This window comes from Cetorhinus maximus, chromosome 12 (assembly GCF_964194155.1).
Source record: "Cetorhinus maximus chromosome 12, sCetMax3.hap1.1, whole genome shotgun sequence".
NCBI classification, from domain to species: Eukaryota; Metazoa; Chordata; class Chondrichthyes; order Lamniformes; family Cetorhinidae; genus Cetorhinus; species Cetorhinus maximus.
In genome coordinates, this window is record NC_135890.1 from 18,125,384 (window position 1) to 18,179,532 (window position 54,149).

The window sequence follows — 54,149 nt, forward strand, 5'->3', positions numbered from 1 at the left end:
AAACGGTAAGAGATTGGAAAGTGTTGATGTCCAAGGGGACCTTGATGTCCTTGTTCATAAGTTACTGAAAGTTAACATGCAGGTACAGCAAGCAATTAGGAAGGCAAATGGTGTATTGGCCATTATTACAAGAAGATTTGAGTATGGAAATAAAGATGTCTTTCTTCGATTATATAGAACCTTGGTTAGACCACACCTGGAGTATTGTGTACAGTTTTGGTCTCCTTGCCTAAGGGAGGATATACTTGCCATAGAGGGAGTGCAGCAGAAGTTCACCAGACTAATTCCTGAGATGGTGAGATTGTCCTACAAGGAGAGATTGAGGAGACTGGGCCTGTATTCTCCAGTGTTTAGAAGAATGAGCTATGATCTCATTGAAACTTTAAAAATTCTTAAAAGGCCAGGCAGAGCAGATGCAGAAAAGATGATTCACCCGGCTGTGGGCCTAGAACCTGGGGACACAGTTTCAGAATAAGGGCAAACCATTTAGGACTGAGATGAGAAATTTCTTCACTCAGAGGGTAACGAATCTTTGGAATTCTCTACCTCAGAGGGCTGTGGATATTCAGTCATGAGTATATTCAAGACAGAGATCGATAGATTTCTTTATACTAATGACATCAAGGGATTTGGGGATAGCGTGGGAAAATGGCATTGAGGTAGACAATCAGTCATGATCTAATTGAATGGCGGAGCAGGCTCAAGGGGGTGAATGGTTCACCCGTACTCCTATGTCCCTTTACGCGACTGCTTAGTTTGTCTAGTGGTTGCACTGGCTCTGGGAATAATGTGGATGTTGGAAATTGGAAATAAAAACAGAAAATGTTGCAAGCAATCAGCAGGTCATGCACTATTGGCAGAGAGAACAGAGTTCATGTTAACCATACCTTACACTCCTTTTGTGAACCAGATTTTTATCGGCCTTAGCAAGTCACCCCTGAAGCAGTAACAGCATAAAGCCTCCCTAGTGGACTTTGGCAGAGAGCTTTGATGTGCCTGGTATTGTATTACTGGATCAGACAGTTCCTTTCTACAAAGCATTGTGTGCATATTGGCAGCATTTAAAACTCTCAGTGTCATAAATGACCTTTCAGTACATTTGTTGTGACTCCTATAGTCCTGGATATTTAAAGGTAGAGCATATTTTGTTTTAAAAGCTTATGTTTTCCTCTCCCCATTTCATTCCTTCCATCCTTAAGGCTGTGACCTCTTACTGAAGTCAAATTTGTAGAAAATCTGATCATTACTGCAGTAAGGAGATATGGTATCTTGGAGGGGGCATCAAATGAAGCTTTGTGGATAGAGCTTAGGAATAAAAAAGGAGCAGCCACATTGTTACGTGTTTATTATAGACCCCCAGATAGTCAGCGGGAAATTGAGGAGCAAATATGTGCACAATTTGTGGAGGTGTGTAAAAACAATAACAATAGGATACTTATATTAGGTGATTTCAACTTTCCCAACATTAATTGGGATAGACATAGTGTTAAGGGCTTGGATGGAGTGGATTTCTTGAAATGTGTGCAGGAGAACTTTTTAGGTCAATATGTAGAGGTTCCAACAAGGGATGGCGCAGTGCTGGACCTAATTCTGGGGAATGAAGCTGGACGGGTGGCTGAGGTGGTGGGTGAGCATTTTAGCGATAGCGACCACAACATGGTACAGTTTAACTTTGTTATGGACAAAGAAATTGACAAGTTGCAAAAAAATGTTTTGGATTGGGGGAGAGTGGATTTTAGTAAAATAAGGCAGGATCTGGCCAAGATAGACTGGGAACAGTTACTTGTGGGGAAATCTACAGAGGAACAGTGGGGGGTGTTCAAAAAGGAAATGGGGAGGGTACAGGTTCAACATGTTCCCTCTAGGGTGATGGGAAAGAGTAATAAGCCCAGAGAACCATGGATGACCAGAGGTATTCAGGTTACGATGAGAAGGAAAAGAAAGGCTTTAACAGGTACAAGGGAAGCAAATCAGCGGAGGCATTAGTGGAGTATAGAAAGTGCAGGGTGGAGCTTAAGAAAGCAATTAGGAGAGCAAAGAGGGGCTATGAGAAAGCTCTGGCTGGTAAAAGTAGGGGAAATCCCAAGATATTCTATAAGTATATCAATGGGAAGAGGATAACCAGGGAAAGAGTAGGGCCCATAAGGGACCAAGGGGGCAATCTACAGGTGGAACCAGAGGACAACGCTAGAGTGTTGAATGAATACTTCACATCCGTCTTCACCCAAGAGAATGAGGATGAAGGTATCGAACACGGGGAGAGAGACTGCGAGGTTCTTAAGCAAATTGATATAGGGAGTGACAAGGTATTGGAGGTGTTGGCAGGCTTAAAAGTGGACAAATCTCCAGGTCCGGATGATTTGTGTCCCAGACTGCTGAGGGAGGCAAGGGAGGAGATCACCTGGGCTCTGACCCAAATTTTTAATTCCTCTCTGGCCACGGGGGAGGTGCCAGAGGACTGGAGAACAGCTAATGTGGTTCCGCTATTTAAGAAGGGTTGCAGAGATAAGCCAGGGAACTACAGGCCAGTGAGTCTCACGTCAGTGATAGGGAAACTATTAGAGAAAGTTCTGAAGGAGAGTATCTATCTCCACTTGGAGAGGCAAGGTTTGACCAGGGATATTCAGCATGGCTTTGTCAGAGGGAAGTCATGCCTAACAAATTTGATTGAATTTTTTGAGGACGTGACCAGGTGTGTAGATGAGGGTAGTGCAGTTGATGTAGTTTATATGGATTTCAGCAAAGCCTTTGAAAAGGTTCCACATGGGAGACTTATAAAGAAAGCAAATGCACATGGGATACAGGGTAATTTGATAAGGTGGATTCAAAATTGGCTTAGTTGTAGGAGGCAGAGGGTGATGACAGAAGGATGCTTTAGTGGCTGGAAGCCAGTGTCCAGTGGCGTACCACAGGGATCTGTGCTCGGTCCCCTATTATTTGTCATTTATATAAACGACATAGATGACTATGCGGGAGGTAGGATTAGTAAGTTTGCAGATGACACAAAGATTGGCCGGGTGGTTGTGAGGTTGAGTGTCTTGGGCTACAGGAAGATATAGACGGGATGGTCAAATGGGCAGATAAATGGCAGATGGAATTTAACCCTGAAAAGTGTGAGATGATACATTTTGGAAGGAGTCATTTGACAAGGAAGTATTCAATGAACGGCATGACACTAGGAAGTTCTGAGGAACAAAGGGACCTTGGCGTGTGTGTCCATAGATCTCTGAAGGCAGAGGGGCATGTTAGTGGGGTGGTGAAAAAGGCATATGGGACACTTGCCTTTATCAATCGAGGCATAGATTACAAAAGTAGGGAGGTCATGTTGGAGTTGTATAGAACCTTGGTGAGGCCACAGCTGGAGCACTGTGTGCAGTTCTGGTCGCCACATTATAGGAAGGATGTGATTGCACTGGAGGGGGTGCAGAGGAGATTCACCAGGATGTTGCCTGAGATGAAACATTTAAGTTATGAAGAGAGGTTGGATAGACTTAGGTTGTTTTCTTTGGAGCAGAGAAGACTGAAGGGTGACCTGATCGAGCTGTACAAGATTATGAGGGGCATGGACAGGGTGGATAGGGAGCAGCTGTTCCCCTTAATTGAAGGGTCAGTCACAAGGGGACATAAGTTCAAGGTGACGGGAAGGAGGTTTAGAGGGGATGCGAGGAAAAACTTTTTTACCCAGAGGGTGGTGACGGTCTGGAATGCACTATCTGGGAGGTTGGTGGAGGCGGGTTGCCTCACATCCTTTAAAAAATACCTGGATGAGCACTTGGCATGTCATAACATTCAAGGCTATGGGCCAAGTGCTGGTAAATGGAATTAGGTAGGTAGGTCAGGTGTTTCTGATGTGTCAGTGCAGACTCGATGGGCCGAAGGGCCTCTTCTGCACTGTGATTCTGTGTGATTCATAATGAGTCAGCCCAGACAATGAGTGTTGTTGGCAAAGTATTCAACACCAACCTTATCCATACAGACAGACAAACAAATGAGTAAAAAACCTTGCTAATTCTCTCCCCCCCATACCCACTGAAAAAACTTGCATTTATATACTGCCTTTCATAGCCTCATGACATCCAAAGTGCTTTACAGGCAACTAAGCACATTTGCAATGTAGTCACTTTTGCAAAGTAGGAAAAGCAGCAGCCAATTAACACACAGCAAGGTCTCAACAGCAATGCAATAATGTCCAGATAATCTATTGATGCTGGTATAGAGATAAATATTGAACTCGGAATCTTCTGACTCAGAGGTGAGAGCACTACTTCTGAGGCACAGTTAACAGTGAGGCTAATTGTGTGGCTTGGCTCAGTCAGTAGTACTCTTGCCTTTGAATCAGAAAGTCTGGGTTCAAACCTCATTTCAGGGCTACAGCACTGAGACTAGATTAACGCTTCAAAAGTCCTGCAGCAGTGTAGGCAATGTCCCTTTTGAAATTTTGTTCTTGAAGTGGAATTTGCAGGGCTATAGGGAAAAGGGGGATAGTGTCTTCCTTGTGTTGTTATAATCCCCATGGAATCTAATAACTTTTAAAAAGATATTTGAATGTCCAGTGACTGAGTGAGAGGAACACACAACAGTATTTTAAGTTTCAAGACTTTTACTGCAACAAACAAACTAAAAGCAACATTGCCTAAACACTGTTCAGTAGGCAACTTGTACTGTCAACTACAGACAAGAAATTCCCCATTTAGCTTTTAACATGACCAAAAATCTTCCTCTATGTTATACTTCAGTATGTCCCGTAAGTAGACACTTCATTCTCCACGAACTAGTCCAAAGTTATTCTCAGCTCCCGATGGCTTGCTTCCTTTTTACTTCCCAGTTGAGTAACTTCCAGTCCCAAAACTGACTTTTGCTGTGAGGGTTACACTGGAGATTCTTCTATTTAGCCCAAGCTAGGTGAATCATACAATTCTATATATAAATGCAAATGTTATTGTAATACCATCATTAAATAGTGATTAGGATTTGGAATGCACTATCTGAGAGGGTGGTGGATGAAGATTTATTAATAACCTTCAAAAGCGATTTGGATAAATACTTGAAGGAGAAAAAAATTGGAAGGATATGCGAAAGAGTGGGGGAGTGGGTCTAATTGCATACCACTTCATAAATGCATAAACCCATGAGGCGCTGTGGGCCATCAGCAGCAGCAGAATTGTACTCAAACACAATCTGTAACCTCATAGCCCGGCATATCCCGCACTCTGTCATTACCATCAAGCCAGGAAATCAACCCTGGTTCAATGAAGAGTGCAGGAGGGCATGCCAGGAGCAGCACCAGGCATACCTAAAAATGAGGTGTCAACCTGGTGAAGCTATAACACAGGACTATTTGCATGCCAAACAGCATAAGCAACAAGTGATGGACAGAGCTAAGCAATCCCACAACCAAGAGATCAGATCTAAGCTATGCAATCCTGCCACATCCAGTTGTGAATGGTAGTGGACAATTAAACAACTCACTGGAGGAGCAGACTCTGCAAATATCCCCATCCTCAATGATGAAGGAGCCCAGCACAGCAGTGCAAAAGATAAGGCTGAATCATTTGCAACAATCTTCAGCCAGAAGTGCTGAGTGGAAGATACATCTCGGCCTCCTCCGGAGGTTCAATGCATCACGGATGCCAGTCTTCGGCCAATTTGATTCACTCCACGAGATATCAAGAAACTGCTGAAGGCACTGGATACTGCAAAGGCTATAGGCCCTGACAATATTCCGGCAATAGTACTGAAGAGTTGTGCTCCAGAACTTGCCACGCCCCTAGCCAAGCTGTTCCAGTACAGCTACAACACTGGCATCTACCCGGCTATGTGGAAAATTGCCCAGGTATGTCCTGTACACAAAAAGTAGAACAAATTCAACCTGGCCAATTACTGCCCCATCAGTCTACTCTCAATCATCAGTGAAGTAATGGAAGGGGTCATCAACAGTGCTATCAAGCGGGACTTACTTAGCAATAACCTGCTCACTGATGCCCAGTTTGGGTTCCACCAGGGCCACTCAATTCATGACCTCATTACAGCCTTGGTTCAAACATGGACAAAAGAGCTGAACTCCCGAGGTGAGGTAAGAGTGACTGCCCTTGACACCAGGCAGCATTTGACGGAGTGTGGCATCAAGGAGCCCTAGCAAAACTGGAGTCAATGGGAATCAGGGGAAAACTCTCCGCTGGTTGGAGTCATACCTAGCACAAAGAAAGATGGTTGTGGTTGTTAGAGGTGAGTCATCTCAACTCCAGGACATCACTGCAGGAGTTCCTCAGGGTAGTGTCCTTGGCCCAACCATCTTCAGCTGCTTCATCAATGACCTTCCTTCCATCATAAGGTCAGAAGTGGGGATGTTCAGTGATGCTTGCACAATGTTCAGCATCATTCACAACTCCTCAGATATTGATGCAGTTCATGTCCAAATGCACCAAGACCTGGACAATACCCAAGCTTGGGCTGACAAGTGGCAAGTAACATTTGCGTCACAAAAGTGTCAGGCAATGACCATCTCCAACAGGAGAGAATCCAACCATCGCCCCTTGATTTTGAATGGCATTACCATCACTGAACCCCCCACTATCAACATCCTGGGAGTTAACATTGACCAGAAACTGAACTGGACTAGCCATATAAATACTGTGGCTACAAGAGCGGGTCAGAGGCTAGGATTCATGCAACAAGTAACTCACCTCCTGACTCCTCAAAGCCTGTCCACCATCTACAAGGCACAAGTCAGGAATGTGATGGAATACTCCCCACTTGCCTGGATGAGTGCAACTCCTACAACACTGAAGAAGCTAGACACCGTCCAGGACAAAGCAGTCCGCTTGATTGGCACCACATCCACAAACATTCACTGCTTCAACCACTGATGCACTTTAGCAGCAGTATGTACCATCTACAAGATGCACTGCAGGAATTCACCAAGGCTGCTTAGACAGCGCCTTCCAAGCCCACGACCACTACCACCTCGAAGGACAAGGGCAGCAGATAGATGGGAACACCCCCACCTGGAAGTTACCCTCCAAGTCACTCACCATCCTGACTTGGAAATATATCGCGTTCCTTCGCTGTTGCTGGGTCAAAATCCTGGAACTCCCTTCCTAACAGCACTATGGATGTACCTACACCACATGGGCTCCAGCGGTTCAAGAAGGCAGCTCACCACCACCTTCTCAAGGGCAACCAGGGATGGGCAATAAATGCTGGCCCAGCCTGCAAAGCCCACATCCTGTGAATGAATTAAAAAAAAATGCTAAGCCTCTGAAGGAGAGGCACGTTTTTCTAAATGGTTGATGCATTTTATTTCAAAAACAAGTCTCTTTTTTAAAAACCTCAGATCGTCTCATCTTTTTCTCTGATGAGAGTGATTCACTTCTTCAGATTACTGCAGCCTTCCTGTATCTGTAAACAGTAGGGGTAATTCTGTTTCCAGCATGGGTTAGAGATGGGCAAACATTGATCCCACACTCTCTGCAGGAGCACCTCCCCAATGGGAAAGGGGATTCTACGATTGCCCCTCATGAGGGCCAACATTTGACCATGACAACACTGAAGTTGATGCACTTAATGGCCTCACATGTACACAAGTGTATGCACAAATGCACACTTTCACGTGCACAAATGCATGCATGCACACACAAACATGTCCACGTGAATGCATGTGCACACACACAGATACATGCCCAGTCACATGCCCATACACCCACGCTTAAACACACACATACATGCACACATGCGGATAATCATGCACATTTGTATTCATGCATGCACATATTTTTCAGCTTGCATCCCTGGATAGCAATGTGAACCCTGGTTGACTCTCCTCCCCCTCCTCTTTAGTTAAAGGTCAATGAGAGTAATTATAGTAATACTACTGGCATCCAACTTCAAGCCAGCAGAGTGGAGATTGAAGCTGGCTCTTGGTCTGCATGGCTCAGTGAAACAGTTGGCAGTGCATTTACCTGCTGAGCCATCGGAGCTGTGGTGAAGTAGCCACATAAGAATTTTTAAAAACCTGAAGCAACTGATGGGTGTTTTCCTGAATTTAATGGTGCTGAGGACATAGTAGACACAATCTGTCTACCTGTACCTTGAAGATACTGGCCAACAACACTATTTTAACACAACAGAGAATTCCCCCCATGTCATACTGTCTGGAATCACATTCCCTTTTGCTCAATAAATTTGGCACTCTCTTTACCCTGGGTCTTCCATTATTTGTTTGGACCATCTGTATCTGTGGCACATTTTCTTCAACTGTCACACCAGGTTAATACCCACAGATTCAAAGGACTTGGAGCTCCCACAAGCTGTTTCATTAATAGAGGCACGCCTGTTCATTGACGTTTGTGCTGTCATTTGTGCTTTTCTCAACTGGATTAAGTTATGTACTGTGTAACTATCCTGCATTCATCCTGTAAAGAAGCCATTCTGCCCCTCTAATCTGCTCCTGAACAGTGTAGATTCAATCCTATCAACTCCCCCTCAACTATTCTAACCTAAGAGAACATTCTATGTAAAACTCCAATTCCCAAACAAGATTTAAGAATATCCACCCTCACATCTCAAGACAACTTCAGTCTTGCAGTCCATTGTTCTGCAGACAGGAGCCAACACCAGATGGCACAAGGGGCTGTTGTATCCTGTGGAGCGTGTGAATATCTCAGTCTTTAACTATTCCCAGTAGATATTAATCCAGCTTCCCATCAAACCTGAACATCAAGTAACTCCCGCACATTACTGGCATACCCAAACTGGGAGATCACATGACACTCTCCCTTTTACATCTCACAAGAGCCACATGATCAAATACTCACTTGCGCCTCCACTACCCACCTGCCCCGTTGACTCATATTAATTTCCAGTCAGTCATGTTTTTCCCCAGTAATAAAATTTAACTCCAGAATATTTCCCGAACCTTCCAGCCTCCTCCATTCATTGACCCTTCAATAATCACAGCAGGTCAAGAGCTATTAATGTTTCCAATATGCTCAAATTAGTTTCTGACCAGATATTTATGTACAGTATCTGTTTTTTTAAAGGACTTAAAATTTATACAGCAGTAAAATTTGACCCCAAGAAATGTTATAAGATTGAGTAGTTGCCTGTGAATTATTTCATATCATGGGGCATCTGTGAACTTTGACTTTTACAGTATAACAAATCAAACAGAGAACATGCTGTGTTCCCTTCAAGTACATACTTCACAAAATCCCACACCGCACGCATGTTCCCCTGGCAACTGCCCTACCACTAATGAGCTGGAAACGAAATCCAACTAATAAAATTAGGTCCCTGTACTCATGGTCAGGAAAACAAACTAATGTTTGCTGCCTCAAAAAAGGTTGCCATGTGTCAAGTCACTTTAATCTGTGGTTGCGTGTCAGCCTGGGGTTTAGTAATTAGCACTCTTGTCTCTATGTCTGAAGTTATTGGGTTCAAGTCTAACTCCAGAGGATTTGAGCAGATAATCCAGACCAACACTCCTCTGCAATATTCTGGGAGTGCTACACTGTCGTTTGGATGAGACGTTAAGCCAAGACCCTGTCTGCCCTCTCGGGTGAGGTACTAGATCCCATGACACTATTCCAAAGAAAAGCAAGTGAGTTCTCTTTAGTGTCCTGGCCAATATTTATCCCTCAATCAGCATCACTACATTTCAGATGATCTGGTCATTATCGCATTGCCACTACAAAAGCAAAATACTGCAGATGCTGGAAATCTGAAATAAAAACAGAAAATTCAGAGATACCTAGCAGTCCAGGCACCATCTTTGGAAAGGGAAACAGAATGTATGTTTCAGGTTAATTACCTTTTCTCAAATTTGGTAAATATTAGAGATGTAAAAGCTCTCAAACAAGTACAAAAGCAGGGAGAGGTGCGGGGAGGGCAGGGGTCATTAAGTGACAAAAGGAGGGTGGTAAGTGAAGAAACAAACGATGGGGCTAGAGGACATGTAAATGACAATTACCAGCAGCTGCCCTCCAGAAAAAATATAGGAGCAGTGGTTATCATCAATGTACTAAAAATTGTTGAAATCAATTTTGAGCCTTGAAGGCTGTTTAGTGCCTAATCGAATGATGAAGTACTATTCCTTGAGCTTCCATTGAACAGTAGAGGAGACCAAGGTCAAAGTGGGAATGAAATAGAGAATTAAAATGACAGGTGAATGATCAGGGTCACATAAGTGGACTGAGCAGAGGCGTCCAGCAATGCAATCATCCAATCTACAATACACTAAATTGAAAGAAGTACATGTAAATCACTGCTTCAATTGAAAGGAATGCTTAGGGCCCTGGATGGTGGGAATAGAGAAGGTGAAAAGGCAAGTATTGCATCATCTGTGTTTGCATTGGAAGGTGGCATGGAGAGTTGTTGGTGTTGTAAGAATATTTGGAAGAATTGGAAGCGGTATAGTGAAGTTCACTAGATTGGTTCCTGGGATGAGAGGGTTGTTCTATGATGAGAGGCTGAGTAAATTGGGCCCATATTCTCTGGAATTCAGAAGAAAGAAATGTAATGAAAACATGCAATATTCAAAGGGGTTTGACAGAGTAGACATTGAGAGATTATTTTCCCTGAATGGGGAATCTAGAACATGAGGCACAGTCTCAGGATAAGGGGTTGATGATTTAGGACTGAGATGAGATGAAATTTCTTCACTTAGCGGGTTGTGAATCTTTGGGATGGTTTACCCCACAAGGTTACAGGTGCTCTATCATTGAGTATATTCAAAGCTGAGATATGAGACAGACAGACTTTTGGTCTCCGGGAATTGAGGTGTATGGTGTGTGGGTGGGAAAGTGGAGTTGAGGCTGAAGATCAGCCATGATCATATTGAATAGTGGAGCAGGCACGAGGGGCTAAATGGTCTACTCCTATTTCATATGTTCTTATGAATGGATCAGGGTGTTTTGCGGGGAACTATCCATTTGGAATGCTAAAAGGGGAGAGGAGGGAAAGATGTGTTTGATGGCATCATTGTTGAGCTGCTGAAAATAGTGGAAGATGATCTATTGAATATTGAGCCTGGTGGAGTGGAAGGTGAGGACAAGGGAAACTCTATTGTGATTCTGAGAGGGAAGGGGTTAGAGCAGAATTGTGGGTAATGGAACAGATATGGTCAAATATCCTGTCAACCACAGTGGGGGAAATCCTCACTTAAGGAAAAGGAAAGACATATTGGAAGCACTAGAATCACATCAGAATATGATGTGATTGAGAAACTAGGAGAATGGAATAGAGTCCTTATACTTCTTCCCACATGGAATCTAGGTAGATATGGGAGTCAGTGAGCTTGTAGCAGATATTGTTGGACAACATATCCCTGGAAATGGAGATAGAGAAGTTGAGGAAGGAAAGGGAAGAATCAGAAATCTAAAAGCAAGAGGGGGTTGGAAATTTGAAACAAAGTTGATGACATTTTCTACTTCAGGATGAGAGCAGGAAACAGCACTGATACAGTCATCAATGTGCCAGAATAGGAATAATAGCATAGTGTTTAAGTAACTGGGCTAGTAATCCAGAGGTTTGGACCAACAAATCCAAAGACATGAGCTCAAATCCCACGATGATGTCTAGAGAGTTTAAATTCAGTTTAATAAATAAACTGGAAGCTAACATTAGTAATGGTGACCATGTAACTAATGGATTGTCATTAAAAAACTCATCTGCTTCACTAATGTCCTTTAGAGAAGGTAATTTGTCATCCTTACCCAGTCTAGCCAATGTGGCTCCAGATCCACAGCAATGTGGTTGACTCTTAATTTCCCTCTGAAATATCCTGGTAAACCACTCCTTCTCAACAAAGTGGCTCATCACCTCTTTCTCAAGGGCAATTAGGGATGGGCAATAAATGCTGGCCCAGCCAGCAAAACCCACATCCTGTGAATGAATAAAAAAAATTAAATAAAAGAGGTGCAGGAGGGGACCTGTGTAAGACTGGAACAAAGAATATTCCATTTATTCTACCAAAAGGCAAGGATTGCTAGGACCTGTATAAGTTCCCATAGCAACACCTTTTATTAGGAGGAAGTGAGTGGAGTTGAAGAAGTTGTTCAATGTAAGAACAAGTTCATTCAGGCGGAGGAGGCTGTTATTATCACATTGCTGTTTGTGAGAGCTTGTTGTGTGCAATTTGGTTGCCAAATTTCCTACAGTGTCTACACTTTGAAAGTATTTTAGAACATCCTTCAGAAAGCACTTTAGAAAATCCTGGGGCTGCAAAAGGTTTTATGTAAATGCAAGTCTTTTTCGTTTTTTGCAGGTTTGATCCCTGGTTTGCTGAGGTTGGTAACATGTGTTGTTTAATCACAAAGATTATTCACTTCAGATTCTGTAGAATTATAGCACAATGGACCAGTTCACCGTTCATAATGCATGAATCCCATGGTGCATGGTTAGCAACGGCAGCCTCTTTACCCATATTTGTATTTTACAACAGCACCATCTCCCGGTCCCTAGCCAAATGTGTTTCAGGATTGTCACTGTGGAATTTTTCTGGAAAGTTTATTTTTGCTGTTATTAGTTCAGGCAGTCACCTGGGAGAAATAACTTTAAAGCTATTCCTCACAGTACTTCTATAAAATAAGCCACTTTTCAAACCCACTGTATTTTGCCAAACTTACTGATATAATTCTGGTGAGTTTATCTTAATGAGGATTGCTGTTATTTTGGTGAATTTTGCTGGTTTTCTTTTGGTGAGGTTTGCCTTTGTTTTGGGGAGGTTTGCCAGTGTGTTTTTGGTGAGGTTTACTGGCATATTTTAGTGAGATTTGCTGCTATTTTGATGAATTTTACAGGTATGTTTTCAGTAAGCTTTGTTGGAGTATTTTCAATAAACTTTGCTGGTGTACGTCAAGCTTTGCTGGTGCTTTTCAGGTGAAGTTTGCAGGTGTATTGAGATTTGTTGGTGTATTTTTGTTGAGGTTTTGCTGATATATTTTCAATGTTTGCTGTTATTTTGGCGAATCTTGCTATTACATTTTGATGAGGCGTGCTGGGTCATCTTGTATATCCTGAGAACATATTATAACATTGTGGGTTAGTTGTTGGTATATCTTAATGGGGTTTAAGGTGTTTTGTCGAAGAAAATGCCACAGCTGTTGAATGCTGCAGATTTCAATGAAGTTGGTGGATGACGATCCAAAAGATAGTGTTATTATAAAGAGAATGGAAACATGTATTTAGGCTTTACATCCAATGAAGTACTTTTTTAAAATTTGTTTTTTCATAGCTAGGCCAGCATTTACTGCCCATTGCTACTTTTGAAGCATAATCACTGTTAGAATTTTTGCACAGCCAGGTCTGACAAACAGCAAGGAGATGAATGGAAGATTTTCATCTGTGCATCGGGTACGCAGAGTTGGAAGAATTCCCAATCTTCCGAACCCGACTTCTAAAATTGTCTGACCAAACATCACATTTTCATTCTCGGGTGCCGGGGTTCCCTGGGAGTCGGGCCTGGAACGAGTGCAGAGGATGCTGTGTGGAGGCGAGCTGGGTAGAAGGCCTGCCTCGTGCTCTGGCACTGTGTTGTAGTTTAATTAAAAAAACAGAAAACAGCTCTCCAGCTTTCACCCCCCCATGCCCCATCTATGCCTTGCCACCTCATGTCCTCTGCCCACCCCAATGGTGCTTTAGAGCCCCAATGCCCACCTATGCCCCTCTGCGCACACCTATGCCCATTTATAGCCCCTAGGCCAACTTGGTGCCAACTAATGCCAACCCATGACCCCACCCACCGCGCTTTGCCCTTATACCTACCATGCCAACTCACCAGTATCCATCATGGGAAGACCTCAGGACCCATGCTGAGATTAAGTGAAATTCCAAATGTCTATTGCAGACTTTATTTAAAAGAAAATTCTCATTCATAAAATCCCATTTACTACATTTACATTCCTTGCAGTACCTTATCATTTACAACAAACATTTCATTCAATGCACAATCCTTATAAAAACAAGCTTTGGAATTCATAGTCCCACTTCAAAGAGTCCATAACCACTTGGAGCTATCAATCAAACTGAAATGACAGGCACCCTTTGACAGCTCCTCGACACTTTTGACAGTTGTTTTTGAAGGTTCCAATGAGCTTCACAGTTCCAATGAGTTTATGCACTTTTTAAAGCACATTCATACTTACTTCTAGTAATCCGAAAGGGCACCAGACCTCTCCAAAAGGGCTCCTTATCTCCCCCAAAGGTGTCCCAGGACCATATCCGAAGAGATACTTTACCTCTTCAAATGGGTACCCTGGCTATCCAAACAAATCCACAAAGATCAGGCCTGCTCCTACCAGCTCTAATCTGTGCATGTTGGGTTTCTCAGACACCTCTTACACCAAAATTACACGAGGAGAGGCAGCTACTGATTTCTATGGGCAGCTGTGTCCTCGAAGTGTGCATGTGCGAATCCCAATCCGGCAGCATTCCTTCCCCCATAAAAATGGTGGATGCTGTGTTTGGGGGCAGGACTTCTGGACATGGGCCTCTTCCACCATTTTTGCCACAACAGAGAAGCTCTCTGTCGTGGTGAAAATCTAGGCCAGTGTTTCACATGTTGGTTACAGGATAAATGTTGGCTAGGAAATCTTGAGAACACATTTGCACATTGTCCAATAGTATCAATAGATCTTGAGAGGGCAGGTGAGATCTCAACCTAATGTCTCATCCAAAAAAACAGCAGCTCTGACAGTGCAGCATTTTATTAGTGTCATTTGGACTTGCGAGCCTTGATTATGTATGCAAGTCTTTGGAGTGGGGTTTGAAACTCACAACTTTCTGATTCAGGAGGCAAGTGTACCTCCAAGTGAGTCAAGGTTGACATGGCTTGAACAGCCAAGTTGAATAATCCACACAATCACTGACTCAAGATTCTGACATAAAACAGGAGAATAAACCAACCACTATCATAAGAACACAGTGAGAAATACTACAAAGCCACACACTGAGAGACTGATGAACTTGTGGGCTTAATGAGAAACCTGTATCGTCACAGGGACAGGAGCAGTGATGCCCAGGGATATGTTAGGTAGTAAGAAACTGCACATTAGATGGTTAATTGGAGACCAGAGAGTGGCACACAGACCAGGAAGATCTCAAATCCTTTGTCCTGTGTTCTGGGTGAAATGGTGGGGAAGGAAATCAGTTCCTGGTGTTCACCATTCATTCTGTCAATCCTGCTAGAACACAAAAGCAAGGTGTCAGGTAGAAGTATAGGATGAGGTTTGACCATGATGTCTTTGTGGTAGAACTCTCAGACTCTCCAAATGGACTTGTGTGCCAGCGATGGACTGTCAAGGCAAGGGAGCAGGGGTGCATGTTGGAGGGCAGGGTTGCCCATGGAACAGATAGCCCAGCAGAAATGAGCTTCTTCAGTAGACAGAGAAAATTAGAAGAATAACTTCTAATGAAAGCAATTTGATAAACTGCTGGTTTAAAAAAAAAGCATGTTTATTGTAAAATTATCAGGTGGAAAACATTATATCAAATGGACGTCATACTAAGGAATTAAGGTAGTATTAAAAATGACCTTCTTTCCCTCCTCCCCCGCAAAATATGTAACTACTCTACAGATCTCTATGTACACTGATTACATTAAGTTTAAAATGGCTATATATGGTACAAAAATAACCATTATATTTCTATAAAAAAATATCAAGTCTTCAACATTTTACAGAACCAGACTATCACTTGGTGGAGAAGGTGGGGAAGATTTACAGGGTCTCCATATGCTGGTTGTTTGTGGGGTTTACACAGGTTAATCTCTAGGGGGGTTATTTTGACTTTGTGCGATAGTATAGCAAATCAGCAACAACTGGGAAATAAAAGTGAGCAACATAAAATTGGCTGCCAAATCGCTATCACCCATTTTACGCTATCGTTCAAATTGAACATGATGCTCATAGATTGCACTTCATGTTTCAGACTAAGAAAGTTCAAACCCTCCATGCTTCACCTTTTGGAGCAATGAAGGTAAGGCAGAGAAAGAATGGATAAAAATTGCAGAATGCTTTTAAGTGTCCAAGGAGCAGGTGGAGCAAGATCAGGAGTCACACTGGCCTTGCACTGTGATCCACACTCTGAAAACCACCCAGCCTCTCACTGGCACAGCAAGCTTGAGAAATTTCCCTTCCCACCCTTATGGGCAAAATCTTTGTACTTGAAACAGAGATAAGCAGCCAGAGGTGCGATTCCAGATTCTGTCTGTTCAAACGTAGCTTGTGTTTAGAGACAGCATTTAAATTGTTCAATGTCAAAATCAGCAAGTTCACACATGCCCTGGTTGGGCACTAATGGGCATCTTGGGCACCCTTCCTTTCCAATTTACATCAAGCCCATCTTTTCCCTGGTTGACATGCTGACTGCAAACCTCTGGATGTTGCACGGAGAAGGCCACACTGGGCTGGCTTGTGCCATGAAGCTATTCCACTGCCTTTACTGATAATAACAGCAGGCCAGAGTCAGAGTGTGGTAGTGAAGCAGGGCGATAGCTAAAGGAGTGTGGGGCAGAGCTATGTAATAACATCCAAGTTAAGGAACTTTGACTTGTTGGATTTCTCGAATTGTTTTGGGGTCAAATCGCCTTGTTGCTAGGCAAGGTAGACCCGGTTATACTGTGGCACAAACTGTCACTAGCAGGGAAGGAAAATGCCATGGCATTTTAGGAAGTGGTTAGGGCAGGACTTGAGGGTTGTATTCTGGATTTGTCACCTCCCACCCTGCCTTGAGAATGGTCAGTGGTGACACTGGGCAAATACAGACCTTCCTCAGTACTGACAACTAATGAATAGGGCAAAAAATTTCAATAACACTTTTTCTAAGCAGGTGGTGGGACATTAGCACATGAATTCTGAATGTGATCATGCGATTCCTTTGCTGCACTTGGGTGTTTAATCCATTTGAAATCAATGATACCTCTGTTAAAATAGCAAATGGAGGAATTTGAGACAAGCACATTGTCTGAACAACATTAGTCCAGTGTAATTGGAAAGGTGGAGAGATCTGTACCCATGCCACCAATGAGGAGGAGGAGAGAATCATTGGGAGCCACTAAAATGCTAGAATTCCGACTGTGCTCCTGGGTAGCATAGCTATGTGCTGGGCATGTAATTCAGAGACCTTGACCATTCATTTTTTGCTGTACAATGGGACCCAAATCAGATACTTTATTCCCCAGTAACTCAGTATCTTGTACTGCCAACCTGGACACTTCCAATACCATCTTCTGGTTCTTGTAGAAATGTTGCTTATGTTTTTGTGTATATAATACAAAGTGTTTTTCTTCACACTAAAATCATTGCTCTCTATCAATACACCTCTTTCAGAATTAACTGCAATTCTGATACATAATCTGGCAAACAAAAATTCAAATACACAACCACAGAAACCGCACTGCAGTGTTCTTCATGAAACAAATCATTTACGCAAGTCATTTTTGTAACAAAAGTAGTTTTAACAGCCTTTGAAATACACTTTGTCTTTTCTCTCTGTCCTTTTTCAGTGTAACTCTGCTACTCATCTCCTGAAGCCTGCAGTGCTGTGTCATCCATCTTCCTTTTCAGCTGTAGTTACTGATCATTTACCACAGCAAAACACAAAAGGCCACTTTTAGCCCGTTTGTTACTGTGATGCAAAGATGGATGGGACGGATATGACCTGAAGCCTTGTTGTGGGGTAGGTGCTTGTAGAGTCACAGAGACCCGGTTAAGAGACGGATCTGGCAACATGATTGGCTGCAAGCAGGCCAAGTGGATAACTAGGTCAGAACCATTTCAAAGAGTATGGTACCATGGATGTAAGGTAATCAAAGACAGCAAACCACGTGACTAAGCTGCTGTGACATTGATTGTTCTTTTATGCTTGGGCTGGCATTTTCTGGCCCCATCATGGTGGGACATGCCGCAGGGGATGCTGCAACCCAGCCAAAAATCCATTCACTTTTGGCGGGACTGGATGATCCCAGTGGCAGGCGGGGCTGGAAAATCCCACCCTTTGGGTTTTTGATATGAAGCCTTGACATTGGTTGGACTAGAGACTGCAGGTGTGTTTGTACTGCCTCTATATGCAAGTGAGTCTGATGATATAGAAGGATAATTCTAAATTTCTCCCTCCTTCAATGTCATTGAGTCCAACTCAATGGCAAGAGACAGTATTAACAGCAATTTGCTGCCATATAGCATGTTTAGCATAGGTAAAATGTCCCAAGGTGCTTCACAGAAGCAGAAGCAGACAGAAAAACACATTAAGCCAAAGAAAGAGATATTAGGAGGGGGTGACTAAAAACTTGGCCAAAGGGGCGGGTTGTAAGGATTAAGGGAAAAGAGAGAAGTGGAGGAGTTCAGAGGTTTAGGGAGGGTTATAGAACTGGTAGAGGTTACAGAGATATAGAGGGGTGATGCCATCAAGAGATTTAAGGACAAAGTTGAGGATTTTAAATTTGAGATATTGTGGGACCAGGAGCTAATGTAGGTATGTAAATCCTAGGTGAGCAAGATTTAATGTGGGATAAAATACATGCAGTAGAGTTTTTGATGACCTGCAGTTTACGAAAGGTTGAGGATTGAGAAAATGGACAGTAGAATAATAGAAAAATCGAGTTGAATAAAACACATTAAAAACACAGATTAAGCAGGTTCGGGGGCATATACAATGCATGCTGTACAGGCAGTTTTAAACTTGTAACTTGGGCTAAAAGTGTCCACTATTAGAGGTGGGGAATCTTAAGCAGTGAAGAGGAGATTGGGGGAGGAAAGCAAAGTATGGCCATGGATAGAGTTGCAAAGAACAGGAGTTCATAATGGAGTGACCAACTTGAGCAGGAAAAAAGTAAGACTGATCTTATTCACTTTACCATTCTAGCAAGGATGGTCAACAGCAAATGTCTGTATCCAGCGAACACTGTACAATACTTGCGATATCTTCAACGTTCAGTCACACAGCTAGACAGCACCACAACAGATCTTCATTTAAGGTGGACACAACTATGTAGTATGCTTGTGCCCAAGTATCTTGGACTGTATAAACCGCTGATCTCAGCTTCAGACCAGTTTGGGAACACCTTGTCACTTTCAGTTTGTCAACACCTTGTCACTTTCAGTTTGTCATGACTAACATTTCCCTTCCCTTTCAGAGTATAGAGTTGCCTGGGTCAAACTCTGACACATTATTTCCTAAATTTGACCAAAGTTGTTGTGTTTGTTTTTAAATGTTTTTATGGACTGTTCTTAACCTTAAAAATTTTCTCCTTTTTGAATATAAATTCAGGGGATAACAAGTTAGATCTTTGTAAAATAAAACACATGAACTCTAATTGATGCTAGGAGCAGATACAAATTTGGGAGGTGTAACTCGGTAGCATTGAGTGAAGTTATTAAAACGAGCAGCCCAATGAGTAGTTCGATGGTTATTCAACTGGTTGGTGGGTTAGTGACAAAGAATCATTAATTTTAATTTTTCACTCGGAGGAGATAATGAGAAATTTCTTCTACAAAGAGGATTGATTTATCATAGGAATAGCTGAGTTGCATCTTTTAAAGAAAAAATGGATAATTATTTGAAGCTGGAACAAGATTAGTAGGATTAGATTGCTGTAGGAAAGGGCCAGCGAAGGCATGATGGACCAAATGGCCTCCTTCTGTAAACTTCAATGATTTAACTTGTTGGTTGTATACAAAATCCAACTGAAGGCTAGGCGTGGTCAACATGCATCTAATCTTCTGTCAAAGATAAATGAATAATTCTGGTCTAGCAGAATGCAAGGCTAGACATGGAAGTTACTTGCATTCCTATTCCTGACCAATTCACTAAGCCTCAGGTCCAAAAAAATCTTCAATAACTTTACCAAATTGGACCTTTAGGATGGTTTATTACTGATGTTCTAGATGGCCTTGGGCATTAAATGGAAGGCCTCTTCTCAAGAAATGGGTCCTAATATCAGGGGATGCTGCAATCCCTCAGAAGGGTAGTAAAGCACTTCCTACAGTTTCCATGAATCCATTTGAACATAAAGTTACTTGCAGTTGCTAGCCATTTATATTCATCAGAGTTTGGTAAAATACTTCCCATGGTTTCCATGAACTCATTTGAACTGTAGCAGATATTTACCAAAGTCCCTCGTAGCAGTTGGATGTGCTACTTCTCATGTAGATGATGCCTTAAACAAAACCAATATTGGCCCAAGGTTCAAAAATCAGAGCTGGCATCCATTAACTCTGCATCCACTAGATTTGTTCTGGAATGTACAGGCGCAATAGCAGTCCTTCTGCCCTGGGATCGTGGTACATGGGGGATATTAATTACAGGGAGTCTTCCAAGCTCCATATTGGCCGAGGAATGGGGGAATGGGTGATTATATGGTCTCTGCAGAGGCCGGAATCGATCTCCTTGGGAAAATCCCAGCTCATCCGGCAGGACATCATCATTTGAGAGAGGGTTTGCAATCAAATTCAGAGGTGCATTCCACCTGTACCCTGAGGAGTTGCTGAGTGTTCCTCTGAGAAACCTCCCATTGTTTGATACAGGGTTGATTCCGGACTCCAAGAGAGTGCCTGGTAAATTATCCTGAATGTCAGCTGATTCCACAGCTTTAGACACCAAGTTTTTTTGCCCAGGCAACTTGGGTAAGTGCGGGACAGTGCTGGATGCTCTCTCTGTGCAGTAGCCCATGTCGTGCATCTCCTCCGTAGGCCCCAGAGGTCTAATGCCTTTTTTCCTCTTTTTCTTCTTCTTCTTCCCGGCTTTCTTCTGGAGTTCTGGGGGAATCTCGGCTTCAATGATCCAGAGATTCCTCTTATTCTCCTCCGGTGGCACTGAAATGAGTCAAAATAGAGTCAGACAGGATTTCCAAAACTCTCACTATATCTCAGTTTCGAGCGCTTCAAGCAACATAGCCCACTTAAAGTAAGATGGTCCCTAGCTTTTGGAAAAAGCATGAAATCTGTATATTGTGGCAAACGCTGTGTGGGAATTTTAATTCATCAAATGAACTGAAATAGAATATTGCAATTAAACAGCTCCTTCATGGAGGCCAGTAGATCCAAGACTTATATGATAGGTAATTGGGACTCTCTAACCCACTACCTTATTAATAAGGAGGTGGCCAAAAGAGTAAGGTTTGCTCTGGGTGTTACCGTTGATATGGGTACACAGTTTATATAGATACATTAGTCTGTCTCAAAACAGATGACCATACTAACTCAAGGCATCAGCTGACTTCTGGGCAGACATTTGAACTGTTGTTGCAAGGAGGTTCTTGGTGCCCAAGCTGAGATTGAGAACCCAGCTCTAGGTGGGTGTCGAGGGAGGGAAGGAAGGGTGAATAAATCACTCTCGCCCCACTTCTGCCCCACCACCCCCATTTGCCATAGGCTAAACACTACAGTTGAAGGATCCAACTGCCTTGAAATTACACAGGGCAAAAAAATTACACTGATTTATTGGCAGACCAATTGTTTATCTCACCTGGTGTCCCTACTGGAGTGATGGAAATGTCCTGAGGTAAAATGGCTCCTCTTCTGGCCACCATCTTTGTTACGTGTTGAGCCCAGGCAGATGAAAGGTCAGCAGATGGTTCATTCAGCTCAAAGTTGATTCCAGCTGAAAACGCAGGATGATTTTCAGATATTGATTTCTCTTTTCTTCCTTTCTTCCCTTTCCTTCCTCCAACAGGTATTTCAAGTAAAGCCTCTCTCCCCCTATACCATTTGTCTTCTTGTGATTATACAACTAATGCACAGAATCAGGTGTCTTGTAACTTGTTTAATTAAAATGATGTCTCTTTTCATCTATTCTAATGCCACAGATGTAAGTCACTGTCTGTGAGCCATACACACTAGAAAGGTTTTTAGGTTCTCATCCATGTGTTCAAATCCTAACACGGCCTCACCCTATGCTGCTGGTTAGAGGATTAGGAAGCAGGTTGCCTGGGGGGTGGAAGGGAGAGGCAGATTTTCAGGGGTGGAGAGGCAGATTGTTGAGAGTTGGGCTTGAGGGGGCAGATTACAAGAGGGTGGGAAAGCAGATTTCTGTAGAGTGGGAATGGGGAGACAGATTGCAGGGGAAGTCCATACGACCATACATAGGGTTAGTGAGACAGATTTTGGGGGAGGGCAGTGGTTGGAGTAGAGGTAGGTAGATTGATGTAGCAGTAAAATGTCCCTTGGTGTTTCACAGAAGAGTAATCAGAGAAAAATCTAGGCAGTGGAATTCAAAATCATTAAATCAAAGGATAGGCACTTAGCCAGGTTAACCTGTTCCAGCCTGTAGTGTAGGATCTGTGACTCATTCACTTGTTTTATCAGTAAATTATATACAGTCTAATCTCCTTATTAAAAACTCCTAGCAACTGATTAATTCTTGGCCTCCCTAATCACAATAATTGATTTTTCAGCTGGGACCAGGAAACATTTAAGGTGGCAAATGTAATCCCACTATTTAAGAAAGGAGGGAGAGAGAAAACGGGGAACTGCAGACCTGTTAGCCTGACATCAGTAGTAGGGAAAATGCTGGAATCTATAATAAAGGCTGTGATAATAGGACACTTAGAAAATAATGGTAGGATTGGGCAGTCAGCATGGATTCAAGAAAGGGAAATCATGTTTAACAAACCTGCTGGGAGTGTTTTGGGGATGTAACTAGCAGAATAGATGAGGTGGATGTGGTATATTTAGATTTTCAGAAAGCTTTTGATAAGGTCCCACACAAGAGGTTAGGAAACAAAACCAGAGCAAATGGGACTGGGGTAATTTACTGTCATAGATTGAGAAGTGGTTAATGGACAGTAAACAGAGAGTAGGAATAAATGGGTAATTTTCAGGTTGGCAGGCTGTGACTAGTGGGGTACTGCAAGGCTCTGTGCTTGGGCCCCAGCTATTCACAATCTATGTCAATGATTTGGATGTGGGGATTAAATGTAATATCTCCAAGTTTGCAGATGACACAAAGCTAGGTGGAAATGTGAGTTGTGAGGAGGATGCAAAGACACTCCAAAGGGATTTGGAGAGGCTAAGCGAGTGGGCAAAAAAATTGGCAGATGGGATACAATGTGGAGAGATGGGAGGTTATCCATTTTGATGGAAAAAACAGAAATAGAGTATTTCTTAAATGGAGAGAGGCTGGGAAGTGTTGAACTTCATAGGGGCTTGAGTGTCCTTGTTCACGGGTCACTGAAAGCTAACGTGAGTACAGCAAGCAATTAAGAAGGAAAATGGTGTGTTGGCCTTTATTACAAGAAGATTTGAGTCTTGGAATAAAGATATCTTACTACAATTATATAGAGCCTTGGTGAGACCGCACCTGGAGCAGTCTCCATACCTAAGGAAAGATATACTTGCCATAGAGGGAATGCAACGAAGGTTCACTAAATTAATTCCTGAGATGGAGGGATTGTCCGATGAGGAAAGATTAAATAGACTGAGACTTTTTTCTTTATTTAGAATAATGAGAGATGATCTCATTCAAACATACAAAATTCTCACAGGGCTCGACAGAGTAGATGCAGGAAGCATGTTTCCCTTGGCTAGGAAGTCTAGAACAATGGGGGACAGTCTCAGAATAAGGGCAGGCCATTTAGGACAGAGATGAGGAGGAATTTCTTCACTCCAGAGGGTGGTGAACCTTTGGAATTCTCTACCCCAGAGGGCTGTGGTGGCTCAGTCATTGAGTATGTTCAAGACTGAGATCGATAGATTTCTACATATTAAAAACATCAAGGGATACAGGGATAATGCAGGAAAATGGTGTTAAGGTAGAAGATCAGTCATGATCACACTGAATGGCAGAGCAGGCTCTAAGGGCTGAATGATATACTCCTCCTATTTCTTATGTTATTTTTTGTAACACGGACTTAGTTTCAACAAGAAATGCCCCTTATACTTCCTCCCTTCCCATCATCCGGGACCCTAAACACTCCTTCCAGATGAAACAGTGATTTACTTGTACTACTTTCAATTTAGTATACTGTATTCGCTGCTTACCACGCAGTCTCCTCCAGATTGGTGAAACTGCTTTGCTGAACACCTCTGTTCAGACCTGAGCTTCTGGTCACTTATTGTTTTAATTCTCCATCCCACTTCTACTCTGACCTCTGTCTTTCACAGCCCATTGAAGTGCATGGAAGCTCGAGGAATGGCATCTCATCTTTCAGTTAGGCTCTTTACAACTTTCCAGTTTCAACACTGAGTTCATTAATTTCAGATCATAACAACTGCTTCCATTTTATCAGACACCAGCTGCTGTAATGATTCTGCTATTCCCATTTTTACACCTTCTTTAGACCTCATCTTTTATTCCTTTACTTGGTCCCATTGCAATCCCCTTTTAACTTTTTTTATCTTTTGTTCTCCTCTCCCTCCCACCCCTTTCACTTGCTTAAAATTTGTTACGTTTCTATCTTTTCCCAGTTCTGATGAAGGGTCATCGACTTGGATTATTAACTCTTGTTTCTTTCTCCACAGCTGCTGCCTAACCTGCTGAGTACTTCCAGCATTCTCTGTTTTTATTTCAACAAGTACTCAAACATATACAATCCACATACTGAATGAAACCCCTTGACAATAGGTAACTCACCCACTGGCCCTTCGTGAGACACAGTCTGCATACTGAATGATAGCTCTTTGTCTGGATTTTTCAGCAACTCTTTTCGCTTTGAAAAAGCTTTGGCAATCATTCTACTCTTCTTAATTCGCTTTGGCTCATCGTCGCTTCGACCAATAATTCTGAAAATATAGAAGACATTCAGCTTCCGTTGAACAGCTGGGGCGAGGTGCAGAGAGGAATGTTGTGGGGTCAGCGGGTTGGAGGGGGGTGGGTGGAGGGGACAGGGAAGAGGCGGGGGCACAGGCAGAAGATTCCTGGCTCTCCTACCAGTGATATAACTTGTTTTAAATTGCCTTTGGGGATCTAAATTTAGATTGAGCTACCAGTACTGTCACTATGGAAACTGCAAGACCACTCTGAAGTCTGATGACTGCCCAGACACTTCATGTGCTTTAATAACCATTACCTTGTTGGGTTTTTAATCACCAGCTGAGAGCATCACTGGCTATATTGGACTAACTGTTACCAATACTTGTTATTGGTTCATGATATCATATCTTGGTCCACCCATTTAAGTCCAAGTCTAAACCACGCCATAAATCAAACCAATTGTCCACTAGCTCTGGACCAGGCCCCCTATCTTCAACTCTGCACAAAACATTTCAAATGAGTGGGAGTTTCCCACACTGGGGAAAGTTCCAATGTGAGGGCGTTAATAACCATGTTACATCAGGCACATAGTTTGTTAGATTTGTTGTCAGAGCCCCTGATTCTACACAACAGCCTCGATTTTAACCTAACTCATTCTGTGGGAATGGGGAAGGGACAGAGGGATGAACTCAATAGAGTATAAAATCTGGCCGGGTATAAAATGGGTCCCTGACACCAAGATGCCTGGTTCTTGCTGGATAGGTTAGGTTAAAATCAGATCTAAGTATTTCTCCGTGTGTACCTTATTGATTCACTGGAGCCTATCTCCTCCAATATGTTTGTTAATAGGAATAAATTGAACTCACATTTCTCCCCTTTCTTAATTGATTCATGGTCAGAGACCTTTCTCATTGTGTTTAATTCCATTCTTTGGCAAAGTCTAGTCATGATAACACATGTGTGGTTTCACCAACCTACACAGAGCATCTCAAATGCTGCTATAGGTATCCCGTCCATGGATCTATTCTAATACTTTATGTGCCTAGGCAACTACAGTCATGCACAATGATGACTTTAATGTTTCATGAACAGGCACGCCCTCTAATTCGTCATTATATTTAATGCTACGTCCCTCACTGTGAGCACATTTATTATTCTTTGCATCAACCTAGCTTTCTCATTAACTGGCAGTTGCCATTCATCTAAATCAGTAAACCCTGGATCACAGTTACATGGAATTCCCTACTTCCTTAAGACTTCCCAATCTCCTACCATTCAAAGAATCTTTAAAATTGAAGCTCGACATCACCTAATCACTATGTTTTAAATTTCTTTCAATCTTGGTGACATGCTGCACTATGGGCATCAACGCTTTTACACAGGGTTTCTCAATAATATTGTAAAAAAAAATCTCCATGTGCCATCAGCAAACTGCTGAATATTCCACATACATCCCCATGATTGACATGAAATATTAAGAACAGAGTGCCCTGATTGTACAGCATTAAATATTACAATAAACAATTGCATTAAAAACAATGCATCTATTCAGATCATTGACTCTTGGCTGGTTAATGACATGGAGCTTTGGAACTGTAATACAATGTGCCATGCCAATAGGTGTGTACATTCAGCCATCCACTGAGATTACTGAGATCCTGATCTCAGACAGCCTGCTGCAGAAAGCTGAAAAGTGAATGGAAGGAATTTTCCATTTTGCAAAAGGGCTTAAAGGGTTAAAAAGAAAAGGTTGCACAGACTAGGCTTATATGCCCACAAGTGTAGGAGATCAAGGGGAGATTTAATTGAGGCAATTAAGATGATTAAAGAGTTGATAGGGTAGCTAGAGATGAACAACTCCCTCTGGTGGGAGAGTCCAGAACAAAGGGGCGTAACCTTGAAATTAGAGCTAGGCTGTTTAGGGGTGATGGCAGGAAAAACTTCTTCACATAAGGGATTGAGGTGTCAGCTGTGGCTCAGTTCATAGCACCCTCGCCTTTGAATCAGAGGGTTGTGGGTTCATGTCCCACTCCCGGAAACCAAGAACTGTGATTGTACTCGAACGAGTTGCAATCTGTGACTGTTGATAACTCGAAAGAGAGTTTCACATAAAGGATAGTGAAAATTTGGAACCTGTTGAGACTGGGAGGCAATGCAAATTTTAAAACAGAGATTGATTATTTTTTTAAATAATAATAATAAAAACAAAAAACTGCGGATGCTGGAAATCCAAAACAAAAACAATTACCTGGAAAAACTCAGCAGGTCTGGCAGCATCGGTGGAGAACAAAAAAGTTTACGTTTCGAGTCCTCATGACCCTTCAACAGAACTGAGTAATATTAGGAGAGGGGTGAAATATAAGCTGGTTTAAGGTTGGGGGGAGAGAAGTGGGGGGGGGGGGGGGGGGTGTGTGTGTGTGTGTGTGTGTGTGGTTGTTCCCACCCCTCCACCCTCCCCCCCCCCCCCCAACCCCCAACTTCTCTCCCCCCACCCCCCCACCTTAAACCAGCTTATATTTCACCCCTCTCCTAATATTACTCAGTTCTGTTGAAGGGTCATGAGGACTCAAAACGTCAACTTGATTATTTTTTGTTAGGCAAAGGTAGCAAGAGTTACAGAGCCAAGGCAGGTAGCTGGGGTTAGGATACCGATCAACCATGATCAAGTGGCTGAACAGACTAGAGGGACAGGATGATCTCTACTCCTGCTTCTATACCTCGCAAAGAAAGACTTGCATTTATAGAGCACTTTTCACGACCTGCACACATTTCAAAGTGCTTTACAGCCAGTGAAGAACTTTTGAACTGTAGTCACTGTTGTACTGTAGGAAATGCGGCAGCCAATTTCCACACAGCAAGGTCCCAGAAACACAATGGGATAATGACCAGATAATCTGTTTCTGTGATATTTATTGAGGGATAAATATTAGCCAGGACACCGGGGAATAACTCCCCTGCTCTTATTCAAGAGTGCCACGGGATCTTTTACATCCATTCATACAGGCAGATGGGGGCTCAGTTTAATGTCTCATCTGAAAGACAGCATTTTTAATAGTGCTGTACTCCCTCAGTACTGCACTGGAGTGTCAGCCTTGAATTTGTGCTTATGCCCTGGAGTGGGACTTGAACCTAGCAGTTTGTGATTCAGAAGCAAGAGTGCTACCAACTGAGCAATGAATGACACACAAGGTTATAAAGGTTAGGCTTACCTACTATTAAAGGCTTCCTAGTGACAGAGGGCATTTATGGGGAATACTGAAAGCAGGTTGCATCCTAGTTCACTTATTGGAGGAGGAGGCCATTCTGCTCATTGTGCCTGTGTCAGCTCTTTGAAAGAACTATCCAGTTTTCCCCACTCCCCCAATTTTCCCTGCACATTATGCATCAAGTATACACCCAATTTCCTTTTGAAAGTTTTTAATCAAATCTGTTTCCATCATCCTTTAAAATATTGGATTTCAGATTGTAGCAGCTCACTGTGTGAAAAGTCTTAATACCCGAATCTCAGTTCTTTCACCAATTGTAAAATCTATGTACTTTGGTTATTACTCCTCCTGCCTCAGAATACAGGTTAGCTGCTTATTAAGCCAGTGAGGCCAGAGCCCAGTGATATCACTGAAATGGTTGAAAATGAAGAGCAGTGTTCCATGTGGAGGATCAAACCACTTCTGCCCTCAAGCCTTAATAAGGATGACAGAGGTTGCATGACTATGGCAAGCCTATGCATAAGAGGTGGTTTGTGACCTTGAAGACGGGATGAGGGGTGAAGTACCAGAAACACTACACAGAAAATACATTTTGGTCATGGCAATTCTAACATTTCCATTAGCCCATGATCCCAGAGTGACTTCTGATACCTGAACCACGTCCTTTTCCAGATCAAAATTGTAGCTTTGGTCCAGACCCAGGTACTCATTGCGATGCCTGTCCCAAACATGGCAAATATGTTTATCTTTTCCACTAGGAGGCTGGGGCGATTCTTGATGCTACATTCGGGGATGGGAGTGTTGGTTTGTTCAGCAATGGAGACATTGGCCTCACACCTGATGGATGAAATGCAAAGTCAATCAAATACAAAGACTCTGTTTAAAGACACTTACAATGTGCAAGTTGGTCAAAAATGGCAACAAATCCACACACACACACACATACACACACACACACCCCGCAATCAAATATACAAGAAAAAAATTCAAACAATCAAATTCATACACTAACTAAGAACCAGTATAACCAATGGGTCTCAGTGCATCCATACCTGGCAATAAACCAAACTATAACTCATTCCTGATTCCTGTCACATACCATCCTATTCATCATGGTGACTTCCTTGTGCGAGGGTGAAAATTAATGTTGAACATAAAAAGTAGAATTTGCATTTATAGAGCTCTTTTCATGACCTCAGTACATCCCAAAGCACTTTCCAGTCAATAAAATGCTATTGCACAGCGGTCGTGGGTTGGAAAGTGCTGTCTAAAGAGCCTTGGTGAGTTCCTGCGGTGCATCTTGTACACACTGCTGCACTATGCATTGGTGGTGGAGGGAGTGAATGTTTGTGGATGGGCCGCAAATCAAGCAGGCTGCTTTGTCCTGGATGGTGTCCAGCTTGAGTGTTGTTGGAGCTGCACTCATCCAGGCAAGTGGAGAGTATTCCATCACACTCCAGACTTGTGTCTTGTCAATGATGGACAGGCTTTGTGGAGTCAGGTGAGTTACTCAACACAGGATTCCTAGCCTCGAAGCTGCTCTTGTAGCCACAGTATTTACATAGCTAACCCAGTTCAGTTTCTGGTTAATGCTAACCCCAAGATGTTGACAGTGGGGGATTCAGCAATGGTAATGGCATTGAATGTCAAGGGGCGATGGTTAGATTCTCTCTTGTTGGAAATGGTCATTGCCTGGCAATTATGTGGCACGAATGTTACTTGCCACTTGTCAGCCAAAGCCTGGATATTGTCCCGGTCTTGCTGCATTCGGACATGGCCTGCTTCAGTAGCTGAGGAGACGCAAATGCTGCTGAACATTGTGCAATCATCAGCGAACATCCCCACTTCTGACCTTATGATGGAAGGAAGGTCATTGATGAAGCAACTGCAGATGGTTGGGCCTAGGACACTACCCTGAGGAACTCCAGTGTTGGCCTATAACTGAGATGATTGACCTCTAACAACCACAACCATCTTTCTTTGTGCTAGGTATGACTCTAACCAATGGAGAGTTTTCCCCCCTCATTCCCATTGACTCCAGTTTTGCTAGGGCTCCTTGATGCCACACTTGGTCAAATGCTGCCTTGATGTCAAGGGCAGTCACTCTGACCTCACCTCTGGAGTTCAGCTCTTTTGTCCATGTTTGAACCAAGGCTGTAATGGGGTCAGGAGCTGAGTGACCTTGGCGGAACCCAAACTGAGCATCAGTGAGCAGGTTATTGCTAAGTAAGTGCCGCTTGATAGCACTGTTGATGACCCCTTCCATCACTTAACTGATGATGGACAGTAGACAGATGGGGCAGTAATTGGCCGGGTTGAATTTGTCCTGCTTCATGTGCACAGGACATAGCTGGGCAATTTTCCACATTGCTGGGTAGATGCCAGTGTTGTAGCTTAACTGAATGAATAGCCCAAAATCTAAAGAGTTCTACTTCAGAGCCTGAGAAGAACTGAAAGAGGCAGCGTCACTTACAGAACATAGTCGCGGAAACTCCTCTCCCAGTCAGCCTGGTTAAAGAAGTCATAAAAATGGCAGCCAAATGTGATGAAGACAAAACCAAATGCCAGGAATCCGAAAATGCCTGAAAAATAATACTCGAGCCATTAAAACGCCACACACATGCACACACACGTGCATACAGACAAGATATGAGCTTCTGATCCTAATTCCATGGTAATGAAGTACAATTTCTTCCATGCATAGAGTTACAGTCACCCCATACTGCTTTCCTACACCTACAATTGTGTAGTCTGAAAAGCAGAAGATGATAAAAGAGCTTTGACACGGTTTTCATTAATTTTAGAATGGGGATTGACCTCAAATTATCTCCTCTGTAAAATTCCAAAACATGAATAGGGAAAACAAAGGTGAGTGGGGAATTGAGGCACCTTCTCTTTAGCACATTATAATCCCCATATGGAATAAATGTATAGTGCAGGTGATTACACAGAAATATGTTTCAAAAAAGTTCATAACTAATAAGCAAAAGTGTCTAAAGATTATTTTTTAAACACACGTTCTTTTCGTGTCCTTATATATATTTTCGCTCTAGGGCTGCTGGAAGCCTGGGAGATCAGTCTTTAAGTCCTGGAGGCTGACGGACAATCCTGGAAGATTGGCAACCTTACTCTGGGTCTAAACTGTACAAATGAAAAGGTAGGAAAATTATGCCAAAAATGCACTCCTAAGCATGGCTTCTATTCAACTTCTGTGGAAAAATTCTATAAACATGCATTCATGCCACTCCAAATAAAATGGCAACCAAATAGTCGTCAAGCAACATCCCCGCCTAATTGCCTCATGGTAATCACGTAGGGTTTCCAACTCTGGTTGGATGTATTGCTGGCAGTTTCATCATATGTCCTCTCACCCCCACAACCCTGCCATTGGTCCATCCTCCATGGATGACTGGAAAGCGAATAAACTCTCCATGAACTAATTTGATCAATCAGTCATAGATTGTCAGGTAACCTTTCTCTCCTTTTCCAACACTTTTACAATTAAGAAATGAAAAAAAAACATTTTATTTTACTGCCTGATGGTTCCCCCACCCCCAGTTTTGCTCCCAGCATTGTGCTGGAGATTAATCTTCAATTCCTGGAGAGTTGACAAACTTATTGTCACATCCTGAACAGCCAATCTCTCAAGTTACACAGCAGAGAATTGAAGTTGTATTTGAACATGAAGAGGTGAGTCCTTGTTGTGCCAGGCCCTTACCAAGACGCAGCATTGTTTCATTGATTTTACTGGCTGCTTTTTCACTCAGGAGCCCAGGGTGGTTACTTTTAATTGAAAACAGGGTCATGACACCTGTAAAAGAAACAACAGGCAACTGAAATGAGAACTTAAAAATAAAAGAAACTACAATTACTAGAAACTGGAAATTAAAAACAAAAATATTAAAGCAGCATATTCAAAGAGTACTTTCTTCCCCCAAAATGGCTGTTGAGCCTGGGAGATCAATTGAAAATTTCAAAAACCGGGTTTCATAGATTTTTGTTAAGCAAGAGTATTAAGCGTTATGGAACCAAGGCAGGTAGATGGAGTTAAGATATAGATCAGCCACAATCTAAGTGGATAGCAGAGCAGGCTCAAGGCCCTGAATGGCCTCTTCCTGCTCCTAAATGTAATGAAAAAAGACTGATTAATGAAAGACTTTAAATACTTTGCCAGATATGGAAACTGGGAGGGAAGAACTCCTTCATAGGACTGAGTAACACGAAAGGGAAGGGGAAGAAACAGGTTAAAGTGAAGGGTCAGGTATTTTATTCTTTTGTTGGGGAATGGAACTTTTCCCATTTCAGAAACCCCATAGCAATATCAGCAGCAAGTAGTAGAAAACTGGAACTCTCTCCTCCAACTGACTGCCGACAAGGGTTGAAGTTTTCAAGGCTGAGATTGGAAGATTTTTGTTAGGTAAGGGTTATGCAGCCAAGGCAGGTAAATGAAGATAAGATACAGATCAGTCATGATCTAATCAAATAGAGGAACAAGATGAAGGAACTGAATGGCCTCTCCTGTTCCTAGGTTAGGTATAGCAGAGTAAAGTTCCCCAACAGATTTATTCAATCTCAAATTCATCACCAGTGCACGAGGGTGATATTTTTTCCCCAGCTCATATCCAAAGCATCCTTTTGTATCTCTGACTGTGATTTCCAAATTTTCTTAGGATTAACATTACTAAAGCAGATTATCAGGCTATTATCTCATTCCTGCTTGTAGGATCTTACTGTCGCAGACTGGGTGAAACTTCTCGCTGCATTGCAACAGTAACTTCATTGCTCAAATGTGTTTCTTTGGCTGTAAAGCACAATGCAACATCCAGAAGCTGCAAAAGGCACATTATAAAATGAAAGCACTTCTTTTTTTCATCACTCCACAAGAAAGGTATGCTTGGCCATAAGTCAATGGTTTTGGATGAGTCAGATGGACATATGTACATGCTGCAGTTCTGTTACAACTTGAGGGGGAAAGGCAGCCAGAAGAGGTAAGGCTGAGGGAAGAGGCTGACACTGTACCATGTGGAAAACTGCCCAAAGTGAATCCTTGCCCTGCTCCTCTAGGATTCAGTGCATTGAGGAGTCATATACCTGGTGATTATAAGGACAAATGCACACATGGTCATGGCTCATTCTAATTTTGCCAGAGTGTTGGAACTCTCCCTCGATGGAGAAGGATGATAATCAAAAGGACAGTCACCACAAACCAACACTGGGAACTGATTGAAAGAGTGAGATCTGGCTGTGAACAGAGACTGCAGTGATTGCTGCTGCACTGTGCCTGTCCAAATCACATTGAATAAAGCACACAAAAGTATCACAGACTGGTACTGCAGAGTCTGACATTGTCATTCACACATAACAAGTCAATGCTACATACCTCTTATAAGGAAATAGCCACCAACCAGCAGAACCAGTCCGATTGGAGCCAGGACAAACCCTGCCCGGAAGTGATAATTCTTATATCCAACAAAGCAGATCCCACTCACAGAGTCTCCATCCACCTATGGAACAAAATAATCATAGTGCATAACCATCCCAATGGGAGCATTTCACCAGAAGACATGGATCATGTAAAAGTTAAGGTTCAGCGTAACTATGATACATGTTGAACAAGAACAAAATACTAAGCACAAAGGGAGCTTTTTATATTTCACATACTAGGAATAGATCCTCACTCGGAATTTTAGTCAGTAACTCTAGAGCATCCTCACCTTGAACTAATCATCTATTGACCCCAGTCATGAATTTGACACAATTCTCCCCTCGGCCACCATTTAAAATCTGATGTGTCTTCCTAATCTTATTTCAATCCCCATCACCTCCCTAACCCTCATTACTATTCCCAGTATCCTCCTCCCAAAATAAAAAAACAGGGGCTCCTTCACATTTTCCATCCCAGATCCCAGTCACTATTGTATTCTTGCCCATCCCACCGAACCCTCCCAGTTTCTGGACAGCACAACAGGATGCATGGATTACCTGAGCCAAAGCCAATATGGCGACTGTCAGTATAAATGGGATCGACCAGGTGACAAGGTGGAAGTAGGATGTCTTGCCAGAGAGAGGCTGATAGGTGGTGCCGAGAGCCTTGAATGACATGTGCCAGGCGTAGGTCAACATCACAAACCAGATCACTCCAGACATGAGAGAGTAGTAGACAATAACGAATATTATAACACAAGAGAGTGTTTCATTGGACCTGTCAGAGAAATAGCAGCTTTCAGTGAGATTTTTCTAATCTGTACACAGCCACTGTCTGGACTCATGGATCCAGGAATCTGCAATGTACTTAAATGAAATCACTTCAAACCAATAGTGTATGTTTTAAAAAGTATAAAGAAAAGAGAAATTGCATTTATATAGCTCTCTTCAAGACTCAGGGTGTCCCAAAACACTTTACAACTAATGAAATACATTTGAAGTATAGTCACTGTTATGAAATAGGAAATGCAGTAGCCAATTTTGCAAATAATGAGCTCCCACAAACAGCAATGTGATAATAACCTGATAACCTATTTTATTGAAAAAGATGTTGGTTAAGGATAAAAGGCTAGAGCATCAGGTAGGCTAGGACACCTGGGAGGACTCCCTGCTCTTCTTCGAAATAGTCCTTTGGGATCTTTTACATTCACCCAAGAGGGTAAATGGGGCCTCATTTTAATATCTCAACAGAAAGACAGTACCTCTGATAGTGCAGCGTTCCCTCAGTACTGCATTGGGTGTGTCAGCCTACATTTTGTGCTCAAGCCTCTGGAGTGGGACTTGAAGCCATGACCATCTGGTTCAGAGGAACAGTGTTTCCCATACCTATGGTGGGGGACATTCTCCTGATGCCTGGTGTCTTACTGACCCCTGTACAGACCAGGTTTGATTCCCAGACTGTGCTGAGCTATCCCGATCTCAACCAACACGAGGGGCAACAGCTGGAGAATTTGTAAGTTTTAAAAAATTCTTTTCATTGGATGTGGATGTTGCTGGCTAGGCCTAACTGCCCTTGAGAAGGTGTTGGTTAGCAACCCTCTTGAACCTCTGAGGTTTATGTGTGGTGTAAGTACATCCACATTGCTGTTAGGGAGGGAGTTCCAGGATTTTGACCCAGCGACAGTGAAGGATCAGCGATATAGTTCCAAGTCAGGAACTTGGGGAACTTGCAGGTATGACCCTTTGTGCTTATATTCTTAATTTTATAAACTGTTGTTCTTTTCTTATATCCTTACCAATTGCAAGACTACCCAACCTGACCAGTTTCCTTTCAAATCCTTCTCCCTCCCAAACGAAATGGTCCAGCATATAAATATTCCTGAAAAAGTTACAATGGCCCAGATCTTCCAGTCTCCAGATCGTCAGCGACCAGATGTATGACCCAAGAATGCGCATCAGGACCCTGCAGAAGTCCCAACATGCTGAATCCCATGGGAATTGCCTGGGAAGTTTGAGCTTCTGATGGGCAATTCCCCTGCAAAGTTGGAGACTTCGGACAGTTCCATGGTACTTACCTCAAGAGTTATCCAGCAAACTGCCATCCTCCCCATTTACGCACTTGCCTCACCCACTCTAGCACCCTATCCATTCACTCATTCATCCACTCAGTGACTCACCTGTTCACTAACATTCATACAATCACTCATTCACTCACCATTCACACGGACATTTAAACTTGCCATACAGCAGCTAGTGCTGTAAATGGGTGCATGTCTTGTCTGCCCCCTGACACTACTGTGCTGTGATGGAGCTCTCCAAGGGACACTGCACTCCACATTTTCTGGAGAAGCTGGGCTTGGAAGATCTGGCAAGAAATGCGGAGCAGCGTCAAGGTGTGGAAAACTTCGTGGCAATTCGATGATGACTGCCGCTCCGTGGAAGATCCGAACCATTGACTTTCTTTGTGAGTTTGAATAACCTTCAACTAAATTGAAAACTAGCTACCAATTGTGCATATAACTGAACAAATGACTCAGCCGTTTGTGCGTGAATTACATGGCTTGGGTTTCACATCCTCAAACCAATAAGAACAATCAAACCAAGTTACTTATGACATTTGTATGACATTAGGCCGGGACACTAGTTCTGAATGTAGCTAGTTACCAATAAAATATCCCTTATGTATTGTGACTGAGTTACAGGAAAAAAGACTTGCATTTATCTAGACCAAAACATCGGAATGTACTAAAGTACTTTAAAGCCAATGAAGTACTTTTGAAGTATAGTCACTGTTTTAATGTAGGAAATAAGGCACCCAATATGATAATGACCAGATAACCTTTTTTTCCTGATTTGATTGAGGGATAACTATGGGCCAGAACATCAGGAACCACTACCAAACTACCACTAACACAAATATGTCACTTTTGTTACAGAAATGGGTTGCCAACCCTCCAGGATTGCTCTATAGGAATTGAAGATTAATTTCCTGGTCACTGCCATGAGGAACCCAGGAGGCAAATAATAGCAACAATAAAAAACAAATATTTTTTTTCATATTCTTTGGACATTTTTTTATAATAGGAATATTGGAAAGAAGCTGGCTATGCAGGGCTTGTTGAGGTTGGCAATCATGTGATGAAATCTCCAGGAATACATCCAACCAGAGTTGGCAATCCTGTACACAAGCCATAACCTTTTTATGCATTTGGGACACTCATTGTGTGTCAGTTCTGCTGCGATATCACTCCCATTGTGACTGCCTCTCCACCCAGTGAGAACTAAAGGCCACGAACAATGGGATTGCTTCAGTCCGGGCATCAGAAGATTTCCTTTCATATGGAATGAATGGCTGGAGCCATCTGTTTATGGATTTTGTGTTTGTCTGAGTCCATCAATTGCTAACACTCTTACTCTCAACAGTGCACATCTCCTCCAGAGGTCCTAAATATTATCATAGACACTGAGCAGCAACCTTTCTATTCTCATCTTCACTTACAACCTTTAAGGAGCAGACATCTCTTTTACAATATAACCCTTTAGATGCTAAGCTTGCAGATGACTACATGGTCAACCACTTATTGGTTTGCAGTAGAATCCCATAGCATTTTCAGCATAGAAACACGCCATTCGGCCCAACTCATCTACGCCAGAGTATGTACTCCACATGAACTTCCTCCCACCCAACTTCATCTAACCCTATCAGTGTAACCTTTCATCCCTTTCTCCCTCATGTTTATCTAGCTTCCCTTTAAATGCATCAATGCTATTTGCCTCAACTAATCCTTGTGGTAGTGAGTTCCATGTTCTAACCACTTTCTGAGGAAAGACGTTTCTCTTGAATTTCCTGTTAGATTTATTAGTGACTATCTTACATACATGGCCCCTAGTCTTAGACTTAGTCTGACATGTGGAAACATCTTCTCTATGTTTACCCTATCAAACCGTTTCGTAATCCTAAAAACCTCAATAGGTCACCCTTCAGCTTCATCTTTTCTAGGGAATAGAACCTCGTCCTTTGACACTTATAATCTCTCAGTTCTACTACAGATTCCACCCTTTATGATGGGAACGTGGAGGCAAAATGCTAATGAGGAAACCACAGAAAGACCTCCAGGAGAGTGCAACACACAAGAAAAAACTCAACATAAGATGAACGTACGTTGGCTCTCCAAGTCGCATGGTCCCGTCTGCCTTGCATACAATCTCCTTCCGTGCGCCATCCATGAACTGCGCGAGCCAGCCAATGCTTCCAATGAAGAAACAGGCATTTACATAAAACAAGATGACAGCGGGGTAACGGTTAGAGTTCTTCCAGTCAGCAACGAATGTGGCCTAAAAAACAAAGAAACAAACAAATAAGGGTGTGCTCAATTAAATATAAAATGACAGAAGCTAGGCTCAGAACAAAGCTCCAAACAACACAAGGCCCTTCAACAGGGTGCCAACAGGCTTTGCAAAGAAGTACGCTAGTGACGTCAAGTGGAAAAACAACAGTACTACTTCATTGACATCAAAGTGAGAGAATGCTGGTGTTGGGAACTGAACCCTCTTTGAATGTCAGGGTGGACCATTCATGTTGGATATAATAATGGTTAGATAGAGAGTGAAGCTCCTACTCTACCTTAATAATATACCTTAGCTTCTAACCCCAACAATACATTCCCATAGAATAATAAGAATGGCAGGGGTAAGAAATGGAACTATCAACATCATTCCAAGTTGTGCCAAGTAATGAGTAATCATGCACTATGGGTACCTTCCAATTAGGATCCGAGTCAAAATTCTCCAATATTTTGAACTCTTATGGCCAATATACCATGTGCTCAAAACACAAACATGTCACACTGTCCTGTTCAATACCAATACACACAGTGATGTACAGACTGGAGTGAACTCAAGTGGGGCACCAGCACCAAGCTCTTCTAGTTCAGGCTTACTTGGAGAAACTTCAGCACAGCCCCACTGTAAATGAGCACTTAACAAATCTATCCTGAATAACACATATAGAAGTAAAATACTGTGGATGCTAAAAATCCAAATTAAAAACAGAAGCTGTTGGAAATACTCAGGAGGTCAGGCAGCATCTGGGAGAGAGAAACAGAGTTGATGTTTCAGATCGACGACCTTTCATAACTGAGTATTTCCAGCATTTTCTGTTTTTAATTCTGAAGAATAGATGCCTGGGAGTGAGTTACAGACTGAAATCCAATCAAGGGGTTTGGATGGATTTTTATATGGAAGAGATAACCCAGAGAGTGCTACGGGCTGCAATCTTACTGAAGGATTTGGGTGGTTTATAAATAGAAGAATTGATATGAGGGGTCCAGATGACATCACAAATTATAGTTATTTGAACTCTGATTTAGGATTTCTGCCTTGGAATCACTGTGTTTTACATTTCATATGGTAGGACTCAGTAGGCTGAATATAATCTCTTTTCTAAGATTATAATTCGATTTTGAAATGAGCCCAACTGTTAACGTACAGGCAAAGCTGGAGAAGTCAATTAATCTCTCTCCCCTGCCCCACTGTGAAACACATCGCAGGGGAGATTCCCAGCGCCTTTGCCTGGTAGCATCCCGAAAACCACACTTGCTGACCCCATCATGAAATGGGCATCCTGGTGGGCATATAGAGCGCCCATCAGTTTTGGATAGTCAGATATTTAGTTTTGCAAATTGAGGACACAAGTAGGATTGCGACTGCCATCTTAGGACATGGGCAGCACATGCGCCATGTAGGCTCTGTCCAGTTTTACCTGACAGTGCAGCCCAAGGGCATCAAAAATGGCAAACTTTATTAACAGTTATTTTGCTGGGCGAGGAGGTGGCTCTGGGCTCCCTGAAAGGAATATAGGCAGCTTCCTTACTGGACTCCTTATCCTAGGACCTACTTTTCCACCAGGCAGGTCACTCTCAAAATGGACCAAACTTCCCAGCAACATTATCAGGCTCCATTGGCTACGACCCAATCTTCATCGGGAGGGGAAAAAAAAATTAAACCTCCAAAGCTGTTGTTTACTTCAATGTCATTATTCTTCTTTTGTGTAGCAAGGTGTCAATGGGCTCAGGCTGCTTTGGTGGTTATTTCCAATTAAAGGCCAGCCAGGGCGTTGCTTACCAACGTGAAGAACGTGCAGAGAATGGCAATGGAACCAAAGATGGCAATATAGACGTGCATGGCATCATGCTCAGTGTCTGTGAAGAGTGGGTTCTGACACTGGATTCCACATCCCTCCACATCCTCATACCAGCTCTTGGGATTCTCCGTGCGCACAAGAGGGGATTCACAGCGACCAGAGCTGTTAAACTTGATATTCTGAACTTCATTCTGAAAGGAGGAGAGAATTTAAAATAAAAAGTTAATTTAACTTTATTCCTTTGTGGATATTTCCACCTCACCCTTCCAACTCTCTATTTCTAGACAGCTGGCACTCCGATTGGTGTTCTCATACCAACTCTGTGGGCAAGATGGCAGCTTGACAACCTGTTATCAAGATTTGTCGCAACAGCCCAACTCAGCGTCAGTCCAACCTCTAAGACTTCCAATGACTCCTACTGGAGAAAGAGAGTGTGCCTGCGTGCGGATGGGATCAGGCTTCAATGGGTATTGCTACCCCCACCCACCCATTTCCTGAGATAGAATGCTCTGTTGACACTCACACAAGTCTCATGGCTCACACATGAAGAGCAGCCACTTGGTTGAGGTACTGGAGGAAGTGGGGCACCAGCACGGAATTCAATGTCTTCAGGGTGTGGTGGAACACAACCTGTGTATGGATTATTTTTTGCTTTGGCCAATGTTCACCAAACTCACCAGGCATCCTTCAGGAAAGCGGTCAATTGAACATTTCAGGAAGTCAGGCCAGCCTCTCTCCCGCTCCACAATGGCACAGGGGCTTCTAGTGATCTGACACATGACCTGACCAGGCAGTTCCACTTTGCCATTTTCACATTTTGGCATGTAGACGGCACACAGAAGTTGTTGAATCACACTCCAACAGCCCGGAGCATTCCGCAACCCTGGAAAAGAAGACAGGAGGAAAAGGGAAGATGAATGAGACCCATACTAAAAGTATCTGGGAAGATATTTTATAAACACCAATGCAAGATCACAGGAACTGGAAGTTTATCCAGCTTCTCACGTTATTTAGGGAATTTGTATGGAAGCTTTTCAGAGCAACACCTTCTCTCCAAGTTTTGTGTACTCAGAAATTTGGCATGTTCATTATGTTATGAAAAAAAAGGAATTATTGCCGTTTTCCTTGCATCAGTTGTGTCTAGAGATGCTGTTAACATTATTCACCATCTTGAAAGTTCTGACCTGATCTATAAAGTGACCCATGAAGAAAATAATAAGACTTCAGATAAGACAAATCTTCGGATCCATATGGTTTCCACCCTAGGCTATTAAAAAAATGCATTAGTCATCATTTTACAAAGCTCTCTAATTTTGTGAATTGTGCCTTTAGATTGGAAAATTGCAAATGTCACTCCTTTGTTTTAGAAGAGAAGGTGGAAGAAACCAGGAAAATTACTGACCTTCAGTTTAACACCACTTTCAAAAGGAAACTAGAAACATAGAAAATAGGAGCAGGAGTAGGCCGTTCGGCCCTTCAAGCCTGCTCCGCCATTCATCATAACCATGGCTGATCATCCAACTCAGTAGCCTGCTCCCACTTTCTCCCCATACCCTTTGATCCCTTTCACCCCATACCCTTTGATCCCTTTCACCCCAAGAGCAATATCTAAATCCTTCTTGAAAACATACAATGTTTTGGCCTCAACTACTTTCTGTGGTAGCGAATTCCACAGGCTCACCACTCTCTGGATGAAGAAATTTCTCCTCATCTCAGTGCTAAATGGTCTACCCCGTATCCTCAGACTGGTTCTGCACTCTCCCACCATTGGGAACATCCTGCATCTACCCTGTCTGGTCCTGTTAGAATCTTATAGGTTTCTATGAGATCCCCCCTCATTCTTCTGAACTCCAGAGAATGTAATCCTAACCGACTCAATCTCTCCTCATATATCAGTCCCGCCATCCCAGGAATAAGTCGGGAAAACCTTCGCTGCACTCCCTCTATAGCAAGAACATCCTTCCTCAGATAAGGAGACCAAAACTGCACACAATATTCCAGGTGTGGTCTCACCAAGGCCCTGTATAATTGCAGCAAAACATCCCTGCTCCTGTATTCAAATCCTCTGGCTATGAAGGCCAACATACCATTTGCCTTCTTTACTGCCTGCTGCACCTGCATGCTTGCCTTCAGCGACTGGTGTACGAGTACACCCAGGTCTCGTTGCACATTCCCCTCTCTCGATTTATAGCCATTCAGATTAAATAATCTGCCTTCCTGTTTTTGCTACCAAAGTGGTAATCTCACATTTATCCACATTATACTGCATCTGCCATGCATTTTCCCACTCACTCAGCTTGTCCAAATCACACTGAAGCATCTCTGCATCCTCCTCACAGCTCACCCTCCCACCCAGCTTTGTGTCATCTGCAAATTTGAAGATATTACATTTAGTTCCCTCATCTAAATCATTAATATATATTGTGAATAGCTGGGGTCCCAGCACCTGTGGTACCCCACTAGTCACTGCCTGCCATTCGGAAAAAGACCCGTGTATTCCTACTCTTTATTTCCTGTCTGCCAAACAGTCTTCTATCCATCTCAATACACTACTCCCAATCCCATGCTCTTTAATTTTACACGCTAATCTCTTATGTGGGACTTTGTCGAAAGCCTTCTGAAAGTCCAAATAAACCACATCCACTGGCTCCCCCTCATCATCTCTACTCGTTACATCGTCAAAAAATTCCAGTAGATTTGTCAAGCATGATTTCCCTTTCGTAAATCCATGCTGACTCTGTCTGATTCTATCACTGTTTTCCAAGTGCTCAGCTATTAAATCTTTTATAATGGACTCTAGAGTTTCCCCCACTACCGATGTCAGGCTGACTGGTCTATAATTCCCTGTTTTCTCTTTGCCTCCCTTTTTAAATAGTGGGATTACATTAGCTACCCTCCAATCTGTAGGAACTGTTCCAGAGTCTATAAAATCTCAGAAGATGACTACCAATGCATCCACTAGATGAGTACATGAGAGAAAAGGGAACAGAAAGATATGCTGAAAGGTTGAGATGAGGTTGATGGAATGGGAGGAGATGCATGTGGAATATTAACACCATCACAGAGTAGTTGGGCTTAAATGGCCCCTTTCTGTGTTGTATAGTCTTTACTTATGGAAAAATTATTGGAATCTATTGTCAGGGACAGAGTGACTAAGCACTTGAACAAGTAAGATCTGATCAAAATGTGTTATCATGAATTTGTGAAGGGCAAATCATGTCTGACTAAACTAGTTGAATTTTTTGAGGAGGTCACTAAAGTGGTGAACGACAATTCCAGATGGGAGTCACAAGTGTAATGACATAGCAGATTGCCTTTCAGATCAGAAGTTAAACTGAGGCCCTAACTACTCTCTCAGTGGACAGAAAAAAATGCCATGACACTATTTGCAACAAGAGCAGAGGAGTTCTCCCTAGTCATATATTCTGGCCAATATTTAGCCCTCAATGAACATCAGTACAACAGGTTATTATCACACTGTAGTTTCTGGAACCTTGGTGCGCACAAATTGGCTGCCATATTTCCTACATTGGAACAGTGACTACATTTCAAAATGACTTCATTGACTGTAAAACGCTTTGGGACGTCTTGAGATGGTGAATAGTGCTTTACAAATGCAAATCTTTCTATCCTTGGTCCCTTCTTCCTCACTTACATATTACCCCTCAGTAATATCATCCAAAAACATAGCATCAGGTTCCACATGTATGCGGCAACGCCCAGTTCTACCTCACCACTACCTCTCTCCATCCCTCCACTGCTTCCATGTTGCTAAGACTGGTTCTCTGGCATTCAATCCTGGATAAGCTGCAATTTCATCCAGTTAAACATTGGGATGTTCAAAAATATTGCTCCTGCACCCACCCCCGCACAAACTCCATATCCTCACGACCCCTTCCCTGGCCATTGTTTCATACTGAACCAAACAAGGACACTAAAAAAGTATATTGTATTGTTTTGGATTTCACCTTGAGCTATGTTTCCATATCCTGTCTATGACAAAGACCAACTCTTTCATGTCCCATCATATCTTCTATGGAAGTGAATACAGGAGCTTCCACTACAGTGATTGGTGAACACACCTTCAAATATCTGAATTATGGGAGAAGACATCCAAGTCAAAGGCATAAGCAGAGTTACTGTCCATTACGGAAGCCAATCGGTAAAACCACCCTTGATGGTGGTAGCAGGCGAGGGGCCAAGCTTCCTTGAATGAAACTGGCTAAAGTTAGAATGGGCTGAAATTTTTCAGCTGAGAGCAAATGGGTTACCAGAGTTATTACAAAAATATGCCTCAGTCTTCAAGGACGAACTTGGGAAGATCCAGGGGCTGCAAGCAAAAATTCATGTGGACCCAGAGGCGACCCCCCCGATTCATAAAGGCAAGATCAGTACCTTATGTATTGCGGGAAAAGGCCGATACCGAACTGGACAGATTCGAGATACTGGGAGTTATACAACCTGTACAGTTCTCAGATTGGGAAGCACCATTAGTCCCCGTTCCTAAAACCGACCAAAGCGTTCAAATTTGTGGAGACTACAAATTGACAGTTAATAAAGTTTATTAAGCTGGATAGACACCCCACACCAAAAATTGAAGACCTATATGCTAAGCTGGCAGGTGGAACCACCTACATGAAGCTTGATATGAGTCATGCTTATCAATAATTAGAGTTAGAGAAGACCTCCCGGGAATGTGTTATAATTAATACATACGAAGTTTTGTACCAATATACCCGTTTGCCCTTCGACGTCTCCTCAGCTTGCGCCATATTCCAGGGAACAATGAAGAGTTTACTGCAGGGACTGCCCCATGTTGTAGTTTATTTAAATGATGCTGTGGTGACTGGACTCACTGAAAAGGAACATTTGGCAACTTAGAAGAATTTTAAAAATGTGTCTTACATTTTTTAAACGTACTTGAAAAGTGCGTTTAAAAAAAAAAGTGCACGTTCCAAGCAAAGAAGGTAATCTCTTTGGGTCACAGGGTAGATTCACAGGGCCTCCACCCAGTTGAGGAAAAAGTGAGAGCCATAAGAGAGGCACCTGTGCCAAAGAACACCTCTGAGCTCAAATCATTCTTTGGGATGATCAATTACTATGGGCGTTTCTTACCCAATTTGTCTACAGAACTGGAAGCTCTGTAATACCTACTCAAGAAAAACCAACGTTGGTCTTGGCAAATACCACAGGAAGAAGCTTTCATAAAGGTAAAAAAATCATTGCACTGGTCCAATCTATTACTACATTACAATCAGAGGAAAGAATTGGTGTTGGCATGTGATGCACCTCCCTATGGAGTGGGAGCAGAATGGATGATGGCACAGAGAGGTCAATAGTATATGCATCAAGAACGCTCACCACAGCAGAAAAGGGATACTCACAGATCGAAAAAGGCAGCCTGTCAATCATCTTTAGCGTCAAGAAATTTCACCAGTATGTACACGGCTATTTTACTATCATTTCAGACCACAAGCCATTGCTAGGATTGTTCAGCAAGAACAAAGCTATACCACCAATAGCCTCAGCAAGAATATAAAGATGGGTGTTGATCCTGGCAGCGTATGAGTATACTTTCATCCACAGTCCTGGAAGTCAAATTGCAAACACTGATGCACTTAGCCGTTTGTCCTTACAAGAAAAAGATGAGGATGTCCCAATTCCTCAAGAACTTGTTTTGTTGTTGAATTTCTTTAATTCATCACCGGTATGTGCTAGACAGATCAGAGACTGGACAACTTGACACCCAGTCTTATCCAAAGTATGAGAATAAGTTGGTTGGTCACAAGAGCAGGTATCTGATGAAATAAAACCGTATTTTAACAGAAGACATGGAATAACCAGCCAGGTTGGTATCTTATTGTGGGGAGCACGAGTGATTGTTCCTCCAAAAGAAAGAAAGCCATTGTTAATTGAACTACATAGTGCACAACCAGGAATTTCCTGAATGAAGGCCATAGCATGCAGCTGTCTATGGTGGCCTGGGATGAATGGAGAAATAGAGAGCTTACTGAAGAATTGTATGCAGTGTCAGCAAGTGCAAAAGCTACCTTCATCAGATCCATTACACCCTTGGGAGTGGCCAGGAAGGCCATGGGTACAATTACACATTGACTATGTGAGACCTTTCATGGGAACAATGTTTCTGCTCATAGTTGATGCCCACTCAAAATGGATGGACATATATGAGGTGAAGTCACCAACGTCTTCTGCTACCTTTGAGAAGCTGTGTCAAAGTTTTGCCATTCAAGGACTACCAAAAGTGGTAATATCTGGTAACAGCACGGCATCGACGAGTATTGAATTTCAACGGTTTATCAGCCGCAACGGTATCACTCATGTAAAAACTTCACTGTACCACCCTTCATTGAATGGACTGGCCGAAAGAGCGGTTCAAACATTCAAGGCTGGCATGAAGAAATTAACTGGAGATTCCATAGTAACCAAGCTAGCACGCTTTCTTTTCCATTATAGGACCACCCCTCATACAACAGGTGTCACACCTGTGGAATTACTGATGAAACGTCATCTCAGGACGAGGTTGATCTTAATAACGCCAAATTTGGTGGTTTGGGGGTGGTGGTGGTGGGGGGCGGGTGGAGAGGCGGAGGTGGAGGTGGAAAGGAGTCAGGGAAGTCAGAAAACTAGACATGACTGGCATAGTTGTGACAGGAAGTTTACTGTAGGAGAGACGGTATATGTGAAGAATTTTGGAGGAGGACCAAAGTGGTTATTGGGTGAAATAAGTGCAGCTATTGGACCTTTTTCTTACCATGTGAATGTGGAAGACTGGGTCATACGGAGACATGTGGATCATATAAGGGAGAGAGAGAAACCATTCACCAAGAAATTATTCCACCAATGTTCACAACTGAGCCAATGTTTACAACTGAGCCAATGTTTCCTGTTGAGAGAACTCAACCGAGTGCAGATGTGTCTGAAGGGTCAGCTGTACCTGCAAGTGTTGAGGAAACAGATTTGCTGGTGCCCACCGAAGAAAACTCCAGAAAAGGAGGTTCCTGACAAAGCATCTAAAGCTATAGAGCTGAGATGCTCTACACACCCAGAAACCCCCCAGAATGACTGAATTTGTAAATTACTTATCTGTGCAAATAATTTGATATTTTGAGAAAATTGTAATTGTAACTGTAAAATGTGTTTCTGAGTAAAGGGGAAGAGATGTGGTAATCTGATGTGTAATATACCTTTAAGAAGGTTATAATGGAAGATCACATGATCTTAGTATCCAATAGAGGAGCAGCGCAGGCTACCTCAGTAGTCTATAGTTAGAGACTGTAGTGTAGAGACAGGGTTTGAGTTGAAAGCACATAAGTGTAGTTGCTGAATTCCTTTGTAAATAAACAGAGTATGTTCCACCTAAGAATTATCTGCTGATCTACTCTGTCTATTGTACCAACTCGGCCATCCCAAAATAAGTGTGCAACCCGGATCCATAAGTCCCAACAAACTGGCAACCAGGATCCAACAGTCCTCCACCCATGCTTTGGACTTGGCAAGAGGTGGCAACCCAATATGTACTTAAGATTGGAATTATATTGCCCTAAGACTTGAACTGAAGTTAGTGTGAGGCTGCTTCCTTCAGCCTTAATTTTTACAGGGTCTTTAGCATAGTAACACTCCAAGGCACTTCATGAGAGCGTAATTAAACATAGATTTGACACATAAAGAGATATTAGGGCAGCTGGCCAAAAGCGTGGTAAAAGAGGTAGATATTAAGGAGAGTCTTAAAGGAAGAGAGATTTAGGGAGACAATTTGGGGCCTAGGCAGCTGAAGGCACTGTCACCAATGGTGGGGTGAAGGAAGTCGGGGGGGCGGGGGATGAGGTGAATGGAGAGGTGGTCGGGCGAGTACTCAGGACTTTACTGTGACTGATAGGGTCTCCAATTCTACCCCTGGCTTTAGTACTATTGCACAGCGCAAGCCATCACACGCTGACTAAAAAGTACAACTACAATCCACCCAGCTCTTTCCCTCATGAGACCATCTTGCTAGAAGCACATTCGGTTTTCCCGAAGTTTTGCATTCCAGCAAAATGATGCAAAATAAAGGGGGGAGGAGGGGGAAGGGAGGCACTTCTGACGCTGTAAAGATTCTCTAGTTTGATTTTATGATGATATAAATATCCAGGAAAGCACATTTCTTTTAATGCAAAGGGTTTGAATGCAGTACCTGACCACAGGACCAGATTGTTGTGAGCCTCCTCTTGGGTGCTGGAATCTTCGGCCAGGGCGAGCGAGGTGTGGGTGTAAGGCAGAACCGAGCCCATGCATGTGTTGTATCTCAAGGGCTCGCAGTCGGACACTTTCTTGCAGCGGTCGTGGGCAAACGTGTGGTTGGTGCCGCTCTGCTGCAGGAAGGTCCAGAGTAAAAGCAAGGAGCCTGCAGCCGCTTTAACAAAAGACTGCCAGCCGGTAGACATCTTGGTTCTTCCAGACTTCCAGTTACAAAGTTAACGAAATCCTCCCCCCTTCACTCCCCCCCGACTTACTTCGCTGCTTGTCTCTCTGAAACCGGGGAATTGGTCGTGGCCCCCTTTCCACTCAAAACTTCCCAAAACTTCATTCGATTAGCTACTGGTCCCTTCCTCTGCCTCTAGTTTGCCCCTCAAAATGTGTCCGTTTCCCAACTTGCAGCGAATGCCATCGCGTCAGTTTCAACTCATTGCAAACTCCGCTGGCTGCAAACTGTGATCTGACCATTCCCCCATTCCCTCTCCAAACTCAGTGAGGCATTTTTTTTTCCTTAAACACTGTCACAACACAAAGCCACGGGGGTGGGGGGTGGGAATGCAAACGGTTTGATTTATACCAAGAACGTGCGTGATCTCAAAGAATTTGCCTCCCGACTCCCATTTTTACATGCAGGAGAAGTGACAGAGAGAAAAAGGGATTGTAATTTGATACCCAGTCGAGTTTTTTTTTCCCCTACTCTCGCTTCCCTCCTTGTAACCTCTCCCGATGCTCGATTTTGGATCACCAATTCACTATCCTTCACAAGTCCATTCAAATAAAAAGTGTTTTTACACTCACTTTGTGTGCGAGCGTGGCTCATCACCAGCTGTTTTTATTGATGATAGGGAGTGGGAGGTACATAGTAAGTTTAAGCCGAACCCACCCAGCCAATCACTATCCAAAACCACACTGGCAAAAGCTAAATCCAGTGAGTGCCCCTTTTCCGGCCCCCGCCTGCCTTTTCATACAGTTGAAACGATAAACCCCCACACCAAACAAACCGTTAAGCATAGCAAACTTAGGCTAAGTTTAATTTCAGCCCCCTCAATTTACAAACATTTAACTCTGCATCAACTGAGATTCCCCGACCTCATTTTAGAAGCTTCAACTCACTTCACCTCCCTGGCTCCTGAGCGCAATTGTCAACATGTTTCCATCCTCTCCCCTCCCCCGCCCCACCTTGAAAGGAGTCTATCAAACTGTGTCCTTAAAGGTCTGCAAGAGCCAAAAGGACTGCATAACCAGCCCTGGGAGCTCAGGGTCAGGGAAGGGGATCCTATCTTCTCAGGTGAGACCTCAAATCCAGGCTCAGATAGAGATTAAAAGATCCCATGGCTCTACAAGTACTTGGAAGAGCAGGGGTGTTCTCCTCGGTGTCCTGGCCAATATACCATCCCTCAATCAACATCACAAAAACATATTATGTGGTCATTATCACATTGCTGTTGTAGAAAATTGGCTGCTGCATGTCCTACATTGACTACAGACCAAAAAGTACTGCGATAAAAGCAAAATACTGCAGATGCTGGAATACTGCAGATACTGGAATTCAGTTCTAAAGAAGTCATATGGACTTGAAAGATTAACTCTGTCTTTCTCTCCACAGATGCTGTCAGACCTGCTGAGTTTTTCCAGCAATTTTTGTTTTTGTTTCAAAAAGTACTGAACTGGCTGTAAACACCTTGGGAAGTCCTGAGGCTGTGCTGGCCGCTGTAGGAATTCAAGCTCTTGCTCCTGCCCACTATCAAGTGTTCCTTGCCAGGGCAGTGAGTGATGATAGGTCTAGCTTCCTATGATGCCACCTCCACCAGCTTGTCTTTAGAATCCATTTATTATCTGGTCACTAGTGCCCCAGGGTACAGTGCCCTATGGTACTGTGTCTCTCAATATAGTGTCCTGCAGTGCAATGTCCCACAGCATAGTGTCCCTCAGTAAACTGCCCCACACTGTTGTGTCCTACACAGCGTTGATCTGAGAATTGTGTTTTCGATCACCAATTTTATATTAAAAAAACATCAGAAATGAAACATAGGAAAAAGACTGTCAGCAGAGAAGGGTATGAAGATTATAAATAAAACAGAAAATACTCGAAAAACACTGAAGGGTCATATGGACTTGAAATGTTAACTCTGTTTCTCTCTCCACAGATGCTACCAGACCTGCTGAGTTTGTCCAACATTTTCTGTTCTTATTTCAGATTCCCAGCATCCGCAGTATTTTGCTTTTACTTAGGGACAAAAAGATTATCCAGTAACACCAGAGGCCCACCAATACCTGGGAACTGTACCCTGGTAAGTTAGCAACATGAGGGAGAAAAAAGGAAACATTCATATATGTCAAAAATCTCACATTTCCTGTGTCACAATTACAATGTAACATTTGCCCGTCACATTTCCTAACGCATTCTCCCAGCCACAGCCTCCCAGTCGCACTCCCCTGTCACACATTGTTGATAGGCCCAGATTGTTGTAGAGCAGCATATCCTCAGACTCTATCAGTAGGAAGTAGCACAAAATCATATTATACCCGACAGAATATCAGCAGATGCTGGGGGGGGGCAGATTTAATATCGTGTATACAGGGGAGGGGAACTTGGTGACGTGTTCACAGTTGTCCACACTGGCAATCTTTCACTACTCAAACAATACAAACTAATGAAACAGAAGGAAAGTGAGCAGGAGGTTGCAATACAGCACCGGGTGCTGCAGCTAGAACCATGAAAACCCTGAAAAATGCCACACAAGAGAAGGCCAATTACATGTGAAGGTAGTTGTGGCCTACAGTCTCCTCCCTCTACGCAGCACAGACAACTCGAGTGGGTTGTCTATCCTCTCACTTTAGGAAGTGGCACCTTGGTCCAAACACACCTGAAAGGCGTGGAAGGAGAGCAAACAATAAAATGGAGAAGAGTAAGCAGGGAGTAAATGTGCCATCCTGCCTGGTGCTGTGCCATGTAGGGATTAGGAAGACCCTGGGGTCAATCCATGGTCTGCACTTAGTTACCCAATACCAGAAGAAGGGTGTGCTGCAATAGGTCTCAGTGGGGGTGAAATTCACCTTCACAATGTCACAAAGTGGGCACAAAACTAGATGCCCTTCTGTGCTGTCACCCAAGGGGAATTTTACCCTCGTCCTCCCCAGTTAGGGTAGCAATGAAATCAACAAGTATTCCAACAGCTGATGGCTAATCAAGAGCTTCCTGCTCCATGCCTTCCTCAAGACGTATGTGTAGTCCTCAGGTGAGGCTTAATAGGAGTGTACACCCTAGCTGCCATGATCAACCAACATGCTGACTCTAAAACAAAAACAGAAAATGCTGAAAAAGCTCCACAGGTCCTGACAGCATCTGTGGAAAGAGAAACAGAGTTGATGTTTCGAGTCCATATGACCCTTCTTCAGTGAATACTGAAGCATGTAGAAACATGCTGATTCTTCCGGTTAAAGTCAATACGTTGAGGAATATGTGAAGTATTGGAGGTTTGCCAGTGTTTGTAGCACTCAAATTCCAAAGGGAGCTCAATACCTTGAGGAGGAAGACGCAAGTAGAAATACATCGAATTTACTGTATAGAAGGAGCCCATTTGGCCAATAAGTCCATGTCAGTGTTTATGCTCCATATGAGCCTCCTCCCCACATTACTTCATCTAACTAATCAACATATCCTTCTATTCCTTTCTTCTTCATGTGTTCATCTAGTTTTCCCTTAAATGCATCTGTGTTATTCACCTCAACTATTCCTGGTGGTCCCGAGTTCCACATTCTTACCATTCTCTGGGGAAAGACATTTCTCCTAAACACCCTGCTGGATTTATTAGTGACTATCTTATATTTCTGGCCCCTAATTTTCATCTCCCCCATCATTGGAAACATCATCTCCACATCCTCCCTGTTGAACCCCTTTGATAATATTAAAGATATCAGGTCACTCCTCAGCCTTCTCTTTTCTGTAGCAAACAACCCCAATCTGTTCAGTCCTCCCTGATAGTTCTAATCTCTCAGTTCTCATATCATCCTTGTAAATCATTTTTGCATTTTCTCCAGTACCATTTCTGTAATATGGAGGCCAGAACTGTGGAAGATAATTAAGTCATTAAAGTAAAACGCAATTGGCCCACACATTTCAAACTTAAACACTAAATGCGTCATTATGCGCCTACAGTAATTAACCTTAGCCAGACTTACTCACCTGCTACACTCTGCCACACAGCAAATCTCCACTGCAACTTCTCTTGAACAGTCCTTAATAAGCCGGAGCTGCAGCCTCATACATTATTTACATAGTTCCACTTATGCACTTCCTCCCCACCGAGGGTAAGCTGGCTTGTCAAAGCCAGCTCCTAAAAATAACCCAGTATCACTCATGCCATCCCCACTGTCTCAAACTCTTGAAAATCAAGAGATTGGGAATAAAATTCAACAGCTGCCATTTTTTTCCAAAAATAAACTAGTATAGATTAGTTGGTTTATAAACCTCAGTGGCTTATTTAATCTTGAACAAGTCAGAGCTCTTTACAAAAACTATATTACCACATTTGAAAATGCTTTATAAAAACTGTTATCTCAGCCCACGTTAAAGATCCACCCTCCTGCCATAATGGAATGATGCGACATGGAAGGAGGCCATTTGGCCTATTGTACCTGTGCTGGCTCTTTGATAGGGCTATACGATTAGTTGCACTGCCCTGTAATTTTTTTCCCTTTTTAAGTGCTTATCCAGTTCCCTTTACCACTCCCTCCCCTCCACCACTCCCCTCCCCTCCAATTTTAGGATCACCACTTGCCGGGGTAACAGTTCAACTGGTATCACAGCCAAGTGCCCGTCGGTCAGCAGTTTAACCAGGAACTGCATCAGAGATGAGCCCGATCTTGTTTTCACCCAAGATCCACACACAGTCCCGTACCTGTGTGCATTTCCGAGATCACTAGATAGCAATTCAGGAGCAGAAGCTGTGCCTGACTTTGTGTTATTACCTCATTGGACAACAAAGGCAACTGGGGCTCCCAACAAGACCCAGCAAACTGAGCACAGACATGCAAGAGTCTAGGGCCTTCCTGAGCTGGACAGCTGAATAATCCATTAACAGCTGACAGCACTGACCTAGAGCACCTTCCCCCCTCACAACACTGATTGACTTCAAGAGCTGCCACTACCACTGAGATCGCTTACACTCTTACGCTGCTGGCCCATACACTCACACTCAATTTTCCTAGGGCCTCATGTGCAGCCGCCACCACTTTCCCGTCTTTGCTAAATTTTAGCAAATGAACTTGAGTCAACCTGTAGTAATTATGGTTTTATTTAGTGTGTAATGTATCTTTAAGAATAATACGTGTTAGGTAAGATCACATGATCTGTAGTAACCAATAGGAGAGTAGCACAGGCTACCTCAGCAGTCAGATAGAGTTGGAGTTGAAAGTACATGTTGCTGCTGAGTATATTGTAAATAAACTTAATGTTTCCACCCAAGAAGGGTCTGCAGATCAACTCTATCATTAATAGCACAACTCGGCCACCCTACAATACAACCCTTTGTGAAGCTACTCAGAAAACAAATTTACAAAAAGGCATAAATTTGCTACTTACCAGTTTGCATTTGTGTTACAATTTGCAACTTGTGTGCCAAATGATTACTGATCACAGATGAAAGCATATCTTAATAAGCTGCAATTAAGTTCATACATCTCACCTTTCAGCAATAGCACACAGCAGAGTCCCAAGATTTTGCAGCCCTCTTAGAGGCATAATTTTACCCAGAAATTGTCTCTCTGATAATCAATTCACGAGTTAGAATGCCTGGGATATTGTATCACTGCTTTGAAGGTGGTGCAGAAGCAACTCTGACCTCACTCAGCTTCATCTCAGTGGTTTGTACTTTTGCCTCCAAATCCCAAAGTCATGGGTTCAAGTCCCACTCCAGAGAGACGAGCACAAAATCCAAGTTGACACTCCCAGTGCAGTACTGTGGTTGTGCTATACTGTCGAAGATACTGTACTTTACATGAGATGTTAAACTGAGGCCCTGTCTGTCCTGTCAGGTATACATAAAAGCTTCCATGACAATTTCAAAGAGCAGGAAAATTACCCTGGGGTCCTGACCAACATTTATCACTCAACTAAGCTTACTACAACAGATTATCTGGTTATCATCATGGGTGTTTATGGGAGCTTGCTGTGTGCAAATTGGCTGTCACAATTTCTCCATTACAACAGTGACTACACTTCCAAAAGTAAAGCTCATTGGAATGTCCTTAGGTTGTGAAAGATGTTATATAAATGAAAGTTCCTTCTTTCTCACTGAAGGAGGGGGTGGTCTTTGGGCTGGGGAAATGGGGTGACTCTTTGGGGAAAATTCAACTGGTTGGCAGAGCTGGTGCTGAAAACTGACAACATATGGATGTTGGTCATTGACCCATCTTTCCTGTGGCAGCTCTGTGAAAGA

The 54,149-nt window shown here is 42.9% G+C and overlaps 1 protein-coding gene across 3 annotated transcripts; it reads right to left on the bottom strand.

Moving 5' to 3' along the window:
• Positions 1–15,094: 15,094 nt before the first annotated feature.
• smo (smoothened, frizzled class receptor) lies at positions 15,095–48,005 on the bottom strand. 3 transcript variants are annotated; one of them, XM_078553098.1, is made up of 12 exons: positions 47,648–48,005; positions 40,134–40,339; positions 39,438–39,647; positions 37,477–37,649; positions 33,873–34,092; positions 33,271–33,394; positions 31,609–31,701; positions 30,364–30,472; positions 28,542–28,727; positions 24,565–24,713; positions 21,460–21,594; positions 20,049–20,807 (listed from the first exon to the last, which is right to left on the bottom strand). In XM_078553098.1, the coding sequence occupies exons 1-12, from the start codon at positions 47,895–47,897 to the stop codon at positions 20,182–20,184; spliced, it is 2,481 nt and encodes an 826-aa protein (XP_078409224.1). In that variant the 5' UTR covers positions 47,898–48,005; the 3' UTR covers positions 20,049–20,181. The 3 variants fall into 3 exon arrangements, with proteins under 3 accessions (XP_078409226.1, XP_078409224.1, XP_078409225.1); XM_078553100.1 differs by lacking the exons at positions 20,049–20,807; positions 21,460–21,594 and adding an exon at positions 15,095–15,176; XM_078553099.1 differs by lacking the exon at positions 31,609–31,701.
• Between the last annotated feature and the right edge of the window lie 6,144 nt (positions 48,006–54,149).

Excerpts from the sequence above, each read along its gene's own strand:
- smo (XM_078553098.1), bottom strand. The coding sequence starts at position 47,897 with ATGTCTACCGGCTGGCAGTCTTTTGTTAAAGCGGCTGCAGGCTCCTTG. Across the intron at positions 34,093-37,476 it reads ATGCGACTTGGAGAGCCAAC|GTCCAATGAAACACTCTCTT; the intron begins GTACGTTCATCT and ends TTTCTCTGACAG. Across the intron at positions 24,714-28,541 it reads TGGAAAAGGACGTGGTTCAG|AATTATTGGTCGAAGCGACG; the intron begins GTATCAGAAGTC and ends CTATATTTTCAG.